The sequence below is a fragment of the Pinus tabuliformis genome, chromosome 3_1 (genome assembly GCF_031772625.1).
Source record: "Pinus tabuliformis cultivar Carrire ecotype Pingquan chromosome 3_1, CPIR1, whole genome shotgun sequence".
Lineage (NCBI taxonomy): Eukaryota > Viridiplantae > Streptophyta > Pinopsida > Pinales > Pinaceae > Pinus > Pinus tabuliformis.
This window is the reverse complement of record NC_142301.1, coordinates 655,444,949-655,517,037: the sequence shown is the minus strand read 5'-3', so window position 1 is coordinate 655,517,037 and position 72,089 is coordinate 655,444,949. Positions and strand designations below refer to the sequence as shown.

At 37.7% G+C, this 72,089-nt stretch overlaps 1 pseudogene; it reads right to left on the bottom strand.

The window, feature by feature from the left end:
* Positions 1–16,928: 16,928 nt before the first annotated feature.
* Positions 16,929–64,028, bottom strand: LOC149188778 (beta-ureidopropionase-like; annotated as a pseudogene).
* Between the last annotated feature and the right edge of the window lie 8,061 nt (positions 64,029–72,089).

The window sequence follows — 72,089 nt, the reverse complement described above, 5'->3', positions numbered from 1 at the left end:
CTATTGATCCTGTGGACCTTATAAACATCATATTCTTTCCATGAGGCTATGTACCTGACATTTACTTCTGCAATCCCTGTTAGAAGTATGTATTAATTATAATGGACTATAGTAGGGTATATCTTCCCTACGCATCTATCTTCTTCTCCTTTTTCCTCCAAATATTCTTACAGTTTCTGATCATGTGTCCAAAGCTATGATACTCATACCATTTCATGAAACCAAAAGCTTGTTTGATTTCATTCCATCCACTAGAGCTGCAATTAGTGGCCTTATGCCCAAATGAGTTACAAGAGAAAAAATATCCATTAAACCATATTTTATACCTAGGGACTGATCTTGCCTCTAATCTTGGTGGTTTCCTTTCTAATGAGTGACTTAATTTAGTTTTCTTTTGAAGAGTCTTCTATCTTGCTCACTTGATCATTTGATGTACGAGTATAACCATGCAAATAAATGATTTGGAGTCAAACATGGTAGACGCCATCTAATTACCAACCAATGATGTAATTCGTTAACAGACGCGAGAGAAACCATCGATGATGTTAATGGCTCTCAAGGTACCATAATACAATCTGTACAGTGTGAATAAAGGAGCTGAAGTCAAACACTACCAAAAATATTATAGTTGAAGGCTAATGATGAAGACATGTCACCGAGAGCGATGAAACTTGTCATTTATGTATGCAAGCTCCAAGGCACCGAAGGGAGTTTCTAATTCAAATTCATGGATAATGATTTTATGTCGACAGGAAGTGCCTTGTCACAGGAAGGTCTTGATGTATCCCCCATCAATGACACGAAACGAGTATAAAGATTTGAGACAAAATAATGTTGATGTAGAGCTAGTTCAAGAATGACAGACATGAATGAAGGCTTAAGAGTATCGTAGTAGATATCAATTGAAGGAATTCTCTTGAACATATCAGCAACACTTTATGGAGTTGGCAACATTGATAAAAAATTGAATGTGGAGGATTTTAATATGGTGTGATGAACCAAAGAGGTAAGGTGATTTTTCAACCCAACAATCACGACGCTGAAGTGAAAGAGTGTCATGTTCAAGAGTGGCTCACTACCATTGATAGGTTAAGTACCCTATTTTCTAAAATTCTCCAACCATTTTTGGTCAATACCTCTTTATTTTGACAAGCTTTAGGAGGATGACATATGTTTGATTGATATGTTCATCCTTCGGATGAAGCCTTCTGAGTATTTTTAATGAACCTTGAGAAAGAGTGGTTTGGTCCCATCATGCTTGACAAGTCCATTGTTGTTTGATGCCTTTATGAGTCCAACGAAGGTGTAACTTGACTCCTTTTTCATGTTTAGAGAGTTTGAAAAAGAGGTGAAAAAGAAAACTCCAAAGGTTCCTTTTCGTAAAATTGTCTCTTGAGTTTGAAAAAATAGAAAATGATACTCAGGAGAACCTCTTAGCCATGTTATACTAAGGTATTCCTTTTTCGTAAATAGTCTATCTCAGTCCGAAAAAGTGGTAAACTTATGTTGAGTAGAAGCATTTTCATTTGCTTTAACGAGTTCGAAAATACAAGTGCTCGACAATATTTTCATATTTAGGAAGTCTAAAAAGAGCTGAAAGAGGACTCTAAGGGGTTCCCTTTTCATGAAGTTATAAAGCCAAAAAAAGTAATAAAAGTATTCCGTTTTATCAAAATGACACGTTTCAACTCAAAATTGTCATTAAATCCTTCAGACAACTTTTATATTGCTCCGAACACCACAAAAAGATTAAAAATACATTATATATGGTAAAATTAGGTCAAAATAATATAATAATAATAAAATAATATAATCCAGATTATCCACAATACTATGTTCATTATGTCGACATTTCAAGCCCCAAAGGGATCCATCATCAGGATAGAAAATGAATGATAAAACAAAATACATTTTTTTATTCTAGTGACAATAGATTTTAACATTAGCATTATTAAAATTTATAAATCAATTAATGATCAGGAGCTCAGGACCAAGTGTCGTAAAATGGTCAAAAATGAAAGTGCTCAGAACTGATTGGAACCTGAACGACTGGAAAGTGCTCGTCCTTCCGATTCTGGCGCCACAAACGGTTCGAAAAACGGTCGCCGTATGAGGAAGTTATGGCAAAAAGAAGAATTTGTCAATAACATTAGAAATTTGAATTTAAAAAAAAAATTAAAAAAAAAATATTCCATGGAATATTCCTTGGAATATTCTTTTTTAGCAGCCAATAAAAAATTTCCACGTGGCAGGCCCGAGGGCGCCACGTGGTATGGGTGACGTCAGCAGAGGCATGGTTGGAGCGCATGTTAAAAAATTGTTTTGCAAGTTCGTGGTTCGAACATAAGACCTCCTCTCTACAAACACTCCGATTTACCGTTGCACAACATGGTAGGTTGTTGATCAAGAAGCGGAGGTAATTATTTTAAACCTTTAAAATTGTGTTGGGCGGGAAACAAAGGGAGCCAGCCCCTAAGGGCCAGCCCCCGCACACCATGTGACCACGGCCCCAAAACTGTGGGCCAAACATTTAACCGCCATCACACTAACCGTCGGGCATGAAATCCGAGGTAAATACGCCAGCTGGTCACATGCAAATTTATTGTAACTACAGTTAGAATGGCGGAGTTTTTGGCAGAGCGCCAAATTTGGTGGACCCGCCATAATTGGCGGAGCTAACTGGCCGTAACTAAAGTTAACTGGAGTTTTTTAAGGCCAAGCTGGCAGTTGGGAGTAAATGGCCATAACTTTGGCTAGGAAAGTCCGTTTTGGACGAATTTTTTTTTGATTTTGGGTCTCTTCGACCTTCTCAAGCCATTGGAACAGGTTTCACAACCATCTGAGGTCATTTGTAGGTGTTTTAGCTTCGTGGAAGTTCCAGGAGCCACTAGGGCCAAATCAGTTTGGGAGCTACATTGGGAATTGTGCAGCCAGTGAATGTGGAACGAAGGTCATTCCTGAAGGTTTTCAGCATTCTGAATCCATTTCTACAGCTCGTTTTTCCTTCTGAGGCATTCTTCTCACTGTTTAGCTTCAGGGAAGCTTTCAGGGCCACTAGGGCCATTTCAGGGATAGAGTTGTTTGGGGCTCTGTTCATCCGTTTTTGGTGATTCAAAAGCCTATGTCTGCTATTTTCGACCTTCTGAGTCTAATGGAAGAGGTTTCAGAACCAATTGAGGTCATCTTCACCTCGAAATTCTCCATTCAAGTGTAAAGGGCCACCAGGGCCAATTGGGGAAAGTACTGTATAAGGTACAAATTTCACTGTTTAGTGTTTGGGAAAGAGCATGTTTGGCTAATTCCTATATTCTGATTTTGTATTTACAGTTAGATCTGTCCTTTGAGACACCTAGTTGGAGAGGCTTGGTCCAGCAGATGTAGCCCAGGAGGGGGTGAACTGCTTTATCATTTTGATGTCTTTATTTGCTGAAGATGATATGATAAACAAAACTGATATAAAGTATTAAACAACAAATAAATATAACTTGCATACACACATAATCACCTTTTCAGCTACAGAAAGTTACTTGTCTCATTCCGCAAGACCTTAAACTTCAAGTATGTGTATGTCAAAGACTTCTAAGTGTTTACTTGGTTATTTCTTTAGGCAGAGCCTGTAGAGGGCTAGGTAGCCTCTGGAACTCATCCTCTTTTTAGAGGTGACATGTCCGGTGAATGCCCCTACAATCTATCTCTGTATAAGAAATAATAAGTTTATACATTTTTAGAGGTCATTTGGAGTGTCTAGCTCACAGTTGAAATTATTGGAAATGGATACCTTGCACCCTTAAACAAGTACATTCCATTTTCAGATCAATTAATCTATAAATAATTTATTTCTTCGTTAGTTAGGTACTTAAGGTTTAATTATCTATCAATAAAATTATTTATTATTAAATATTAATATTAAATAATTATTAAGATTATTTTAAGCTAATATAGATGATTATTAACTAATAAATAAATTAACTAACTAATAAAACAAAATATAAAATTTTTATTCTAATGACAGTAGATTTTAGCAATGTTCCACCAAGGTTCCGGGACGAGGGGGCGAGGAAGCGAGGGGGCGCGGGAGCGGCCTATGCAAAAGCTCCCCACCATTTTTTAGGAAACGTGGGGGAGCGTCAGGGTCTTAAAAACTTATAAATATAAAATATAATTTATTAATTGAGTCCACTATGACAATTTGGTTTGAATTGAAAAGCTGCAAAGCATGATCATTGATATGAATATCATTATCTAAATTTCTAATATCATATAAAATAATAAATTTAAAATTATAATTTATAGTCATACATCAATGATCATACATTATAACAAAATAAAAGACAACAATACCACCATCTTCAGCATTCTGATAATACACAACAAACCTCAACAATGTCGTTGTAGAAGATCACTGTAGATCTATTCTTCCTGCATCTCTGTTATCAATAAAAGATCTTAATCTCAGAATCTTAAAACTTCTGTCCTTTGCAACTTAAACAATATGTTATCGAGGCAACTCTATTCAGTTCTAGGCCAAACTGCTATAATCATTGGTGAGTTTTGCCCATTTGTATAGTATCAATTACAAGGATGTGTTGTGTTATGCTCGTGTGAATTCTATTGTCAATTGTATCCTTGTTGAAGAGTGACTGTTGTTCCTGATGGCATAAAAAGATGCTAATGCCTCTGTCCACTAATGCACATTTGTGTCTAGAACATTACTCATACTTCTATCATAACTCCAAAAATCTGCAATCTAAACCTGTAGCTTACATATCTGACAATTTGGCTATATGTATTATAGCTTCTGCTCCTTTACTTTGAAACTCTTGTTTAAATTCAAATTACAATGACCTCAAGGATTACTGTAACTTGATTATACAGATACTTGTAAGACACCAGTTAGGGTTACTTAGAGAAATCAAAAATACTTCAACGTGATCGGTGTGTCTTTTAGAAAGCAAGCACTGCCACACAAAAGTTAAGTTAATTTGATGCTGAACTTCTTTGCCTTCTACTATTTCTTATCGTCACAAACTGAATTCTTCACAAGAGGGAGCCTCTGATGTTGATCATCCATAGTGAATCTTGAAGAGTCGAGCTTTGAGAGAAGCAAAGAAGCATTGATGAGTAACCACTTCAGGGATGATCTCCTCATAGAATGTGTAGGGTAATATTGAGCAACAACCACCGATAAATGAATTTGTTTGGATCAAATTCAGAATTTGTCTAATCGGAGGGCTGACGGTTCATAGTGATAGAAATCCTCAAGATCTGTCTTCAATCCTGTCTAATATGTGCACTCCAGAATTCCTGCAAATAACCAAATCACATTACCAATGTGATAGCCATATCAAGGGTCCATTTTGCAATCTGCAATGTTCCAACAGATGCCATCGCGGTTCCATTAATGGGAGTGATTAGATCTAGTAATAACAACACACACAGCGCACGAAGGCTGTGTGTGTTGTTATGTGTTCACCCTGTCGTTTTTATAACATGAAACAACTAAATTCCAAAACCATACGCTTAGTTTAACTGTTAATTAAAGATTATTTTTAGGGTTAAGTTAATTAAAATCGTTTTTTTTTGCATAAACATGTGCCACGTCCACCCACGCCCCTCCTCGCCCCCTCTCGTCCCCCCTCGCTCCCCCACATCCCCTCACGTCTCCCTTTTCGGAAACGCCCCCTCAAGAAAGGGAAACGACTCCCTGGCACGTCCCCCTGAGTTTCCTCATTTTTGGGGGCGTGGGGTAACGTCCCCTACTCGTCCCCAAGTCCCCGGAGCGTGGGGGAGCGAGGAAACTAGACCCCTAGGGGAGGGGGCGAGTCCCCGTGGAACACTGGATTTTAGCATTAACATTATTAAAATTTATAAATTAATTAATCCATAAAAAAATAATTTCTTTGTTAGTTAGGTACTTAGGGTTTAATTATCTATCAATAAAATTACTCTATAAATCATTATAAATAAAATTAAAATAAAATAATTTAAATATTAATCAAATGAAATCATTTATTACTTTCCTAGTTAGGTATTTAGTGGATTAATTAATTAATCAATTTGTTTTAGTAATATATATATATATATATATATATATATATATATATATATATATATATAATAATAATTTAGTAATCCATATTAGGGTAAAATAAAAATTTGAATTTAAATTAAAATAAACTAATTATATTTAATTAGGTTACTAAATAAAAATAAAAATAAAAATAAAAATTAGATACTAATAAAAATTAAAAACTAATTATACAAAAAAACTAAAAACTAATTATACAAAATAAACTTATTACATTATAAAAATAAACTTACTACATTTAATCTATTTAAATCTATTTATTCATTTGTTACTTCATTAGAATTAATTAGTTTTAGTTTTATTATTTACTAATTCATATTAGGTTAGTTAAAATAAGAATTTAATTAAAATAAATAAATTAAAATGATTAAAACTAAAATAATAAATATTGAATAGTATATGTAGTTTAATTTTTAAATTAGTCAACTTCTTCTTGAATTTATCATACATCAGGTATTTATTTATCTGTTCTCGTAGGTAGATTCTTCTCTCAATCTATCATTCGTTTTCTATCCTGATGATGGATCCCCTTTGGGGTTCGAAACATCGACATAATGAACATAGTACTGTGGATAATCCGGATCATACTTTTCCAAAAAATAACCACAAAAGCTTAAAGTCTAAAATAAAATAATAATAAAATTGACAATAAATAGGCAAAAAGTAAATTCATTTTTACCATTTTCATTTTTAGCTCTTGAGAGTGAGCTCTGAGTGCTTTTCTCCCCCAAACTTCAGCAGCTGATTGTGGCCAATCAGTTGGACCATTTCGAGTGTCGTCAGTCCCAGGTAAGAGATATTACCTTTCTCTTTCTTTTCATGGTTTCCATTTTTTATTTCGTGCAATTTTTTTTTAGTTTTAAGTGTATTTGGGCTTTAGATTTGTGCCCTAAATCTAGCACACCCTCTCAATTTCAAAAGGTATGTTGGTTCATATGGATTAACACTAGGAAGAGCACTTTAGCGCACCTCCCAAAGAAGAGAGGGTGTGTTGCAGCACTCTCTCCTCTTAAGGCAGGGTGCATTGGGTGCATTTCAAAAAAGGGTTTTATGATTCAATTCAAATTTTCCTCAATTTTTTTCATGGGATTGGTTTTAAAGATTCTTCTTGTTGTATTGCAGGTATCTACCAGAGAAGAAATGGATTTGATTTGGAGAGAAAGAGAACATGAAACCAATGAATTGAATGTTGCCAATGATCCAACAATTATTTAGGCTTTGAGAAATTGTGGACTTCTTAAGTTATTTTGGCTTCTTGGTAGGAGAGACCAACTATAATTATTGGACTATCTAGTGAGGGCATGGGATATTCAAGCATAATGTTTTAGGCTTGGTGCACATACCCTCAATATATAGGTAGAGGATATTTATTTTTTGACAGGTTTATTGAGGAGGGGAGATCCTATCTCGTTATCTAGTGTGAGAATGGGTCGTGAGATTGTCAAAGATTACATTATTGCACATTGTAGGCCTCGTTACCAACCAACAAAGTATGGGAAGATAAAGATTAAGGATGTGGTATGATTGCCTCTCAAGACAATCCTTTTCATCATACTTAGATTGGCTGGCAGTGCTACTATATATTTGGCTAGCAGGTCTCAAATACAATATGCATTAGAATGCATAGAACCAATCCCTATTCAATTGGAGTGAGGGGGTGTTAGCGAATATGAAGAAACAACTAAATAAATCTAAGGATGAGTAGCTGAAAAACTTTGGATATGGTTCAATCTTGATATCATTTTCCTTAGATAGGATCCCACTACTTCGTCCTCAGAATATTTCTCTTGAGCTTCTGGATCCCAGGGCTCCATGGATGAGGATTGGTGCACATACTCTCATGTCTCAACATGTGAGTCCTTCTTCCATCAGTTTCACTCTCATTTTCTTCTGATTGTTGTGTATGTAGTTTATCATGATCAATTACTACTCATATGCCAGAGACGACTTTCATGGAGACCCAAAGCTCGTGCTACTTGAAGGCGGGAAATGGGGTGACATAGGTAAAACAAAATCATTTTGAATGTTTTTTTATTTTATTTTGGGTTTTACAATTTTTTTGTTATTTTTTTTCCATGTATCCAAGAGTAACTGTTGATTTCACATGTAGATGTTGGACTTGTTCGACTAGTAGGCTCATCCTATGAGTCAGCAGTGAGGAGAGCCACTGATTGAATAGATCGAAACACAGGTGGTTGCAGGAGAAAATGAAGAGTTGCATGATATCCATGTAGTTGAGACTCTTGCAAAGTTCGAGTGTCATGTTGAGAGATTGACCCATAGTATACTAGAGACCAAGGTTAATCAGATCCCTATGAGACTTCAATGTTACAACATTGGGGTACTATACAACATTAGTCAGTTTTTGTGCAATATTTCCCACGCAGTTGTCTATTACCATGATCACCATCGAGACTAGTATACTAGGAGGCCTTAGAGACATATTTTGGCTATATATATATATAAACTTTAAATAAAGTTATCTATCTATCAGTGTTTCTTATTTGCTTTATTATCTTATTCAATCAATGTATAATGTGGATTGAATTTTATTTACATGTGTCACAAATGTCTATCTAAAACATAATTCATTAATGCATCAGTCAATGTGTTTATACTTCTAGGAATGTGTTGATATTGGAAGTAAATAAAATGTCTTTCCAGAAGGTGAACCCTTAAAAACATACGAAGAATAGTTGGACTTTGTACTGAATAGATGTTGTTCAAATGTAGTACAATGAGTTGTGAGTCAAATTTGACTACCATAGGGCACATGCCATGAGAAATAGCATTAGATAACAACTCAATCACTACGCTATAATCAATGGTGTTATTGGTAGAGTGATCGATACACATCCCTTATAAAATCACTAACTCACCACTCGGAGCATAAATATCCCATGATGTAGAGGAAAGGTTATGAGTATTACGGCTAGTGCCATCAGCATAACCAACATATGGCTTAAGGGATGTCGACATCTACGAATCAAATGCAAAACAAGATTAACATAGATGACATGAAACTTTGAAGGGAACACACTGAACACACCTATACATAGTATGTACATAATGACTACACAAAAATGATTTAAGCATAGGATTTTTTAAGGTACAACCCATTTTTTGGCTACTTTAAGGAAATTCCATCAAAATCAATAATCTTGTAAGCCCCTTTCGCAAGAATACATTTAAATATATATGGGCCTAGCCACATCAGCTTGAACTTCCCAACCCCTAACTTATCGACTTCCTGATCATATAACAAGACTAGTTCACCTTCTAAGAAGGCATGAGGTTTAACATTCTTGCCATATTGTGCTTTAATGTGTTTCTTATGGGCCTCATTGGCCATCGTGACATCGTTTCGAGTTTCACCTAAGAGTGCTAGATGCAAGGGACACTCTTCTTCTGTGGAAGTGGTGGGGAGAATATCGATGACAAGTTTCAATGATGGAATCTCACATTCAACGGGAAGGATTTTTTCTAGACCATAAACCAATTGAAAGGGTGTGAATCCAGTTGTAGTCTGAATAGAGGTTCAATATGCCCAAAAATTTGAATATAGGATGAGATGCCAATCCATTTTGTGAATCCTTATCATGCGTTGTAGCATTGTTTTCTAAACTTTGTTAATAGGTTCTACTTGCCCATTTTCTTGTGGGTAATAGCGAGTTGAGATTTCATGTTGAAGATCCAACTTGGTAGTAAGCTCAGACATCATGTGATTTCAAAAATGTTTCCCATGGTCTGTATCAATAGCCTATGGTACACCAAACCTAACAATGACACGATTAAAAAGGAACAACACAATTGTTTTGCTGGTGTTATTATATGTAGGCATTTATTCGACCCACTTGGTAAAATAATCTACTGTGACAATGATGTATCCATGTCCCTCATTTGAGTGATGGTTACATGCCATAAAGTTAATACCCTATTTCGTGAAGGTTCCAACGATGATAACATGATGTAAGGGAGTAGGTGGAGCATGGGTTTTATGATCATATATCTGGTAGACATGACACTTTTGAACTGTAAGGATGCAATCACAAAACATAGTAGGCCAAAATTAACCAGCATGCAAAATATTCTGTGCAGTGGCATAGTTAGACATATGTCCACCACATGCTCCAACATGGCGTTCGTTTAGATCTTTCTCATCCTCCTCATGAGTGAGGCATCGTCTAAATATGGTATCAATACCATAGGGATAAAGTGTGTCACCAATTATAATATAATTTTTAGCTCGGTATCGAATATGTTTTTGGTCAGAGCGAGAGGTATTGGTCCAGAAAGTATGGGAATGGAGATACATGATGATATCTCCATATAAAATATTAGATGAATCGGCAAAAAAAATGACTAGTTAGGAATGGAATCGCCAGATGTAGATTCCATTTCAGATGAGGGAAGGTCACAATCAATTCAACAAAGACTAAATATTTCTTGGATTTGGACATGATGAATTCCAAATTGAACTTATAGAGAATAAAATCCATTTGGAGTATTTCCCCACCAATAATTGTTGTGACAAGATGTATGTCATGGGGTTTCAATAAAAAACAACCATAGCCTTGTGAAGCGTAATGTAGTGGTGAAACCTTTGGACAACTTGGAAGCCACCAAAGCTAACTTTTCAATGTGAGTATATTTGATTTATGTGTTTTTTAAGTTCAGAATCAAATAATAAATGGGATGTTGATCCCCTAAGTCTTCCTATTGTATCAATACCATGGCAATGGTAGTAACTGCAACAAAAAGATACATGAAATAATCGTGTTGATAATCTGGGGGATATAACAATGATGCTCGAACCACAACATCTTTCAAAGCATCAAAATCCTTTTGGGAAATGTCATCCCAATGGAAGGGAACCCCTTTCTTCAACAATCCAGTAAGTCTTTTGGTCAATTCAACATAGTTGGGAACAAATCTTTGTAGAAAGTTAGCCTTCCCTTAGAGGCATCGTAATTGAACAAGCGAGGAAGGAGAAAGTAGATCGAAGATCACTTGGACTTTAAGTCGATCAATAATAATTCCTTGCTTCAACACAATAAATCCAAGAAGTCAACAAGATTGAACACAAAACACACATTTATATGGATCTAGCTTGATATTATAATGTCGACAACGTAAGAATATAACCTTGAGCATCACTTGATTCGCATGATTTTTCAAGTGGGCAGATAGGTCATTAAAATATGGTTGTACAATGAGCTTAATGTCATGGAAGGCTTAATTCATAGCCCTCTGAAAAATTTCCCCATCAATTTTCAAACTGAAAGGGAGATTTCGATAGGAAAAAATGCCCCATGGGCAGATAAATGTGGTTTTATGTTGATACGATGGGAGGATATTGATTTGGTTGTAGTCGTAAAAACCATCCATACATGAAAAAACTTTGCTTCCAACACAATCATCAACAATTTGGTCGATAAACGAGGTGGTATAGTTGTCCTTAGGACACGCATGGTTGATATCCCGATAATAAACACATACATGAATCATGCCTTATTTTTTCATTATAGGAACAATGTTCAAGACCTAATAGTAAAAGGAATTAGGTAAATGAAACCAACACACAAAAAATTTCAACCTCTGCTTTCATAGCATCAAATTTCTTATGATGGACCAAATGTAAGCGTTGTCGAATCAACTTAGCATCTAGATACGTTTTGATCTCATGTACAACAATATTTAGATAAATACCTGGCATCCCTTCATATGACCAGGCGAAAATGTATCGAAATTCCTGGAAAAGGGATTTATAGATCTTGAGCTCACCGAGAGAGCAAGATGCACCAACATACACATTCTCAAAAATTTCGGGTTTAATCGAAATATCAAGTTGAACAATCTCTTCAATATTCAATAAATTATTCTCAGATTCAATGTCATGAATAGATAAGTAATTTGTAGATATGTAAATGATATTAGGAAAATAAATATCACCAATATTATCCTCAAAGGTATTAGGCAAGGAGGAACGATGATGATTATCATCCCACGACGCATCATCTAACATCATGATTTCCATGATGCTTTCATTAGTAGAGATGCATTGGAGAAATGATCAGAAGATGAACCATAATATTAGAAATGATTGCCCAACCTATTGAGGAGGAGAAATTAGAATGTGTCCAATAAGCTGAATAGATAGCTTCATATTCTAGCTCAACAGGATTTAGCTTCATGTAGTTACCAAATGTATCAATATTAGAAGTATCTAGTACTATCCAAGGATCAAATGGAATAGTACAAGAAGAGATCATGTTGATAAAGGAAAATGGGTTCGGGTTGTCAGGAGGAGGAAGGGAAAAAGTTCCCATCAAAGTGGAATCTTTAAGCAATCCAACTCCGACATGTTGATAAGAATGTGGGGATTTTCCCACAAGACGGATGCTTCCAGTAACTTGAGAATTATTGGAAAAAAAAATGAGTTTATTAATGGCCACAATTCCCCCATGGCGAGGGAAAGAAATCATTCTAAAATAAGTTGAAATGACAACATAAATGGTGTAAATCCATATGCAACCCAGTAAAAGGTTATAATCCAATGTTGCATCTATAACTTCAACTTTTACTAACACCGTTTTTCCATCTAATTCCACTTGTAATGAATTCAAAATTCCGTAAGGCTTGGAGCCTCTTCCATCAAAGGCTTTGAGAGTAGTGGGTGAATGGTTGAGTTGAAGAGAACCAATAGCCTTCCAACAAGAAAGTGACATGATATAGGTCAAAGCTCCTTCATCCACAATTGTTTCATGGATGGTCTTACTTTGAACAACAATCTGAAGCATAAAAGCCACTTGTGGTGGAAGTTTGGGTGTATGATTCTCACGATTAAATACTACTAGACTAGAATTAGAATGATCGATATCCCAAATTGCAGCAAGTAAAGACTTCTTTTGAGCGGGATAATTCTGCAAAACATTGAGAGTTGACATAGCTAAAGGAGCTTGAGCCAAATCCTCAACTATGTTATATTTCTGTGCGGCTCTTGCCTGAGGATTGAATGTTGATTTGTGAATAATTCCCTTGGGAGGTTTAATATTTAATTCGCTTGGAACCAAATTTGGATAAGGATCTGAAGTGTATGAGGTCAAACTGATAGGCTGATTAGTAGCCTTACCAGGTGAGGGATTCATATTACCATAGCCCTTATTTATCCTAGCCACCATAACTTCATTTTGCTGTTTGGTGGAAGAAAGCATCATAAGCAAGGAAGAGGAAGTTGGATCCAGAGAAACCATGTTTGTATCCTGATTAGGAAATAGATATATTAAAAAAAAAGGCATGACAGATGGCTTAAGGAATTGATTTACTTCTACCCAATGTGGAAATTCCCGAGTAAAATGTTCCTCATTATAGATTAAGAAAGGATAACAAGGTCTCCGCTTTGCACCAGGAGATTGGTTATTTTGTTTGTCCTTTGGAGGATCATCTTTCTTCTTTTTTACTTTTTCTTTCTTCTTACTTCTTGGTTGCTAATATTTTCCTTTCATAGATTGGATGAAATCAATCTAGGAAGTAGTAGTCACAAGAGTAGTGGAGGATGGTTTTGAGTAGCCACGACAGGATATGAACCAGATAGTTTACTCACTGATTGTTGGCTAGCAGAACCAATCACACCATCAAAGACATGTGATTCTTTATTTGGAGGTGGGGGAAAAATGTTTTGAGGTCTCAGAGAATTGGGTCTTTTATAGTAGAGTGTGTTGGATTGAGTGTAAATGAGATCAAGGTATTGGGTGCGAGCAATGACTTTCTCTTCGGTAACAACTCCACCTTTAGCAACGTCTTTAGTTATGGGTGCTAACAAAGACTTAGTGAAACATTAAGCTAATAATTGATCGCGAATAAAGGGTTTTAACCAAATGATGACGACGTCGCCACTCATGAATATGATCATAAATGTGATTAGAGCCAGAATTTTTGAAATTGATCAAAATTTTGGTTCCAGTTTCATAATGAATGGGAAACTAAAAATGGGTTAAGAATGTGGTTGTTAAGGCACTGAAATTGTTGAACGAAGCTCATGGAAATTCAATATACCACTTTACTGTCATACCAGTAATTTTATGCTATAAAAGTTGTAAGTGGATAGAATCATCATTTAAAGAGTTCAATGAACAACATAAATGATATTTCATAACATGCATAGATAGGTATTCCCTAGGATTTCCATTTAATTTCGAGATATCGCTCGGTAATTTTATAGGAATGATCAGCCACCAAGGAGAGTGGAAAATGGGATCATTTGTAAGCTAGGTTAGATCTAGAAATTCAAGGGTTTATACAAACGGAAATTATTTATTAAAGTCTATTGAAAGGAATCCTATGTAAGATGGAATGGCTTGAGAAACATGTATTTGTGCTCCTAGATGAGGAGGATTTTGGTAGCTTAGATAAACGTAACCCTGCTGCCAAGTTCTAGGATAACCTTGAAAGGGTTGAAATGACTGGATTTGAATTTGCTGAACTTGGTAATGCATTTAAGGAATACCTTGATATGGCTGCCCCAAGGGATTTTACATCATCCTTACATAAGGTTGGTCGGGTTGTTCCTGTGCCATGCCATGTACAAGTTGATTCACTTGCATTTGAGGAAAACCTTGACCAAGTGGTGGAGGTTGTAAGGAACCTTAAAGAGGCTGGGTAAGTGGGACTTGAGAGGTCCTAGATACCAGTGGAATAGGTTGAGTTATAGGTGCAACTTGCATAGGTTGACTTACTTGAGATAAATCTTGAGAAGGTTGAGGAATAGGTTGGCAAGTAGGAACCTGAGATGTAGGTGGAATAGGTTGAGAAGTTTGGATTTGATTTACAAATGAGCTAGGTTGTACAAGCAACGTAGGATGCCAAGGGTTGGAAATCATTCCTGGAAACGGGCTCGAATAGGGTAGAGCACCAACTGGAGGTATTTGATAAGGATAATGGAACACTCTAACAATAGGTTTCCCTCCTGCTGAAAGATAAGGGGATGGAGTCAACTGCCCTTGTTGGCTTAAGGGGGGAAGACATAGGTTTAGAGTTGTTCACGCCAACCAAAAAAACCCTAATTGTTGGCCCTTTCTGCAACAACCTGCATAGCGCAGGCTGCAGTCTCACCCGAAGCAGTATTGGGGGATGCTAGTACTAGGTTTCTGCATCCGGAGATAATGTGATAAGCGGTCTTAAGCGCTTATAGCTCAGATCTGCCTTTGTGTAGATCTGTATCTTTCTATGGCCTGATACTCTAACTCGAGTAAAGCAGCTTCTAGACCTACGCGAAGGTTTGTGATCAGTATTTATAGACTCTAAGGAAGAAGTCTATCTAATTTCGCACACTAATTAATAACCGTAGATCTACCTTCACATAGATCTATCAGATCCATCAAAAATCACCCCAGAATTAACCCTTAACTTCGTGAACACAGATAATTACTTAAGACATGCATAAATATGATAGATTCATTAGATTCATGCAACATTTATACATTTTTCCACAAAAAACATATTATAGAGCAACAAATCATAACATAAACATAATTGAAAATAATACTCAGATGCACAATATTTCTTCAAAATCAGTCTTTATTAAGCTTCAACATTCAGATTACAGACTTCCTTACCCTGCGCACTTAGTTGCAGACTTACCAAGGCCTCCCGTGCACTCAGCTATAGGAGCCTTCCCCTTTTTCCTAAGTATGGGAAGCAGAGCCTTCTTGCCTTAGAACTTGCCCAAAACAACCTCTATATGGACTTACTTATTCTTCGCTACCATTGGTTACCTCTTAGACTCGCTATGAATCAACTATATATAGCTTTCTTCAATACAATACCGTGGTCCGCAGACCATAGGTGAGTCTCAAAATTAACCTATTTACCTATCCAAACAAGGGGCTAAAACCCCTTAGAGTCTTATCTAGTTGTGTGCTCTGCATACACATTTCACGGAGACTTTACATATTTTACAAACTTTTACAAAAATTGGGTTAAATAACCCCAAAATTGACCCTAGGGACCCTATCCCAACAAGCCCCTAACAAAAATATCGTGACTCACCCTCTAGTCACTCAGTTGGCGCCTCGATCTTGCTATGGAGACTACCTAGCTCAACCTATAATGCTACAACTTTAGCATCGCTCTACACCGCAACCTGCTGCACTTATTCTACCAACTTCTCTATTTTCCAGCCTTCCACTACTAAGAACATTTTCCTCTGTGTCTGCTGCAACATCTTTAGCTTTTCCTGAAGTGATAGAGTAAGCTGGTAGGCTTCCTCTAGCCATGGCTGTAATCTAGCCTTTAAAAGGGCCTCTTTCCTCTGTAATTCTTTCGTATGTGCTTGTAGCTTCTTTCCTTCCTGTAACTTCGTGAGGCGTTGCGCTGGCGCCAAAGTGTGCACAGTCTCTCGAAGTTCATCATACTTGCATTGTGTTTCCTTGACATCTATGTTTAGTCTCTGCAAGTTTGGTTCCTCCTGTAAGTTCTTCCATAACTCCATTGATTGATCAAACATTGTTGTACAGTCGGTAACTTATGTATCCAATGTGTTCATATTCTCTTTGATTGCTGCTCCGCATTGCTCCCAAACCTCTGGTAGAGTATTTGGCTGCAAATTCAGTTGTTATTCTGATATCTTCATTTGAAAATCAAAAGTAACCCTGCCGATCTCATCCTTTGACACGTGAACCACAACAACCAATTTTCTCACTTTTGTTGAAGCTGCGGAATCCTCCCGGATGTTCAATTCTAGAACTATCTTGCAGGCCTACTCTATGGATGTTTCCAGGCTCTGACTTCATGTCTATAGCTCTTCCTTTTATTTCATCACTTTATCTTTCTCCATGAACCTCTACTCATTATTCACCTTGAACTCACTGATGATTGTGAGGGCGCGTTGCTCCCTAATCCTTATCTCGTCTGAAACCCCCTGATGCAAAGCATGGAGGGTCTGAAGTGGAAGTGCAACCAAGTTGACTCCCATGTCATTCACTGTACCTAACATAGTGTGGTCCTCCTCTGACTCCGCGCGAACAAACCCTTCTGGTAAAGGTATCACTCTGAGGTCTAGAGTCCATTCCAATTCTGCTACTGTTCCGCTTCCTTGCACCAGGTTCGCTTGCACCCTACTTGCTTGCTTAACCCTCACTTGAATCCACAACTCTATATCTACAACTCTTGCAGATCCTTCTGGATACTCCCAAGTGTCTGCATATACTGTTGCTTGGACTGTTGCAACAAATCTGTTGCGGTATCGTGGACCTTATCGCTAATCTCATTGAGATCCCCTTCTGTAAGGACCATCGGGTCGATGCACGTCTACTTATCTGACTTATTCTTTTTGCATTTCCCAATAGTCTACTCCTTTTCATGCCTCTCCAAGGTGAAGGGATTGATCTACTCCTCTCCACCGCCTCCGTCACGTCCAAAAATTTCATGTGCATCTATGTGTTGCGAAGCCGATTCTTCGAATTGTTCTATGTATAGGCGTTCTTTCTCAGCTTGTTCTTTTACAACACACTCTTTCTCCACAATTTCCTTCACAACAACTTCCTTCTTCTTCTACTCAGTAGTCACATTATAACATTCCAGCACATGGCGCAACTGTGTACTCCAATCTAGCTGAGTCCATTCTACTGGTTCCTTTGGTGTTTTGAATATAATGGATTTTATCTCCTATAGCACCTTATCAATACTCTCAAACCCATTCTCAAATCTGAAAGTTAATAGAAAAATTTCCCTTAAAATGTTCCATTCAGCCATGCCATGGTGAAGCTTTGTTTCTAGATACCAGTTCATTGGGATGGTATCTAATGTATGACAAAAAAAATGCACCCATTCTGTTTGTGGTTTTTTTCCCCATACCTTAGTCCATCGTGCCAAATGATTGCATGGATAATCCTTCCCACTGTATTTTTCTGTCATTCTAGTATTAGCATTCCCAAATCTTAACTTCATCATTCTCTTGTATTCTTTCCATCCGACAAAGTTCTCCTTGTGCATACCCCACCAATGGGCAGGCGTAGCGTGCAACGCCAATTTCAGTGCCTAGAATCGATTCTCTTCTGGTACTTCCCTTTCAAATTCATCCAAAAATAGTTCCAAATCAGTTAAACCATCATAATGAAGAAGGTTTCTTACCTCAGTTGAGACACACCTTAGTGATTTGGTCATCATATTGTAGCGGAGCGTAGATACTTCATGTAACCAATTCTGCCAGTGTTCAAGCTCTTCATCTGAATCTGAGGTGCAGGAGTTATCCCTTTTCCACGTAATTCATACATCGACCATAGGATTGATACAATCCTCATCTCGCACTGCTATCTTGTATATCTGATCCAGATCATCATCACTTTCTACGTAGTTGCAGACAGGTTCAGTATAATGCGCTCCTTCTGCAAGGTCTAGTGGCACTACAACCCTGAGCGACTTCCTCTCAAATGTCATCTTCCACTTCTTCAAGTTGATTACCCCATTCATATCAATAGCCCAGTCAATCCATAGTAGCACAGGGTATGGGTTACTATCATCCACTATTTTAATGACCTCAAAGTCAGCCAGCGCGCTCGCTCCCTCAATGTCCACCATTACACCATATAAGCTCCCCATTGGAATAATCCTCTATTGATTTGCCATGCGCAACTGAATAGGAGACCACTACGACATAGGTCTCCCCATCCTTTCCCACATCTACTTAGGCAAGAAATTCACATCAGACCCTAGATCCAAGATTACCTGGTCCATTTCATATTCACCTATTTGTGTAGTTAGCCTCATCTCGCGCCTCATTCATGTTTTATGCTTACCAATCTTTCTTATTGTGCATTGTTCAGCGGGAGTCTTTTCTTTATTTGCACACTTGTCTATTAACTCATGCAATCCTTCTACTACTTTCAGATCGCACAGTAAATTCATACAAGTCTCTAGGAAAGTAGTGAGTATTGAAGGATCTACTTCTTGTGTCGTACTAGTTTCTGGAATTTTCTCCTGACTCCCTGAGGTGGAGGCCTCAACAAAGTTCTTCTTTGCTTCCATGAAGTTCTCTTTAGCATGACTAAGATCAAAGTCTACTTCCTTCTTAGCAGCCTTTCACACCCATCCGTCTTCCTCAGGCTGCTTACCTTTATCTACACCAGTTGTCATACAACTCCTCAACACAATATTTATGCTCTGATATTCTTCACGGGGCTCAACCCTCATCATCTGAATGTTCTATGTAGGTTGTTGGGTCTGCACCTTCTTTTCTTGCATCTTTTCCATAAGTACTGGACATTCCTATATGACATGATCAAACTATTGGAAATACTGACATGATGGATGTTTGGGATTTGTACAATCTTGCGCGAAGTGCCCTGGTTCACCAGAGTTATAGCAGATTACCTGCCCATGCCCTCGACCTGGTCCAATGCCTCTTCCTCATCCTTGACCTTTGGAATCCTCCATGTGCTGCTCCTATCCTGAGGCTGGTTCTCTTCCTACATCATGTAGGTAGGGGTTTTATCCATCATCAACTCATAACTCCTACAGTGGCATTCATCATGTCCTACAGATTTACAGAAATAGTAAAACAACTTATGAGGGGTCTATATAAACTTTTGCAATAAATGGAATTTATCAGTAGCATGTTGTCCTGTAACCTGACAGATAGCGCAGCTCCCATGCTCTTCCCAAAATTATTCTCTGCTTTCAGGGGAACAGGCCCTCCCCTGTAATATAGTTATTATAGAGTGGACAATGATCCTTATCATGTCTGTGGCTCTTACACTTTAGACACCATACCTCAACACGCACCTATGACTGAGCTTCCTTTCCCTTATTTAGGCTTTGCAACCCCAAGTGTAGGCTTTCCAGCTGTGAAAGAATTTGTTGCACTCCAAGGTTCATATCATGGATAGGTGAGGCATCTAGCCTCATTGTGATCTCCAAGGCTTCCCCTTGTGTTTCTATCTTCTGCTGTGATAAAGGTATTCTTAAATGTGGCAAGAGCAATGCTATAAACTAGTCGCGAAGCTGGGAATCTGAGATTATCATATGGATTTCCTGATTAAGCACTTCAACCTCTGATCAAAATCCTAAGGTGTATCATCTATCTTCTGTCAGATTTCATTATATTCAATTACTAACTGCACCTCTGACTTAGGCTTATTGAACTCCTTATTCAAAGCTAGTTGGTATCTGCCAACATCGCATTGGGGTTATCAGTGCAATACTTGATATACCATGTTAATGCATGATCCTGTAAGGCTATAACCAACTGTTCTTTCTTAATATTGTCATCCGTAATATGCTATGCTATCCAAACAGCTCCTACGACAAACAAAAACTGTTCTAGATCTTCTCTCCCTGTTCCTTTAAAAATCAACATCTTCATCATGTTCACCATGTTGAATGGTGGAAATGGAAGTGGAGGGGGTGAAGGCGTAGGTGTATGAGGCAGAGGTGGAGGTGGATTGGATGGATGAGATATTCTTGGAATACCCTACATGATTCACTGAACTACACTTTGTGGCGTAGTCAGCACCGTCCCTTCATTGTTGCTTGAAGAGGGTTCAATGAGTAGACAATATTCTGGGTTGGATCCTCCATTTCTTCTAAAGAATCAAGGTAACTGCATAACCCTCTTTTCACATAACAGATTTTAATCATGGTCTTTAATGATTTCAGATACTTACCTCACGGTCCTTTAAAGGGCCTTCGTTCTGCTTCGCTATAACTAATATTCCTGTGAATCGAAAAATAAGTCAGAAAGCTTCCCAATGTGCGATCAATCTAGTTATCCATAGCCAACGTGATATTTCTTTCTGATGCTTCCAGACGTCACACCAACTCAGGGGTCCACACTATAGGACCATTAAGCCTCCATGTCCCTTGACTATCAACCAATTTAGACAACCACTTGTGTAGTTCCTCAGTGAAGGAACAAAAGAACGTGCCGGTCTCGTTTGTGTATAAAAATATATACAACCACTGCTCCTTGGAAAATTTATGGCTCGTATTCTCTTGAGCCGCGAACACGTGCATGTTTCGATCAATCCAATTGTCAATTTCTTTCTTTGTAGGGAACCACTTATCACATATCTCTTAGATAGATACTGGTCCCAACAATAAAACTATTTTTTGGCTTAAGGGGGCCTGACCCAGGTTCAGAGTTGTTTGCGTGAACCAACAAAACCATAACTGCTGGCCCTTGCAGTAGCAACTTGCATAGCGCAGGCTATAGTCTCACTCGAAGCAGTATTAGGGGATGCTAGAACTAGGTTTTTGCATCTAGAGGCAGTGTTATAAGCCGTCTTAAGCTCTTATAGCTTAGATCTGACTTCGCGCAAATCTATATCTTTATATGGATTGATACTGTAGCTTGAGTAAAGCGGCTTCTAGAACTTCGTGAAGGTCTGCAATCAGTCTTTATAGACTCTGAGGAAGAAATCTATCTACTTTCGTGCACTAATTAATAACCCTATATCTGCCTTCACGTAGATCTACTCGATTCATTAGAAATCACCCAAAAATTAACCCTTAACTTCACAAACACTGATAATTACTTAAGACATGCATAAATATGACAAATTCATTATATTCACGCAACATTTATACATTTTTCCACATAAAACATACTATAGAGCTACAAATCATAACAAAAACAGAATTGACAATAATACTCAGATGCACAATATTTCTTCAAAATCAGTCTTTATTAAGCTTCAACATTCAGATTACATACTTCCTTACCTTGCACACTCAGCTACAGGGGTTCGATCACTCAGCTGCGGACTTACCAAGGGCTCCTACACACAGTTGTAGGAGCCTTCCCCTTTCACCTAAGTACAAGAAGAAGAGCCTTCCTACCTTAACACTTGCCCAAAACAATCTCTATCTTTACTTACTTATTCCTCACTACCATTGGTTACCTCTTAGACTCACTATGACTCAACTATATATAGATTTCTTCAATACAATACCATGGTCCGCGGACCATGGGTGAGTCTCAAAACTGACCTGTTTACTCCAAACAAGGGGCTAAAATACCTTTGACTTCTATCTAGCTACATGCTCCGCATCCACATTTCGCAGAGAATTTACATATTTTACAAAACTTTTACAAAAATTGGGTTAACTAACCCCAAAACTGACCCTAGGGACCCTATCCCAACAACCATCCTAGAGGATTTTACCCAGTGTATGGTGGAGTAGGTTGTTGTAGATATCCATATCCACTGACATACAGACCATATTTATGCTCCACTAAAGTTTGGGATGGAGGAGGAGTAGATTGTGTGGCGCTCATCAAAGAATTACCAGATGGAATTCCAAAAGAGGATGACATAGGAGAAGTCCATGGACTAGATGCTACACCAGAAAAGGTACCCGATAATTATTGGTAACCAAGTGGAATAGACGGATCACCATACAAATGTGTTTTTGGTGATGTTGCAAACATGGAAGTAGATGCAACATTGGTTATCTCACTCACAGTGGTAGATGCAGGCTAAGAAACCATAGTGGACTCATTCATGGTTAAATTTCCTAAAGAGGATTGTCAAGGGAAACTCAAAGGCGAGTTGAAAAGAGGAGAATCAGACAAAGGAGCTTGTATCAAAGTATGATGAGGAGGGAATTGATAGAGATTAATCCCTCTTAAATGAACATGAGAAGAAGGTCAAGACTCTTCTTGCTGAATTTCCTTAATACTCAGAAGACCAGGTGGAATTTTTTCACCATCGGGTCCAAGATATATAGATTATGGTTGGGTCAAAGATAGATGAAGAGAAGAGGAAGAGCCTAAATTAACAAGTGTATTTAATTAAGGTTCCTCAGGTTGTATAACCGCAGGTTGCAACATGTCTAAGTCAAGAAACTCAAGTTCAATAACCTTAGGTAATCAAGTTTATGTTTCTTCTATTTTGACCATGTTGGACTCACCAGCTAGTATAAAACTGACCTTGATTTCAGTACTCAAAGGAAGAGATGATTTTGGTTGGTAAATTTAGGATGTAGGTCTAGAAGGGGTAACTTCTATAGTATTAGATTCGGTAGTTTGCGTATTTTTGTTCTTTCAACAAATAAGAGTTTCCTCTGGAGGGAGAGGAGACAATATTTGCATCCTACATGAACAACGAGATTTTTGGGGTTCTTCTTCCATGATGGTTAATAAATTTTAGAAATTAAAAACAAAAATAAATAAAAAAGGGTAACTAGGAAAAAGGGTTTACCAAGTCACCGTGAACTTCAATATACCACCTTGGTGAAACAAGACTTTACATATGGGTAGGAAATATCCCTGAATGTTGTGTTTAGTGTATCACAATGTGCAAGGTGGCCAACTCAGTTACCTATGGTGGGATAGCAACATAGTGGGGACTTCCAAAATATACCACATTCATAAGGTTTACCACATTCATCCAAATAAATTCTTATCAAATGCTAACAAAACCAAAACAAAACATAATGAAGGATTTTCAGAAGGGACACACTCAGAGACACCAAGAAAATTTGTTGGACCAAAGAAAATCAGATATAAAGGCAGAGGAATACAAATTTTCGCATTTTATAGGAATAAGCATAGGTGTAGAACAGACACTAGTGCACTGTAGAGCAGGTGCAAAGAAGGAAGAAGTGTGTTGAAGTGCTCTATCCACAGATCATGGAATGCACTGGGGTTATTTTGGCCAAAGCACGGCATAAAAAAGCAATTCAATCTCAAAAATGTGTTTTCCTAAGGTCAATAAATGTTTGAGTGAGTCAATAAAGATTGCTTTAAGAGGCGAAAGAAATGTTAAGGTCAAGGAAACCACTAAGGGAAGAATCGTTCCCCAGTATGGTCACCAATTTGTTATGCGAAATTTTCATGATTGCGAACAAAGGTGAATTCCTTAGATCTAGTGGTCTAATCTAGAACAACAAAAGAAAAAAGTATGAAGTTTTCTTTGGAGAAATTAGAGTATGGGAAAGGATCCTACTTGGAATCTGTAGCAAGCCTTTCTTTCCTCCTCGCTTGTAAGCTCCAATTCTAGCTCCAAGTGCTATAATTAGAACCTGAACAGATGACTAAAATAAGAAAAGGATCCACAACATCTATGTAGCATAATCTAAAATACCTATTCACTGAATCAACATGGCACTGAAATACATGAGTGAAAACATAACACAACAAATATAGGGAAACAATATACTCTTTGTATTAAAAAATACAGGAGAGAGTTTACAACCATAACTAGTAGATGACTTTGTAGATGTCTCCCCAAGTTGATTTGTCCTTCCTTTTCACAAATAACACCTCAACATCAACCCTAATGCATGAATATGATGACTCTTTTAGGTTCAAAGAAACAACATAAGGGCACTAAGAATCTCCAAAATCCAACCCAGACCTTATGGGAGGCACTAAATTTATAGGATGAATGTGGTAGTTTAGGATTTACTATTATGGGGATTGAGATCCACATATGATGGGAGGATGAGCTCAAGGGATAAGAGATAAGGTAAGATAGGATTAGATAGGAATTCAAGCTCCCTATCTGCAGTAAATAGTTAAAAGTACCTTGGAAGTTTCTGGAAAAAGAAGCTTCAGAGATATTTTTTTATTTTCCTGAATTTCTAGAATCAGTGCACCTACAAAAGGGAGCAATATTTGCTGACCAGCATTGGTGAGCAAGCATACAACATGCGTTGAACGCAGGTGACCAAGTAGGTAATGTGCACTGAGGCTTAAAACAATGTTTTTGAGCAATTTGTTCCAAAACCTCATGCTTTTTGGAGAAGTGATGCTTATGGCTTTGTGAAAAGATGATGACAAAATGTTCAAGGATGTTGAATGATCCAGTTTGCAATCATATTGACCAGATGCGAAAAAATGGCTTGTAACACTTAGTATTATAATCCTTGATTTATCATTATAAAAAAATGAGATATAAAAAATAAATGTACATAAAAGAGCTATTTACGACCTCAGTAGAATGATATGGAATAGAGAGAGAGAGAGAGAGAGAGAGAGTTCACTGGGGAAACAACATTTTAATACAAAAGTGGTTCATGCCTGTTATAAAAATATTAGTCTCGAAGAAACTACATGCCATGTAAGGAATTGAAGAAAATATATAATACACAATTCCAGGAATAAATAATTTAGAGTTTGGTCTTCAAATAGAGAAATCTCATCCATGCATAAGAAGGGACCAAGAGTTGGGGATCTTTGACCTGGAAAATGAGATGGGTAAGTTGAACTAGAATTTTTTCAAACTTAAAAATATCTATATGAATATGCTATGGTTGAATTTGTACCTGTATCTGTAAAAAAAATCACAAATAGAATGCGTGCACAATATTAAGAATTACATAGGAAACACAAAGAGGAGTTTAAGGATTGAGAGAATAAAAGAAAATAGAGTAAGAATAAAACTACCTAAGAGTAAGTTATAAAGGTTCAAGTGTATCTTCTACTTGCACCATGGAAGTAATGATCAACCACTGTATTTAGAACGTGGACATATTTTTAGCAGTGTTAAATAATTAAAAATTATAATGTAAAAATTACGAAAAGAACAATTGTATAAGCTTATATAGTTACAAATGAATGGGAACTAATATGAAAAATGAAAATGATAATATTGATGCCAAATCCCTTATGCTAATAAGATTCTGTAAATATTTTAGTCACATACAAGAGGTGAATCTTGTAATCAGTAAGAAGGGTCGAAGAGCGACCTCAAACTAGAAACTAAAATCCAAAGTATTTGAAATAATATTACCCATATTTAACAAAGAAGTTATAACTGAAAAGGGGCCACTCAGAAAGTTTTATTATTTTAAAAACAAAACGAATAACTTGAGACAATAAATATAGAGGGATGATGGTTATTAAAACTTTCTAAAATATAAATATGAATTCATAGAAAATTTCTGAAAGAGAAGTTGTATAGTAAAATACAAGAAAATGCAAGCAAGGGTTACAAAACCCTTGAGGGTTTCCTCTTTCAATACCTCTAACTATGCTCCTACTAACATAAACAAAAAGAAGCCATGCCAGTTATTTTCTACTATTAATCAAATGTTGGCAATGGAACTAGAAAATGAATGTAAAATAAAAATAGGATTTTACTTGAGGAATAGCATGTGTGAGACAAGGGAAACCTGTTTAGCCGATGACCATCATCAACTAGTAAATAAACCTAGGAGGAAACCCTGTAATGAGAAAAAACCATTTTGGGTTAAGTACTGGAATGTTACAGAAATAACCCTGAAAGTAAACAAATTATGTTTACCTTAAATTACATTTCAAGACGAGCACAAAAACTTCTACAAATATTTATTAAAGAATAGATTTGGAAGGAATAAGATGTCAAAAATAATTGCAGAGTTACCTCCAAAAGAAATTAATAAGGTTCAAGCTTCAAGCTTAATATAAAGATGAAGATGGAGGTTATTTTCCGACAATGGTTTTTGCCCTTGTGGATTCCACCTTACATTTGGTGTCCTTGTTTGATGTGATTATTGATGTGGTGTTGTTATGTGTTTTGATGGTTTATGGTTTATGCATTTTTGATATCATGGTTATATGCTCATTAGTATTGTTTCTCACATTATTGTGGTTATACATATGTTATTTTTTGCTAATACATTGTGATGTGTTGTTGGTTAATTTATGCATGAATCAATGATTGTGAAAAGAAAAGTAAAAATTGGTATAAAATTGTTATAAATCACACTATTAATCCCCCCTCCCCTCTTAGTAGTGTTTAAGGTTTCTAACAAGTGGTATCAGAAAAGGGGCAGAGTGGTATTTTTTTTTTTTAAGGAGGAATCCTTAAGCAGTGTCTCTGCTCACAACAACAAAGTTCAAGGTATGGCAAGAAAAGTTGAAATATTTATTATTATCTCATGAATCTGATATTTGGAAGTTTTTTTTATGAAGGATGTGGAGAGAAATACAGTGCAACAAAGGTGATGAAAAAGGATGCTTCAAAAAGATGCATAATTTATGAAAATATTCACAATATAGATATGAAGAGGTTAACAGATCTGAAATATGCTAAAGAGATTTGGGACATATTGGAGATCATATTTAGTGGTTATAGTAGCACCAACAGGGGCGAATTAGAGAAGACCAACAAAAAATAAAGGGAAGAAGAAGGGACCAAGGAAGGAAGAGACTCAACTAAAAGAAATAAACCCCCGTAGTACGAATGCTGTAGCATATCATAAAGATAAATCAAAAGATGAAGCCTCAACCAAACTAGTTGTGCTAGAAGAGATAATATTTGAAGGAAAAATATGGATGAATTATTTTTGAGTTATGACTTTGACAGATCTGATTATTTGCATAGTGAAGAAGAGAATAATTACATTCTCCTTAAGGTATAATATGAATGTAATTAAAAAATTATCTATGGAAGTGAGTACGCTAACAACTACATGTAGGGACCATGAAAATATTTTTCACATCTTTGGCTAAAAGGAGAATGCTCTTAGAGAGGAGATCCTTAACCTAAAGATTTAGTAATAGGATACCAAAGAGTAGAGGATGTATTGACCAATCAACAAAAGGAGAAAGAAGTTTGAATTGTAGATTTGGAAGGTGAAGTGGTCCCAATGAGGAAATAGTTGGAGAAGGAGAATGATCAACTGAAGCAATATATGTTGGAATTATGGCCTCATGTGTTTTCCTTGATGTCAACCTGGATCATGTTGATTGGTATTTTGTCTTGACCAAATTCATTATGCTTCGATGTAAAGGTTGTTGGGACTTGTATCGGTCCAAGGAGAGTGTTGGGAACTCACTCCATAGATGAATGCGTTTTCACAAAACATTGCATACACTTGTTGAATAACCATTTAAGTATGGTCAAAGAACTTTTGTTAATAAATGCTAATTGTTAGAATGTTTTAAATGAATTAGTTATTGACCTTATACTATGTGGAGGAATTAAAGGAATTAGTTATCGTCCATATGGGATTATGGTCCTTAAAGAAGGTGTTAAATATTATTTTATTTGTCAAAATATTTGGATTAACATGGAAATCCTGTGCCCAAGGTTTATTTGATGAGATTGAAATAGTCAAATGGTAAGAACTTCATTCACTCAATCACTAGTATGATCAATCAATTTCACAGCACCATTAGCACATCCATTGGTGTCAACTTGTTCTTGGCCCACTAACCTTGACCCATTGAGTTCATGTTTGTGAAACATAAAATTATTGAACTTCACAACAACAACAAGAGAATTATGGCCCAAAAAATCAAAAAGTGGCGAACCAATTTCCCCTTTCTAATACTAGTGTAGAATGGCTTGGATTTTGAAATCCATGTGTTGTCATAATAAAATTCCCACAAGGTGACCATCCAAGGCGCCTAAAAAATGTTTAATCTACCTACAATTTTAACAAACAATAGAATCAATGCAACAATAATTTTCATTTTCATATGCAGTGTTACTAAAAAATGTAACTGATTCAAGGCCTGATAGATTTCCCACAATGACCTTCAGTTTTGTGTTCTAGACTCCGATCACTTGTGCACCAAATAATGAAACTTTTTTCATCTGATTGGCTTGCAAGAAAAGAACCAATTGGATCCCATGAAATTGCAAAATTAGTTTTTAGTGAAAGGTGGACAAATGAAGACCCAACTATCTTACAAATTCACCAATGGGCATTTTCCCAGCCTCTTTTGAGGCATCACATGAAAACTTGTCACCTCACACACTACAATATCAATACTTTTGCATCTTGGAAATGCCACCAAACAATGAGTTTCCTAGACAAATGAACCAAAAATATGTCCACTTCAGAGTTGCAACTTGCCATCAATTCAAGCGGGCAATCTTCATTCAACTTAAATTTCCAATTTTAATTTTCTTCTTGATAGCATGATTACCATGGTAAATAAAGGTATCTATATACCAAAAACCATGAAAATCCCTGATGAACAATATGCAACAAAAGGATGAGAAATATGAAGAACCATGTGTTAAATCCTCAATAAAAGTTGCATTGATACTCGTGTTTTGAATCACTGAAATTTAGTGTGTCATCAACTAGTTTATGTTAATACATGTTACTATTGTACAGAAGTAAAATAGGCACTTTTAAACATTTAATTCAACATGTTTTATTCAGGAAAACAATAGAGGAAAAATAATCTCCCCAGTAACAACACATCTCAATCCACCAATAATTGCTAGAAGCAACAATTGTATTTGAAACATTGGTATTCTCCTCCTACCTTAACAACAAAGAGTAGATAAATGTATTCATGATAGAAATCAATAAGCTTATATAGTAAATAATAAATTATCATAAATGTACAAGTATATTCACTATATCATTTGCAAAAAAAGATCACATACCTCCAACAATAGCACAAACATTTGTTAGGAAATGCAAAAATGATGTCCTCCGTTCTGTGAATTGCACTTGTAAATTTAAGGTTAGACTAAGAAATTATCATGATCAAATCAAATACAATTAAATGACATATATATGATACCGGAAACCAAAACAATTCTGATATTCACCCTTAAGAAACCAAAATAGTTTTATTATTTCCTTTCTCAATACCAATTTAGTGAAAATTTTTCAGGAATAAGTGCACAAGATGACAAGCTTTGTAATACAAGCCATGTAGATTAACACTCATTTTTCACTAGCCTTTATTGGAGAAAGGTCATAAAAGAAAAAAACTCCAGGGGGGAGTGATTCAATCCAATTTCTGTAGCCTTGAAGTGTTAAGTCACTGAGAACTACATACAACCAGAACAAATTTACAATTATAATCATCTTCTACAACAAAGTACATATATGAAGCATTTGATTCTTTTATTTTCATACTAACCTGATTTGATAGGATCTTATGTCCTCTTATGTCAGTGTAGATAGTGGGGACAACCTAAAACAAGTAAATAATATATGAACTAAACAATATTTTTTCTCTTTCATGGGAAATCCTATATAAGGTTTGCAACATTATAGATACAAAAATTATTCACAAATGATTTAGGAAACAGAAGAAATGTGTCACTGAGCACAAAATTCCCACCTTTAGAAAATACTAGTACATACCAGTTGAAGTTTGTTTTTTGTTTTCAACGCTGCAACAGAACCATCAAATGAAATGATAATCATTCAATTGAATCTAGTTTCTTTATTTAGAATCTTCTCCAAAAACATGCCATATTGATTATTAAATAATTTTGTTTCATTGTAATACTAGTCACCAACTTACCCATCAAGAGGATTAACAAATCTAGGAAAATGTGCTCCAAAACTCAATTTATGTATCTTATGACTGACCTGAAAATCACAATTCCTTTTCTTTCTACATAAGCATTCTTTAGTAGTAAATTACATGCATAAAAAATGATGCTCATTTCAACATGTTGCAAATATAGGACTAATCCCCGACTAGGAAGTAAAGATCACAAAATAAAGCTATAAACTCTTAATTAGAAACAAAAGCTAATATAACTTTGTGAAAAGAGAAAGCCCCAAGGGATAGCTCAAATGGTCGAGTTCCCGTTGCTAAAGCACTTTCCCAGTTTGGGAGGTCACGGGGTCAAATCTCCTCGACGCCCTTAGGGTTAGGCCTGTTAAGATTGGCTGATGGGTAGATCCCTTCGGGTGGATCTGCCCCGATATTTTCTCGTGGATGTAGCGGCCACTCAGTGACCGTGAACCACAGCTTAAAAAAAAACTTTGTGAAAAGAGAAGAATAAAAGAAAGGAGAACTCAACATAAGCTACTTACATTCAAAGTTTCCTTTTGAAATTCCAAGAGATCATGAACATGTATATTTCAATGTTGGAAACTTTTGCCTGGTACAAAATAAAAGTTCCCAGCTACTTTGCTCACCTCAAGAGATCCATATATGTTGCATCCTTCACCTTCCTCCCCTTTAATATTTTGAAGGAAGCCTTCCCTTTTACACTACATGAAAGAAAAAACCAATGGAAAATCTGAAGTCAAATTATTAATATAAAGTAGCCCCAAATAAAAGCTAATATGTATGAAACATGCATGTTTGTACTACTTGCAAATAAATACTAGATTATTTTGAAGTGAAAAATGCCATCTATTGTACATTAATGATTAAGAATTAGAGAATTAACCATCTAAAAATTACATACATACAAATTTTTAAATCATATGAAAGGAGGTACACCATTAACTTATGGAATGTTAAACCATATAATAGATCAAGTAGAACACATATGTAGTATGGCCTCACAAAGTCCTCGCAACTTTCAAATTCTCAACATATGGAGGTTCTCCACTACCAAAATTTGTAGTGGGAGAACCAAGTTTCTTCTCATGGATAAGAATCACTTATCATCATAGCTTGAAGCTACATAGCGACCATATTCAACCCACCAAAATATGGCTCTAAATCTGGAGATGCTAGGAAATGGTCTATGAGAATGTAAGGCCATAAACAAATAAAATATCAGTTCTAGGGAACATAGAAAAGTGAAATTTTCAGCATAAAGAGTTGAACACATCAGATTCTTGTGGACCAGGTGATGAATGACTCCAACATATGCCAAATTCAATGTGATTTATTCAATGTGCAGTCCAAGCTTCCAAGTTAGAGAATGAGGGTTCTTCAACAGGCTGTCATAGGTTAGATCATACACAAATCTATACAACTTGCATAAAAGGACTTTGACGTTATCCGAAACCATGGCATCAACGGGGAAACTGACCAGGTTCAACTAACTAACAAATTTATAAAGCATGAAAAATATGACCTATATATATATATATATCTATATATATATATATATATATTTGCTCTCATTGGCAAGCCATGAATAATTAGTTTTTAAGAATCATCGGGGTTGCATGAGAAATCTAGGGAAAAAGTTTCTATCCCATGGTTTGAAACTGATGTGTTAAGAGGATACATGAAACACTCTATTATATTGGATTGTAATGTGTCACCTTAACAACTATAATTATAGACAAATAAAATTTTATTTTCCAACCACAAAAAGTTACAACACCACACCAATGCCATATACAAATAGTGATAAAATTGAAATTACAAGCATGTACTTACTTCGAGGGCAATAAAAAACAAAAATGAGACATGATGTTAACAATACAAGTAAGTGGAGCACTTAGGTTTCTACTGATATTATGGATCTTCCTCCACTTATTTTAATTAATAGAATGACTCCATTGGCAATGCAAGGTGTAAAATCAAGAGAACATAAATAATTTCAGGGAAAGAGCCTTAATATAGAAATTCACATTAATTTTTCTACAAATGCATATTTTCATTATATATATGTGTGTGTGTGTGTGTGTGTCATACTATTCATTTATATAAAGAAATAAATTTAGAACCATGCAGTAAAACGACTATCAAACAATTAAGTGTGTACATATTAATGATAAGAGTAAATTGTATGTAGAGAGAAATAGTAACAATCACTTCAACATATTCAAATATAAATGATTGGAATTAACATCACTATATCTCTAGCAACAATTAACACCATATAATTTAGACAAGAGACTTGTTCACATATATAATCACTTAATTCAATTACATATTTACTCACCGGTGTGTGGTCAAAACAAGCATACTATGCCTCAAATAGATAAATGTTGCAACCCTTAATTAAAACAAAATAATAAGAGTGGTATCATCATTTTTATTAGTAGCATTTGAAAAAATACAAACTTAACAAAACCTTTGTTCTCGACCTTCAACCACATCAAGGAAAACAAACATTTCACGAAAAAAAGGAGCATCTTAATTCTAACTCCTAGAAGTTTGTTTTTCCTTGGACTTTTGAATCTTCAAAAACTTCTTGACAATCTATTGCTCTTCTATCAAGAATGCTCAAATAATTCTTCATGAAAGATAACAATAAAAAAAGACAACAATATGATAGGGGAATCACAGAGATAAAAAAGAGATTGTTTTGTAGAAAGAAAGACCAAGTTGAGTGGAGAAAGATCATCTCCATAACTTGTAGAACCTTGTTGTCCATAAAATCTTCAAAAAGCCAAAACTCTGCCCGAATTTAATCTAAAATAAGACATTATACTGGAATCATGATGCTCATACTGAATAGCATTGATAGGAAGAGGACTCCTAAGGGATTGAGAAACAAAGAAGGGAGCATTTTCTTGTGTTGCATGAGGTAGAAAAATCAAAGTTGTGACTAGGATAACAAGAAGGATTAGAAATAGAATTATGCAAAGATTTTTTGATTGATGTTGGAACCATTTGGGTTGGAGTGAGTGGTATTTTTAAAAATATTCCCCTTCACCCTAGTGGTCTCATCAATGACTAGCGAGTGGCATCAACAAAAAGCTTCATACAGTTGGGTAGAAAATCACTCACACTCAATCAATTTCTTGGATCATAGTGTTGATGAGATAAGTACTATGTCTCTGCTCTGGAAGTTTATCATTATTCTGAATAAAAAAATGTTTTACTTATGAATAAATTCATTTGAGTTTACCATATGACTCTTGATTTTCAATTTGCAACTGTTTGTGAAAAGGTATTGAAATTCCCTGCATTACTTTCTTGATGAATCTATTCCAAAGCATGTCAATTCAATTTGCACAGGCTTGAGAAATTCCTAGAATTATTATTTTTGATAAATTTATGACATATATAACCTTACTCCCAAATCTTGTTGATGTATTGTACAAAATCCTTGTTTGTTCTCTTTACTGGGAATGAAAATTTATTTGACGGGAAAATTCAAGCCATGATTTGGTTCGTTTTTGGGCACAATTTTAGTACAGTTGTGGCCACATGGAATGACTTAACCACTAGAATGATTCCAATTTCTCCCAAGTGCTCTGAATTTTCATTGAGGTATTTGAAGATATCAATCCCTTAGTTGTAGAGCTTGCTATTTGGAGAAGTTTTTCATCCCTGTTGTCAAAATATCTTGTTGTGGCCTATATTCTCACTGATTTTCAGGTTGGAGTAGAAGTCATATTTGTACATATTTTGAGAGAACTAGTCAAGATTGAAACCATTAGTAGTCATAAAAAAACCTCCAACTTGGTTGTGAAATTACTCATTTATTGCATTAATTCCTGTGAGAGAATAAAATACCAACATGAGTAGATGTTTGGGATGATGATAGTAACTACGAACTAAGAAAAATTTGTTTAGCATGCAATGATTGATGAGCCTCGATATTGCAACAAGAATGCTGCAACTCCCAAGGCTGCCGACTTTAATTATCAACCCAGGGTTCGTACAAACTTAAGAGGTGTTAGCACTATATGTGTGGCATACAATGTGTCCTTCCTTTTCTGTCATGATGTAATGGAGTGCATGTACTAAAGTCAAATCCTAAACTAATTGTAGAAAATGAAATGTTCGAAATGGAACCTTAACCTATTGCAAGAAAGAAAGTACAAGGAAAGAGAAGGAAATTCAATGCTAAATCACACCATTTCCTAATTAACTACCAAGAAAATATGCTTTGCAATAATGCTAAATTATCATGAAACAAATGATAATATCTAAGCATGTAAGTAAGAAGCATCAAACATCACTAATGTGCAAGTAAAGGGACTGAAACAAATCTGTTTTTTTCTTTTTGTCTTTTCATGCAAAATCAAGTATGCAAACTAATTTATTTTGGTGATGTGGCAAGTGAATTAAGGATGTTGGAGGTTGGATGGAAGGGTTAGGAGATGGTTGGATGGTGTGGGAGACCATTTGGAGGCTTTTGGTGACTTCTTATAGGTTTTCCATCAATTCGGCCTCAAAACAGGCCATTTCAGGAAAACCTACAGGATGTACTAGAAACCTATAGGATGATCCTATAGGAATTATAGTGAACCTACAGGATACAACTAAGAGAAAAATGTGAGGTGTTGGAGGTGATGGAAGGCTTAGGTAAGGTGGTATATGGGTGGAATGGAGTGAGAAAATTCCTAGGATCACTTAGAACTCAAAACCAAAGCTGGGAGGTGGATGGATTTGCTAAAACATCTTGGAGAAGTTTCCTTGTGAAATGATGAAATTGGTGAGGGTTTAATGACCAAGAAAATCAAGTCCAAATTGGATGGGAATTTTTTTAATTAAATAGGATGTCTTAGGTCCGTATTCCAAGTGGAATCACTCAAAAAGACCTTTGTTAACCCATGCAAAAAAAAAAAAACAATACTAGTCAGAAATCTAGAAATTCGAGAACTAGTGAGCTAGTGAATCTAAAAAATTCCTAACCAAATCAATTGCAAATGCAATGGGGTAATTTTTTTTTATGAACTAGAATGTTTTTGTGATATAATTCAAGTGGATTCAATTCAATTGAAGCTCGTTAGCATGCTCTAAAAAATAGCATAAATTTACTGTTCTTTGCTAAAAAGGAGGTCCAACAATCTAGATTTGGGAATAAGAAGACTAATCCAAGAAACTCAATGATTCCTATTAACTTCCAAAGATTTTCCAAGGATGAAATAATGTTTGTGATCCTGCAAAATAACTTACATCAACCATTTACCTCAATCCTACAACAAGAAATCATTAATACTAAATGCAGAAATATAAAGAACTAAAAACTAGAGATGCATGTGAATAAGCAATGAAAAGAAGGAAAGAAAATGATATAGAAGGGCTCTGAGGTTCCTGGGATGGAAAATCCCAAGGAAAATCAGAGACCTATGGAGGAGAACAAGATTATGAGGCTGAACGTGACACCAATATTCATTATTTTCATCAATAGAATTACATCCTTGCAACAAAATACAATGGAGCCGCAAAAACGCAAGCTCTCTCCACAATAACACTAATTAAAATCTCTCCCTAGAGGAAAATTCGACTTGGTACTTATAAAAAATGATTAGGAATCATTCCCCATGAATGGATGAAGCTTTCCCCACCAAAATCCCTTGATTAGCGGATCTAGTTCCCAATACTAGGAATTCACATTAAATGACAGGGAACACATTCCTAGATTTTCTCAATCATTCCCTAGAGGAAAATTAGACTTGGTATTTATAAAAAATGATTAAGAATCATTCCCCGTGGATGGAGGAATCTTTCCCCACCAAAATCCCTTGATTAGTGGATCTGCTCCCTTGATTGGTGGATCTGCTCCCTTGATTAGTGGAACACATTCCTAGATTTTCTCAATAATTGGAGTTCCACAATTTGTGCCATAATTCCATAATATCTTGTTGACTTATTATTTATTATTGATCCTCCAGTAGTAGGGAACAAGTCCCTAAATTTTCTCCTTCTCTAACTCTTCATAATCTGCCTAATATTCTCATAATATTTCACAAAAATAAACAATATTCAGCACAAATATCCAATTATTCATAAACCTTCCTAATGAATATATTAAAGTTAAAAATAATTTATCCAATGCAAAAAGAGAGGTTTAATGTGCCGAAGGATGGTCATAGGCCTTAAATTATTATTTAATTTAGAGGCATGGGCCTTAATTTATGTCTAATTTAGAGGCCCATCAATGATATCACAATTTTGATTGTAGAAGTTATTTCCTTATTGCATATGGTGTGGAATTCAAACCATCTCTCAAAATATTACCAACAATCACTGGCTCCTGATGGCATGCAAGAATACAAAATTCTTTCCTATTCAACTGGTATTGATAGATTATCTTAGAGCATGAAGACCTCACTTTCTAGTCTTTATTTCTGAACCTGTATGCATTTCAAGATACATAGTTAACAAAGCCAAAGAACATGGGACGAAGCCATTTTAAATTATTATAGGTGCCAAATCAATTTTAACACTATAAAGAAACTTATGAAAGATAGAAATAAACCAGAGGAAGTATATACTTATTACTAGTGTTACACAACATTTTTTCACTATCCCTGTACTCCCAGTTCCTTCATCCTGGAGGACCTCTATAGTGAACTCTACATGCTTTCCCTTCATGAAGAAAACCCCCTTGTGTCCCTCTTCATGAGCATATCAATTCCCTTTTTCACCATTTCCCCTGAAACTTATGTTTTTCCCAGTTTACAAGACTGACGCTAATGGCCTTTGTCTTCCCCGCACCAATGTCTAGAGATAAGCACTATCCCTAGCGCTGACCGGAGTGACTGATATGTGTTCCAGCCACGTCGATCCTGTTATGGAAAGTTTTTAAAATTAAGAGCTGAATCTTCCAGCTCTAGAAGCTTCGTAACAGAAGTCTGGTAAATAGTTTGACCATATGGGGTCGAGGATGTTATTTTGGGCTCTTTTCCCATATAATGATGGAAATACCTCAAGGGATAAGACCTTCTCCCATGAGAAGAGGATACATCTCCCATCCATTCATCTTATATAAACCTCCCTTCTTCCCAAGCACAAGCTAGTGTTAGTGTTGAGTGTTAATGTTGGTGTGCTAGTGCTATTTTAGTTTGGAGTAAACAACAAGCTATTCTAAGTTGTAGCTATCTAATTGTGTGGGGGAGAAGTGTGATTTGGTTTGGAGTGAAGCCTAAAGGGTAGAGCCTTAAAACTATTGTTGATTGAGGCCATCATGGAATGCTAGCAGAAGTGTGTGGGAACCTGGTCTTTTCAGAGGAGAACCGCAACATCAAGACAATGGTTGTAATCTCTCTTTGATATTAATATATGCAACTATCGTTTGATTTCCTACATGTTTTGTCATCTTACACATTCATGGCTTAATGTTTCTTGAATTTTTAAGTAGGTTGAATTACAATTTGTCTATTATCACAGTTGTTGTTTGTTGTTGTTTACTTGTTTCAGGTGTTTGAAGAAGGAAGCAAGAGATAGCTGGAGCAAGCAAACAAGGAAATCATCAAATATGATAAGAGTACTAAGAGGTAGACCCTCTTAATTGGTTTTAACCTAAGGAAATCTTCCATAGAATGTATCAGTTGTGGCTAGACCCATTATTGGGCTAGAGGAATTTGTTTGTGTTTGCACTTATAATTTTACTTCACCACAACTAGGTGCACGGGTAGTCTTAAACCTTAGGTCAGGGAAGGATGCACAAGAGATTAGAAGGAAGGTGTGATACATGACACATGAAGTTATTCAATTTTACAACAAATATGTAGAATATTTTAAAATCTAGCTCATGAATTACATATTCAAATTGATATTGGCCTATTTTGATAATATGGATTAGTGATTCTTCCTTGACACAAAATTTGACCATGATCATCATGGTTGTAATTCATGTAAGAGAAGTGATAGAATCAAACAAAATGTTTGGAATTGATACAACAAATGTATACCCTTCCAATTCTTATTTTTCGTAAATCGTTTGCAACAGTCAACTCCCATTAATGTTGAAGATCATGCAAACTTACTGAAAATATGGAAGATAAGATGTAGCAAAATAGTTTAAAGTTAGGTTGTATAATGCTACCTGATAAGAATTTCCAACTCTCATATGAACCAATGTGTGATTTTCAATGCTATATTAATGATGTATAGGATCATTCATGGTCCCCGTCACAGTTTAACTATGGAAAGACATCAAAGTCGTCTAAGGATGTTCTCCCATAATGATATTGGTTTCAATAAACATTCTATTGACCTAAAAGAGGTAGGCATACTAAAGGCATTGTGAAGATCAACCTTTGAATGATGGAATTGTTATTGTTATTCATGAAGCTCACTATTTGGATTAAATATGAATATATGGTTGACCCAAAATTGCAGGGGATTTTTGTTTACCTAACAAGGTTATCTGGATCCAATAATAATTATGGGAAATCAACATAAAACACTATTCCAAGTTTCAAGAATCCAAATGGTTTTGATTGGAGTCACTAAATCTTTGTATTTTCATCGAGAGTAGAGCTTTGGTTAAAATTTAATTATGAAATTTTTTTGCTTAATCTTTTTCTTAAAAATTAAACCATTAGCCCCCACTTTTGATGACTTAATAAAGGAGGCGCGTTACAATGCAACCAGGATAATCATCTACATTTTCATGTAGATGCAAATTGTTATAAAGTTTTCTAGATTGTGCTCCCAATGACTCATCAACTTCAAAGTATTCACTCTACTTTGTTGTAAGATGAACCGAGACTCGTAGAATAAATTATGTATCTAGGTCATTCATATTTTCCATCAGGTGCTTAATAAATATGCACCGATATTTTGTAGAGGTGACATGAGAGGAGTGAATAAGAACTCCAAGGGGTGATTGACCAATAATTCTTATAAAATATTTGTGTTGCTACCCACACATCTTATATGAAATTGAATGCAAGAAGTGGGCAAGAAAAATACATTGGTGCAAACGTTGTTTCAATAAATCCAAAAGGAGTGAAAAAACACCATCCACTACAATAGTAGTTATAGAACACCATTTCGTCACACAAAATTAAATTCATGCATAATGTTTAGAGGATTGTTGTGATTGAAATCGTAGCTTGTAAACATAATCTAATCAAGAAATTTGAAACAATATCATTTATACTAAAAAATCGTCAACCCTAATTTGATGTGTGTGTGTGTGTGTGAAAACCTAATTTGGGTAAATCCAATAAGGACCGAAATTGGACCAAAATTACACCACAATATATAATATATATGATAATTTTCTATAGTATATAGTACTTGGTACATGGTTTCATCACAATGAAGTGAATTTCAATTAAAATTTTGGTGGATTGTCAAGGCAGAAGCCATAATGTGTAAATAATAAAGAAAAAAAATAGTAGATTATCCTCAAGAGTCATTGCATTAGAGTAACAATAAACCAATGGTTATGCACTTGGAACTTGTAAAGGTTGGATTCAAGTTAAAAAGTCTACAACTAATAATTTTGATTGTGAATGCAAGTGCATGCTTGTGATATGACCTAATGCTTATGAGCAGCTACTATGTTAACCATTTGCATGCATGTAATATAATCATCAAGCCCTAATACCATAATGCATTAATTATGTGATAGTGTACACAATCAATGAGTCTTTGGCACCAACATCTAGAATTGTTTGGGAGCCTTGGGCTTATAACATAGACCCTGACAATGTGTTGCACTCAACAAGTTCATCCAATGGATGTGTGCCAAATCAATGCATCCCACAATCGTGTTCCATTAATGTTTGTTCCTAAAGGAACTTTACCATCTATCACAACTCCCAAGTGTGGAACACCCAACTCCTTGGTTCCACATGTATTCGAAGCACCCAAATCTATAAAATCCATATTGTTCATCAATAGTTCATGTCTATGGATAAGGTTGCCCATGACAAACCCTCTTTCCCTTTCATCACCAGGTTCCCTTCAAATCTTCACTTGGTCTAACCAAATAATGTGAGTTGCCAAGGTTTACAATGCACCTACTCTATAAGCAAGGGAATCTAACATGTATATGGTGCACCTTGCCAATGGTCCTAGGTACTCCAAAACTAGCTATTCTAGCCATCAACCTTATGTCAAGTCTAAGTTGTCAAAAATATTTCTAATAAGGAACGGTGTATATATTTGTATAACATGAGAAATAAGATGAAAAAAACATGTTTTTTTTCCTCAGATGAATGAAAGCTAAGGAAGAATACAAATGATCAAACAAAACTAAGATAAAGACAACTCCTCTAATTAACATGGCAGATTGTTATGATAACGTTGCTTAATATTATCTCAACCCCTCACACTCCTTAACAGAAACAAAGTTTTCCATCATTTATGATTCATCCATATCACAATAGTTCATGTCAAGACTCAACAATATTCAACAATTGTGGCAATGCATGGATATTTAATGGGCGTAGAAATAATTTTGAATATTAGTGGAAAACTAGTACTAATTTATGAAAATATCTCAAATTCAGTTGAAATCTTTTCTACAAAACAAGATTGTAAATGGAGCTCACTTCTATAGACCACATTAGCTCACTGAGACCCCCAATAGTATTTGATGGGTTAAACATAATCTCTTCTCCATTAAGCCCAAATTTTCTAACCAGTTTAGATGGTGATGTCTTCCATAACAAATATTGATCCCAATCTTCCCATAGAAAGAGTCTCAAGATGTCTAGTGTTTCCGTCCATAATGTAAGTGCTATCATTGAAATAATCAACCCTTGGAATGTGATTCTATAAAATCACATGTTAATAGAGTTGTTGTTATAGAAAATACATATGAACTATACAAGAAATGGTATCATTTGGTAGCTTCATGCACCATCAACAAAATCAAGGACCTAGATAAAGGACTTTTAAAGTTGTGATATATCCAAGACAATAAAAAGATGTTGGTACTTATGAGTCTAGATTGTATTATTACCTTATGATGTTATCAATAATGTTTCCATGATTCCATATGGCTATTATAGTGCTCCAAATAACTTCACCATGATTCATATATCTCTCTAAAGTAGGACTATTAATGACCATGTCATACTTATTTGCTAGTTCCTTCAAACATTGAGTTGATTCTCCATCCACACTTTCTGCAAATTCACGCCACCTCTTTTCTCGCCTACAAAAATAAAATGGCATGGTCCAAGCCTCCTTAGATATGCATCGCATAGTTTCATGGTTATTTTTTCACATAGCTAGATTGGAAAACATTTTTCATCTCTTACCTATAGACAAAAATGTTTACACCAGCAACTCTAGTAGATTCAATCATACATTTAACCTTCTGCATGATGGCTTTCCTCTACCCTAAAAATGGAGTTGTGGGAAGAAAAATGGAATTTGAATAATACCAACATGAACAATGTGTGGAGCTCACATCATCTTTGGATCAACATTGAAATGATATTCCTTTCATGTAAGCAAAGGAGAAAAAAATGGTTGAATTTTATTAAATTGTGCCAAGAAGGCAAAAAAGGAAATGTTGAAGATAAAACTTCATGCAGAATCAAATATCATGAAAACACTTCCCTTTTGTAATTACCTGCAAGTCAAAAGATGATTCTTTGGATATAGCAAGTATTGTCTCTAGGAGAAACAAGGGTGACACCACTTTTCCACAATTGACACCTAAAAGCAATTGGTTGATTTCCTACATATAGATAGGTCATTTCACATTTAGGAAATTAACTATAGACTAAAGTTATAGCAGTGTTTAACAATAAAAAAGTTTGTATGTCCTTTACAGTCCAAATATTGATGACTACAAGGAATTCTTTAAAATAATTTTACAGATGCTTAAAACCAATGGCATGTTTATAAGCCTAAGGGCACTTAATTTTGGTGTTCTCACTTGTGCTTGGAAACTTTTTTTAAGCACACTTGTGTGTTTATATTTTCAGCACTTATGCCTATCTTTTTCACTCTCTCTTAAGAAACACTAGAGCAATCTCTCTCTAGGGTAATTATAAGGAGGTTATTTCAAAATTAGGGTGAGAATTGTTTCCATCCTAAGTTGTAGGAAATGCCTAGTTCATCCATGTCCCAGTACTCGAAATACCCAAACAATAACAAAATTCCTTGGAAACATTGCCAACTATACCATAGGACATTTCCAAATCTGGAAAGATTTCACAATATGGTCGGCACTATTTCTAAGGAATTTCATGTTGGTTGTGGAGCCTGATTATCTTTCTGACTGCTTAGAGGTTTTTTGTTTCAATCACATTGGGTACTTGATCCTAATGGGGCAGAAACGCCACCCATTTAATCTCCATTAGGAGGATCTAAGGGGGGATATGGTGACTTTTATGAGCCCCATCCTTGGCATGGGTTCGGGGGCAGTACACCCAAAGCTAAAAATAGATGAAAAATTGCCTTGTAAAATATTGTAATTTCATAGTAATCTGGGTCCTTCATTAGGTGGATGATCTAATGGTAGAAGTTATGTTAATTTAGGGTTTTTTTTCCCTAGAGGGAAACACTTGGTTTATATGAGGGAATTTTATTATAGTTGTGTACTATTATTCTAAGCGAGAGAGAGAGAGGAGGTTGTGTGAGAGAAAAGAGGAAATTACAACATATCCGTTGTAGGTTGTATCTCTTCATTTTACTGGATAATATAAAAGGAAGGACTGGTTGTTTTTTCGTGGTTGTAGCCCAAATTGAGTGAACCACGTATATTTGTGTCTATATTGTTTTATGCATTTTTGTATTTGTGTTTTTGTAATATTTATGTATTTCATTGCTCCATTAATTAATTTCTAACAATTGGTATTAGAGCCGAAGGTTTATTTGTATCATACCAGGCAGTAACTCCTCAAATCAATTCGTTCTATTCATTCAGGTTGGTCTTTATTATATACATGAGGGAGAGACTGTTCATTTCATCTCTTGGTGACTCTTCATATTTTCCATTATTTATTTACATCAGTTACACTTATTCACCCAATCTTGATGATTAGGTGTCAACATTCCCCCCTAATCTGAAGGGATGTTGGTGAGTCCAAGCATCGTTCTGAATCTTTCAAGCTTTTCTCTTCCAAGCACTTTGGTGAAGATGTCTGCAATTTTCTCATTAGTGGAACAATGGTGGAGATGGATTGTTTTGGCCTCAACATGATGTCGAATCAGATGATATCTAGTATTGATGTGCTTCGTTCGATCATGGAACTTTGGGTTCTTGGCCAACTTTATTACTGAGGTATTGTCAATCATGAGTGGAGTCAATTGTACTTGTTTTACCTACAAATCTTCAAGAATTTTCCTGAGCCACACAATTTCTTTTGTTACCTCAGTTGCTGCCACATATTCTGCTTCTGTTTTGGAATCTGCTGGAACTGATTGTTTGCATGATCTCCAGGAGACAGCTCCTGATCCAAGACTCATAGCATAACCTGCAGTAGATACCCCAATTCATTTGTCTCCATCGAAGTTTGAATCAGAGTATCCAATCAAGATGAAGTCATCCACCTGTGTATACTTGATTCCAAAGTCTTGAGTTCCCTTCAAGTACCTTAGAACTCTTTTTGCAGCAGACCAATGTCCCTCACAAGGATTTTGCATAAACATAGAGAGGATTCCAAAAACAAATGAAATGTCTAGTCTGGTAGTAGTTAGGTAGTTGAGACTTCCTACAAGCTGTCTATACTTTGTTGCATCCTCAAATTCTTTTACTTCAATGGATGTGAGATTTAATTTTTGTTCCATTGGAGTGGTAAGAGGATTGCATTCTGTCATGCCAAACCTGTTCAATAGATCTCCAATTTACTTCTTTTGAGAAAGAAATATGGACTTTGGATGTTGAGTTACTTCAATACCAAGATAGTAATGAACATAGCCCAAATCAATCATTTCAAAACCTTTCCTCAATTCCTTCTTTATGGATGCAATGTAGCTTTCATTATTCCTTGTCATCAAAAGATCATCTACATATACCACAAGATATAAAATTGTTTTTCCAACTTTCTTGACAAATAAAGTTGCATCATCAAGATCATAATGTTTGAAATTGAGTTTTAGAAGATGCTCAGTTAGTTTTTCATACCAGGCTCGCGATACTTGTTTGACGCCACACAAGGATTTCACAAGTTTGCATACTTTATGTTCATGTCCTTTCATAGCAAATCCTTTAGGCTGGGACATAAAAAAATTCTCTTTTAGATCTCCATTCAAGAAAGCGGTTTTTACATCCATTTGATGAAATTTCCAACTGTTCTGAGCTACTAGGACAAAGAGTGTTTGGATGGTAGCCCATTTTGCTGTGGGGGAAAAGTCTCCTCATAATCGACCCCTTCCTTCTGTGCAAAACCTTTTGCCACAAGCCTGGCTTTGTGCTTTTCAATTGAGCCATCTACTTTATACTTGTTCTTGTAGACCCACTTGCAGCCAATTGGTTTGGTTCCTAATGGAGGATCAACTAGCTTCCAAGTGCCATTCTTTATCAGGGCATCATACTCCTTTTGCATTGCTTCTTTCCATTCATCATGAGAAGCAATTTCTTTGAAGGAAGTTGGTTCGAAATCTGTAGAAAAATTCAAATCTCAATCATAAGAAACATCCATATCAACAAGTGAATCAGAGTCATATACATCACCTCCATTTTTCCGGTTTGAATTTCTAGTTCCTATCTTTCCAACCTCATCAGGATGAACACATTCAAGTGTCTTTGTTAGCCACTTTGGGGGACATTTCTCAGATGGTCCAGGCTGCTCCGTTGATTGAGTTGGGACTGAATCAAGATTGAGTCTCCCAATTCTATCAATCACATCACTTAAAGTATCATCCATTGTTGGAGTTTCATGCGGGGGAGAGAGTGCTTCAGAAGAATATTCCACAGGTTGATCTAGTTTAGGAATCCCCCTTCAAGATGTGGAATCTGATTATCAAATTCTTGAAATGATTTTTCATTTGCGAATCTATCCAAGCGATCAAGTTTCTGCTCAACAACATTGTCAGTTTTGGATGATTCAAGAAAGATTACATCTGTAGATACAACAAACTTTTTATTGACTTCATCATAGAGACAGTATGCTTTGGAGGTGTTTGAATACCCCAGGAAGATACACTTACGACTTCTTGCACCAAGTTTGTTTCTATGTACCTTTGGTACCAAGGCATAACAGGTTGAACCAAAGACCCTGAGATGCTTTACCGAAGGAATGTGCCCATACCACGTTTCATAGGGAGTCTTGTTTCTCATAGCATTAGATGGACATCTATTCTTTATATATATAGCACATAGAACTGCATCAGCGCAAAACATCATTTTGAAATTTTTGAAAAGCATCATGGAGAGAACCATATTTAATATTGTCCTATTCATTCTTTCAGCTACACTGTTCTGTTGGGGATTATAAGGCACAGTTGTTTGATGTTTGATCCCATGTTGGCGAAGATAGTTTTCAATTAATTTGAAGTGTATTCTTTTCCATTATCAATGCGAATAGAGCCAATATGAGATTGTGCATCACTTTCAATCCATTTATGAAAGTTCTTGAATGTTTGAAAAGCATCAGATTTGTTCTTCAATAAATAAACCTAAAACATTCTGGTGTAGTCATCAATAAACGTCATCATATATTTATTTCCATTTGCAAAAGGAATAGGCATTGGACCACATAAATCTAAATGAATGAGTTCGAATGTGAATCATGAAAAGACTGTTTTCTATGCTTTCCTAGAATACAAGCATCACATTGCTTAAGTTTCCTAGGAATTGTAGGAAAACCAACAACACCATTTTTATTCAACAAGCGGAGGTTATCATAGTTCAAATGTCCAAATCTATCATGCCATAATAAACTTGATGGAAGTGTACCTTCTTCATAATGAGAATTGTATGAGAAATGTTGTGCACGAGCAGAGGTACCCTACAACTTGAGAAGCCTTTCTTCTTCTATCCCCCTCATGACAAGTGAGTGGTTAGATGATTTTCTCACCTCAAGCTTACCATCAAACATATGAATGGAGTGACCTTGCTAGCGGATGTGGACCAAGGACAACAAGTTTCTCTTCAACTGTGGTAGATATAGAACATGATGTGGAAGAAAATCTGGAAGACCAGGCAATTTGAGCCTGATTGTGCCAAGCCCTGATGGCTTGAGTTTTGATTGGTCTGCAAAGTATACTGCTCCATCAACATTGTCAGTAAATTCTTCAAAAAAATATTTTCTATGAGTCATGTGGCAATTTGCTCCTGAATCAAGCAACCAATCATTCTTCCAAGAAGCAAGCGAAGCATTAAATAAATCTTCATTTACTCCAGTATTACATTGTGCCACAACATAATGAGCGGATTCAGGTGCTTTACCTTTGTCTGTGTCATTAGTTTTACCTTTTTGTTGGTTTCTTTGCTGCTAAATTTTGTCCCAAGGTAACCTGCATGTAGAGGCATCACGTGATCCATTTATTTTACAGCGTATGCAGTGCAAATATGACTTTTCTCCTTGAGAGTGTCTGCCCCCCCTGCCTCTGAAATATCTTCCTCTTCCTCTTCGACCATCTTTTCCTCTAGAATAATCTTGGGCAAGATTCTTTTCTTTATGAGAATGGCACACAACCTCTTTAGAAGAAGATATGATTGAATGCATTATAGAATCTGAGTGCTGTAAAAATACTTTAAAAATTGTGCTTTTGTGGAGAAAAAAATTTATGTTGCTAAAAAACGATTCTGATAGAGGTATTAGAGTGGATATCAAAGTGTGTTTAGGCCCCACGACGATATTTACAAACAATATGTATTAAACACAATCAAACAAAGGAGCGTTAACTATGTTATGAAAACAACATTGCGGTGGATTCAAAAGGGCATTGGTATGATAGTACTATATTGAAATATAGTATTATAATGAAACGCAATGGGTATTCAAATGCAGAGGACTGGTGGTATGTGTAATATTACACCATAGTTATATTAAAAAACACTCGTAGCATGGTAATATTCTGGACTAGCGTATATATGAAAACAAAATTCAATTTACCAAATTAATCCCTTCAAAAATTCTGTTTCTTCACGTTAGTGCACATCGTTTAGAGGTGAGACTCCCACTATGGTCGCCATGAGTATATCAGCTCCAAGAAACGTAGAGGGAAGGTATGCAAGCTCAAACCAATGGTGTGAGCCGCACCATTTTGCACCTCTCATTCCAGATTCAACACTGTAGGTCGTATGTGTTCACCTCCACGTAACAATCAGAGCAAGTTTACAACAGCAAAAGCCACAAAACATGAAATCTTGGGGAAGGCATGAGTATCCGCAGCAGGCACAACATTCAAAATGCTGAAGTAGATCGAGAAGAGAGGAATGGCAAGCTTCCAATATGCCTAACCTTTACGGTTAGGGCAATCTAGGACGAAGTCACCGCATTGATAATAGCTTTGATACCATGTGAGCCATGACAACGGAGCCGTGGGTGGAGGCACAATAAAGGGGAGGTATGTGGATACAGTGTGTGAGCCAAACACAACGTATTGGGAGAGCCAACTGCTGGGATGGTGTATTCAACCATGGGAGAGTAGATGGTGTATTCAACTGTGCATAGATTGGAGACAACATTATATGAAAACAATGTTATAAGAAAGCAGTTTTATATATATATAAACCACAACGTTATATATGAAAAAAATCGTTATACTAGCGTTATATATATATATATATATATATATATATATATGGAACAATGTGGTATACGATGGTGTGATATCAATGTAATGGACCAGCAATAATGAGCAATGGTATAGGTTTGTAGTGGAGTAATGGTATGTGTTTACAGTCGACTGTGGAGAGGGTGGTCTGGAGCATTGTATGGATAGATAATATATTATGCAGGCGGTGGAGGTGAGGCGTATACTAATCATTATTTAGTGGTATATGTTGAGCTCTGGGATGTCACAGGACACAACCATAGTCAATTTTTTTTTTGCATATAACAACGCCATCACCAGAATGACCTTCAAATGAATATTCCACGGCACCATCACCAGAACAACCTTCAAATGACCATCACCAGACTGAACTTCTTGGAGGCTCCTCCAGGCGATGGTAAGAGCTGCGTTATTAGAATATGTCAGTGAGCATTTTGTAGGAGCAACATAGTCAGATAATAATAGTGAATAGCAGGTGGAGCAGCGACAAGAGCACTGTAGTAGGGAATAATAGAGAATAATGCGTTCAGGCCAGTGGAAGTGTCAGAGCTACCAGGCTAGCCAGTCTACAGAGGATTCAGTGTCAGAATAGGGAGTTACAAAGCATAGGGAAGCCAATAAAGGTGCTGGCTTTGATACCATGTCAGACCAGGCAATAACTCCTCAAATCAATTCGTTCTATTCATTCAGGTTGGTCTTTATTATATACATGAGGGAGAGACTGTTCATTTCATCTCCTGGTGAATCTTCATATTTTCCATTATTTATTTACATCAGTTACACTTATTCACCCAATCCTGATGATTAGGTGTCAACAATTTGGTTGATAAACTCTTAGGAGAGAAGGGTTCTTGGTTTGAGTGGGAGAGATGGTGGAAGATGGTAGGTTTAGGGTCGAGAAATTTAACGGCCAAAACTACCAGTTGTGGAATATGTGGATGGAATATTATTTGTATCATAAATATATGTACCTACCATTGAGAAAAAAATCAAAGAAGTCGATGAGTATGACATACACAAAATGGGAGAATATCGATAGAAAGGCACTAGAAACAATACCATTGTTTCTGGCAGCATCGGTGGCATTCAACATTTCAAAGGAAACGACAAAAAAAGGTTTAATAATGGCATTCACCAAACAATATGAAAACCCTTGGCCTCAAATAAGGTGTTTCTTATGAAACGTCTATTTAATATGAAGATGTCAGAAGGTGGATCTATTGTTGATCATTTAAATGAATTTAACACGGTTACTAGTTAATTAAGTTCTGTAGGGGTAAATTTTGATGATGAAGTTAGGGATCTGTTATTTCTATGCTCATTTCCAGAAAGTTGGAATGACCTAGTTATGACTATTAGTAACTCTATCTTTGGATCAAGTACTTTAAAGTTTGATGATGTTTTGGGTGCCATCCTCAGCGAGTAAATGTGATGGAAAATCTCCAACGATACATCAAGTAATGCTTTGATGTCGAGACTAGGGGAAGAAAAATGGAAACAGGAAGGAGCCCGAGAAATTGTAGTAAGTCAAGAAAAGGCAGATCCAAATACAAAATAGGGATAGTGTGATGGAAATGTGGGAAGAAATGACACTCGAAGAAAGATTTCAAACCTTGAAAAGGAAAAGAAGGAGATGGACAACAAGAGAACACTCATGAAGTGAATGTCACAAGTGATGTGTTTTTTATTCTTTCATTAGATAATATTATTGATGCTTGGGTGGTAGATTTAGGGGCCTAATTCCATGCCACACCTGATAGGAACATTTTCATGACTATGTTCAAGGACATTTTGGACAGGTTCATCTAGGTGATGATAAACCCAGTAAAATCATTAGAATGGGTAAGGTTTTTTTAAAGCAACGAAATGGAAATCAATGGCTATTGATGGAGTTAAGGCATGTTCTATATTTGAAGAAAAAGTATAATTTCAACAGGGTAGTTGGGAGGTCAAGATTGTGTAACTACTTTTACAAACAAAACCTGGAAGGTCACTAAAGGAGACCTAATAATAGCAAAAGGAGAAAAGATTTGTACATTGTATTTATGCAGTAGCATTTCTAATTTTGTTAATGCTTTAACCTCCAAAGGAGAAGATATGACACTCTGGCATCATAGGCTTGGGTACGTGAGTGAGAAGGGGATCAAATTATTCACTCAATAAATTTGTTTCCAGGTTTGGAGCATGTTAATTTGGATTTCCATGAAAATTGTGTTTATGGAAAACAAAATAGAGTCAGATTTAACAGAGTTAAGAAGGAAAATACGAGTGGAAATATAGAGCTTGTGCATAAAGATGTATGGAGGCCTGATTAGGTATCATCTCTCAGTGGTTCTCACTATTATGTTACTTTTATTGATGATGCAACTAGGAAAACCTAGATTTATTGTATTAAAAAAAAATATGATGTATTTGATACTTTCAAGAAATGGAAAGCTTTGGTTGAAAATGAGACAGGAAATAAGTTGAAGTGTCTTAGATCAGACAATGGAGGTTAATACTGCAACAAAGAGTTTGATAACTATTGTTTAGAGCATGGGTTTATAGAGAGAAGTCATTTCTAGGAACACCACAGGAAAATGGTATGTCAAAAAGGATGCATAGGATAATCATGGAGTGTGCAAGAAGCATGAGATTGCATGCAGGATTTCCCTTACAATTTTGGGCAGATGTTGTAGGGCCTTGAAGTTCCTTGGAGGATGGTATTCCAACAGAGGCATGGATAGGTAAATAGATAAACTACTCATTTTTAAATACTTTTGGTTGTGAAGCTTTTGTCCACATCAATAAGGAAAATAGAACAAAGCTTGAGGAAAAATAAAAGAAATGTACTTTTATTGGATATGGTGTAAATGATTTTGGTTATCACTTATATGATTATGAAAATCACAAAATCATTAGGAGTAGAGATGTCATATTCAATGAAAGGTCTTGTACAAGAATCAGATGCAGAGAAAGAAATAGGAAAAATAAAACAAATAATACGCAGTGCTTGATGAGATTACAAAAAAATTTAAGGTGCCTGAAAATCATAATGATCGACAGCCACAACAAAAACAAGTACTACAATAACAAAAAGCCTGAAACACTTGAAAGTGGTGTTAGAGGATATAACAGGATAAGTAGACCCCTTGAACAATACTCTCCTTCATTATATTATGTATTGTTGACTGATTTTGGTGAACTGGAAAGATATGAAGAAGCAATGCAGGTAGAAACTGGGAAGAAGAGACAGACTCCTTGATGCATAAATAGACTTGAGACTTAGTCAACTTTCATGTAGGTAAAATAACATTACAGAATAAATGGGTTTATAGGTTGGAGGAAGAAGATGGAGGTAAACAAAGGTATAAGGCTAGACTGCTGGTGAAGGGGTTTGCACAAAAGAAAGGTATAGATTTTGATGATTTTTTTTCTCTTGTTGTTAAAATGACTTCAATCAGAACTATTTTAAGTCTAGTGGCAACATCAGATTTTCATATTGATTAATTAGATGTAAAGACAACCTTTCTCCATGGATATTTAGAAGAAGAAATATATATGCAATAGCCACAAGGGTATGAGGTCAAAGGGAAGGAGAAGTTAGTGTGCAAGTTAAAGAAGAGCTTGTATGGCTTAAAACAGGCTCTAAGGCAGTGGTATCTAAAATTTGATAGATTTATTGATCCAGGTGGATATTGTGGCCACTTGCCTATTCCACCTAGACCTTGAGTCAGTTTCATTTGTTTCCTTGTTTATAGTAGCATTTTTATGCAACCAACTCACAAAATAGAAAAAGATAGATAAGCGACTTCAAAATCAACCTCTTCAAGGGGGAAACCTCCTTTACATTACAAAAGTGAACAATTCTTGGATGATATAAATGACAAGACCTCATTTCTATATATAGGTGTCTAAGGAGTCACAATATAATCAGAGCCGACATAACAATAATAATGTTAGGGCACAACAATAACAATAGTGGGCTTCTATAGGGCACAATAATAACAATATGGGGATAACATGGGCACATCAATAACAATAAGGGGCTACAATGACAATAATGATAAGGGAATACACTAGTATTACCTGGACCTAACATGACCCTCTCCTTCGAAAATGTGTTTTCCTCAATGCTTGTGTAGTTATGGATGCTTCTATATAAAATTCTCACCCTCGCATGTGGAATCTTCAACGGGTAAGTTCTTCCACTTGATGAGATACTATGAAATTGATCGATTTTGTAGTTGTCGAGTTCTTGTTTCAGTGATTGCTTTAGCTTCCAATATGATTTTTCCTTCCTCTTCAAGTTCTGGCAATATTGTTTGAACTAGGATCTTTTCACCTATAACCTTCTTTAAGCATGAAACATGGAAAACTAGGTGCACTCGGGAAGATGCAGGAAGTTCCAATTTGTATGCCATAGTACCAATCTTTTGCAACACCTTGTATCGACCATAATGCTTTGGTGCTAATTTATTATCCTTCTTAGCTTGCTTGAGGGACATTTGTGTGTATGGTAAATACCCAGTCAACTACATCAAAACTTCTCTCGCTAAGATGTTGATATGCCTGTTGTTTCATTCTATTTTGTGCCAAACTTAGGTTATCCTTTAAGATTTGGAGACTTTTTGTTGATGCTCGATGTGATCTTCCATTGCTTGAACCTTAGAATTTTCTCTTAAATATGATGTGATGGACGGTGGATGATATCCATAAAGTGCCATAAATGGGGTCATTTTTGTTGTAGTATGACAGGAAGTGTTACACCACCATTCAACCAGAGGCAACCATTTGACCCCTTATATATGTTTATTAGATACAAAGCAACTTTCCAAACATTTGTTTTCTATCTCAGTTTTACCATCAGGTTGAGGATGATAAGATGAGCTATGAGCTAACTGAGTTCTGAGACAAGAAAATAATTATGTCCAAAAATTTCTAGTGAAAATAGGATCTCTGTCGCTTACAATAATCTTTGGGTTACTGGGTGCAAGCCCCGGAAGTGATGATTGACGTTATGTGACTTATTTCACCAGTTTCAATCCCACTTCTTCACTCTTGTGAGCATCGCCCAATGCAATGAGTGCTAATTGAACTATTCAAATCATGAGATATTAGTCACTTACGACTACCTCTCATGGAAATGGTCTTACGTTAATGACTTACTTAACGTAGTTGAATACCAAAAATGATATCTAATATAATGCACTGCTTAAACCCCCTATACTTAAATTCAAAAAGAGTGAAGGGATCTCTACTTGAATGGTTCATGAGGCACAATACTTGCTAGGGTTTTGCAAATGGGGTAGCAAGCTAAGTGGGCTTGATTGTGGGGAAAACTCCACAGTTAAGCGCGTTTGATCCAGAGGAGATCTGGGATGGGTGACCTCCCGGGAATTCTTGGTTACTGAGGGCAAGCCCTGGAAGTGATGATTGATGCTATGCGAATTATTTCACTAGTTTCAATCCCACTTCTTCACCCCTGTGAGAATCACCAGATGTAATGAGTGCTAAGTGAACTATTCAAATCATGAGAAATTAGTCACTTACGAATACCTCTCATGGAAATGGTCATACATGAATGACTTACTTAATGCAGTTGAATCCCAAAAATGATATCTAGTTTTTGAATTGTTTCCATAAATGAAGTAGCAATTGTACTAGCTTTAAATGCATGAGATAATGCACAAAAGTGTGCATACTTGGTAAGTCTATCAACTACCACCATGATGACACTCTTTCCTTCAGACTTGGGTAAACCTATGATAAAATCCATTGAAACCTCCTCCCAACGTTGACTTGGAATGGATAAAGGTTGTAATAGACCTGGGGTATTAATTGTCTCAACTTTATTTTATTGGCAAACCAAACATTCCGCCAAAAACATTTGAATATCAGATTTAAGGCCATCCCAAAAAAATTCCTTCTTAACCCCGGGGTAAGTTTTTAAAAATCATGAATTCCCTCCTAAGGGACAGGTGTGCAATTCAAGAAGAATATTTTGTTTGAGTTGGGAATTCATACAGAGGCATAAGAAATCTTTGTACCATAACGAATCATTTTTCCAGCTAAAGCTATCAGATATATTGGGATCTTTCTGCAACTTTTGAATGAGTTCCCACACTTATTCTTCATTCTTTCATTCATCCCTTGCTTCATTTATCCAATATGGTTGGATAATATAAATGGCACAAAGCAATGCTTCCACATCCTCATCCTTTCTTGAGAGTGCATTTGCAACAACATTTTGCTTCCGTTTCTTGTAAATGATTTCAAATTCATAACCCGACATCTTTGTGACCCATTTTTGTTGCTCTTCTGAAGATAATCTTTGTTCTAAAAATTATTTAAGACTATCATGATCTATTTTTACCTTGAAGTGTCTTCCCATTAGGTAAGGTCACCATTTCTTAAGTGCATGTAGTATTGACAACGTTTACTTCTCACAAATAGCTTTGCGTAAATACTTTCCTTTGATTGGATGACTTTAAAAAGAAATAGGTCTTTCTTCTTGCATTAAAACAACACTAATTCCATTTCCTGAGGCATCACATTCTACAATAAAGGTTTTTGTGAAGTCTGGCGTAGCTAAGACAGTGCTTGGTACATTTCCTCTTTCATATGTTCAAAGGCTTTTGTTTCTTCTGGAGTCCAAGAAAATGCATCTTTCTTCAGTAATGTTGTTAGAGGTGTTGCTATTCTCCCATAATTCTTAACAAACTTGAGATAATATCCTGTCAACCTGAGAAATCCTCACAGATGCTTTATGGATGTGGGGATTTTCCATGTAGGTTTTAACCCTGTAGAGAAATTACCTACATACGAATTCTAAAACATAGAAAATAAATAATGCGAGAGCAGAACACATAAAACACATATACACAGATATTTTCCCCTGGATCCCAAAACTAGGAGGTACCAGCTTGATTTTTCATTATGTTCCTTTCAATGTTATAATACATATTTATACATGTTGAAGCATCCAATACCATGGATCGAAAACCATAGCATCCAATACCATGGACCAAAAACCATCGTGTCCAAAAAACATGTGCAAAAATCATGCACAAAACCATAGGTGGGTCCGCCCAACCTAACATAGGGTCTAAAACCAAAATTTTCTGGGGCGCTGCCCCAGACCCCATAAAGTGGGGTTATGGGTGCCCCTCAAACCCCCTGTTAACTACATGGAAAGAATATAACACAACCCAACATTCTCCCACCTGTTGTTTTCTTTCCATAGGGGGCCACAAGAGAGCTTAGTCATTTTTCCAGCCTTGAAATGCCCATTGTCTCTCTACACCAAGAGAACTTCTCAGAGCTCGCAGATTTTGTCAATGCATCTGCAGTATTCTTCAAAGTTTCCACCTTTACCAGCAACACCTTTTTGTCTTCTATCATATCCCTCACAAAGTGATATTGAACATCAATGTGCTTTGTCCTTGAATGATATGCGGGGTTCTTTACCAAGAAAATTGCACTTTGGCTGTCACAGTCTATCCTTATAGCTTCCTATACTAACCCCATACTTAAACACAATCTCTGCAACCAAAATGCTTCCTTGCTTGCATGAGTGGCTGCCATGTATTATGCTTCTGTAGTTGACAGTGCCACTACAGATTGTTTCTTACTCATCCAACTGACTGCACCTCCAAATAGGTTAAACACATACCCACTTGTAGATCTTCTCTGATCCAGATCTCTAGCCCAGTCTGCATCAACAAAGCCATGGATATCCAACACTCTATCCAATCCTGGTCTTCCTTGGTATCACAAACCATAATCACTAGTGCCACGCAAATACCTGAAAACCCTCTTCACTGTTGTCCAGTGCTCCTTCCTTGGTTTTGACATAAACCTGCTCAATATTCCCACTCCATGTGCAATGTCTGGTCGACTACAGACCATTGCATACATCAGGCTACCGATTGCACTTGCATATGGAACACGGGACATGTCCTCTTCCTCTTCTTGTGTCTTGGGACACTGTTCAACAAATAACCTCACACCTACAGATATAGGAACCTTCACCAGTTTATTATCCTGCATATTAAACCTCTGCAATATTGTCTCAACATACTTCCTCTGGTTTAACCAGAGCTTCCTCTTTGCTTGATCTCTTTTAATTTCCATTCCCAAAATATAGTTTGCAGCACCAATATCTTTCATGTCGAATTTAGAGGACAATTGGGTCTTCAAATCCTGGATAACTTCTTTGTCATTTCCAACCAACAACATATCATCCACATACAAAACCAGATAAATAACACGGTCACCAATTAATTTAAAATACACATAATGATTTTCTTTTCTTCTGGTGAGGCCAAGTCCCCGTATAAATGTATCAAATTTCTGATACCACATCCTTGGTGACTGTTTTAACCCATATAGAGACTTTTTTAACTTACATACCAGTTCTTTCTTACCATTCACCGCAAAGCCTTCAGGTTGCTTCATGTAGATCTCCTCTTCCAGGTCCTCGTGAAGAAATGTTGTCTTCACATCCATCTGTTCTACCTCAAAATCAAAAGCAGCAGCAACAGATAAAAGTAATCGAATAGAAGTTACCTTGGAAACAGGAGAAAAAATATCACTAAAATCAATTCCCGACACCTGGGAATAACCTTTTGCTACCAACCGAGCTTTGTATTTCTCCACTTTTCCTTCTGCATTTGTCTTCTTTTTGAACACCCATTTGCTGCCAATGGGTTTCCTTCCAGCCGGCAACTCCACCAAATCCCAAGCCTCATTTTTGTGCAAAGATGCCATTTCATCAACCATGGCCTCTTTCCAGAGTTTTCCATCCTCTGAATGCACTGCTTCCTTCACAGTTTCGGGATCATCATCAGTAATAGACAAAGAAAAATTTGAACAAAAAGCAGATGGACTAAACCTTTCTGGCTTCCTTCTTTCTTGAACTGATCTTCTCACAGTCAGAGTTTGTGGCTCTTCATCTTTTGATTCCTCCTTTGCTGTAGAGTATGATTCTTCCTCCTTTAGCTCAAACTCTATCTTCTCAGGTTCCTTTGGTTGGATTTCATGTTTAATAACATCTCTCACCTCTCTAAACACCACATCTGGGTTGTACATAACCTTCCTTGTTATTGGGTTCCAAAGCTTATAACCCTTTAAACCATCCTTATACCCAATAAAGATGCACTTTTCAGATTTACTATCCAACTTTGTTCTTTTCTTCTTTGGAACATGTACATATGCATCATATCCAAATACCCTGAGATGTGAAAGAGAGGGTTTCTTACCAATCCATACCTCTTGTGGAGTCTTATCCTCCAATGTTGATGAAGGTGACCTGTTGACCAGGTAACATGCAGTATCCACCACCTGTATCCAGAATTCCTATCCTAACCCGGCACCACTAGGCATGCTTCTTGCCCTTTCCATCAACATCTTGTTCATTCTTTCTGCAACTCCATTTTGCTGAGGTGTATATGGAGTAGTCTTTTGAAATGATATACCACACTTCTTGCAGAATTCTTCAAATTCCTTACTGCAAAACTCTCCACCATTATCTGTCCTCAGTACCTTTATCTTCTTCTCTGTCTGGTTTTCCACTAGAGCCTTAAATTCTTTAAACCTATCAAAGACTTCAGATTTCTTCCTAAGGAAATATATCCATGTATTCCTTGAGAAGTCATCTATAAATGATACGTATTCCTTGAGAAGTCATCTATAAATGATACGTAGTACATAGACTTACCCAGTGATGGAACCTTCATAGGTCCAAACACATCACTTTGCACAAGCTCTAATATATGTTTCGCCCTCTTACCACCAGAGGGGAAACTCACCCGATTCTGCTTCCCGTATACACAATTTTCACAGAAATCAAAATTCAGAGAGCTGTTACTCATACCTTCTACCATACCTTTACCATGAAGTATTCGAAGGCCCTTCTCTCCAATATTTCCAAGCCTTTGATGCCATAGCATGGTCTTTTCTCTAGAGACCACTAGATTTTATGCTCCACTTTCAAGAACCACGGAACTGTTGCACCCATCAACAACAGTGCTACCTTGCAGCTTGTACAGAGTTCCAATCTGAACTTCCCACATCAATACTAGTGCTCCCCGAACCATCTTGCAGGTATCCTTCTCGAACACTATTTTTACACCTACATCATCTAACTTACTAACAGAAATCATATTTCTTGCTAATGCAGGAATATGTAGAACACCCGGAAGTGTTCTAACCCTTCCACCTTGTAGCTTCAACTTTACTTTTCCACGACCAATGATTCTAGCCTTCCTGTCATCCCCCAAGAAGACATCACCACCATCATATTTCTCATACTCATAGAACCACTCTCTATGGGGAGTGAAGTGAAAGGATGCACCTGAGTTAATCAACCATGCCTCATGATCTACATGTGTACTTGAAGAAGCCAAGTACACATCCCCACCTTCATTTGAGGTGGTTTTCGCCTCTGCAGAAGGAGCCTCATCAGATCCCTTTCCTTTTTCAGGATCTTTAGATTTACAGTCCCTTTTGAAGTGGCCTTCCTTTCCACATTTCCAGCACACCACCTTTACAGGTTTTCCTAGAGATTTAGATCTCCCACTCGATGACTTATTTTTGTTTCTATTCTGGGACCGTCCTCATACAGACAAGGCATCACCATTTTGTCTCTCCATATTTTTTTGTCTCATCTCCTCTGTCAGCAAGGCTGAGACTATTTCATCAAACTACAAGGAAGTTTCATTGCTACCTATTGCAATAACCAGACTATCCCACGAATCTGGTAGAGAACACAACAAATTGATGCACTTATCTTCATCTGAAATTTTAATATCAACAGATGCTAACTAACTTACCACAGTATTAAATGCATTCAGATGCTCTATCACCGATTCTCCATCTTTCATCCTTAGGTTATACAACTTTTTCTGCAGGAACAGTTTATTCACCAGAGACTTAGATTGGTACAAAGTCCCTAACTTGTCCCACAAAGCCTTTGTTGTAGCTTACCCTGATACATTTAGCAATACTGAATCTAAGACACACAATCTTATTGTGCTCTTCGCCTTCCAATCCAAATTCTTCCATTCTTCATCGGACACTCCCGTTGGTTTAGTACCTGGATCTACCGCGATCCACTGATCTTTATCCACCAATAGATCCTCCATCTTGAGTTTCCACAACTCAAAACTCTGACCATTAAATTTCTCGATCTCTATCTTTCCACTTCTCGCCATATTCTTTCACCACCAAAATCGATCTCGCAGATCTCCCACTGAACAGGGTCTACCATAGGCCCGAGCGAAACCCCTCACCAACAAAGGTGTCCCCTTGAAGCCAAATCTACTCTGATACCAAATGTAGGTTTTAACCCCGTACAGAAATTACCTGCATACGAATTCTAAAACACAGAAAATAAATAATGCGAGAGCAAAACACATTAAACACATATACACAGATATTTTCCCCTGGATCCCAAAACCGGGACTACCAGCGTGATTTTTCATTATGTTCCTTTCAATGTTATAATACATATTTATACATGCCGAAGCATCCAATACCATGGACCGAAAACCATCGCGTCCAATACCATGGACCGAAAACCATCACATCCAAAAAACATGTGTGAAAATCATGCACAAAACCATAGGTGGGTCCGCCCAACCTAACATAGGGTCCAAAGTGGGGTTACGGGTGCCCCTCAAACCCCCTCTTAACTACGTGGAAAGAATATAACACAACCCAACATTACATTCCTTAACAGCTTTAATTTTGCTAGGGTCTACCTTAACACCTTCATGAGATACAATATGACCCAAATATTCCACCTCTTGTACTCCAAAGAAACATTTGGAGCTTTTTGCATATAATTGTTTCTCCTCCAATATTTTGAGTGCTATATCCACATGTTGAACATGATCCTTCCAACACTTGTTGTAGATTAGTATATCATAAAAAAATACTAACACAAATTTTCTAAGGAAGGATTTGAAAATGGAATTCATCAAACCTTGAAATGTAGAACGTGCATTGGTAAGGCCAAAAGGCATGACCAAAAATTCATAATGACCCTCATGAGTTCTAAATGTTGTTTTCAGAATGTCTTTAGTCTTCTTTCTGATTTTATGATATCTTGAATGAAGGTCCAATTTGGTGAAGTAAATTGCTCCATGCAATTCATCCAATAATTCGCCAATGACATGAATGAGAAATTTATCTTTAATAGTGAGCTTGTTGAGCTCCTTATAATTTTGACACATGCGCCATTATCCATCCTTCTTGTGCACCAATACTACTAGAGCGGAGAAAGAACTTTGACTAGGTTGAATTATACCAGCCTCTAGCATTTCTACAACCATACATTCAATTTCAATGTTTTAGGCATATGGATATCTATAAGGCCTGATGTTTGGAGGAACACTTCCTGGAACCAAATGAATAGCATGATCATGATCATGAATAGGTGGGAGGCCTTTGGGAGTCTCAAATACCTTGGAATGATTGTCCAAGAATTTTTGGAGATCTAGATAAATAGATGATTTCGATGTGGGAACCTCTAGTGAAGCTAATTGTGCAATTACGCCACATTGTTATTTCTTTAGAAGCTTTGTCATGCCATTAGAGTTGATTATCTTTCCCGGTTTCCCTGTGATACCCCTTAATTCAACTTCCTTTCCTTCTGAAAAAAATTCAAGAAAAGTTCTTGAAAATTAAAAGCTATCATACCCAAATATTGTAGCCATTGGACTCCTAATACAACATCAACACCACCCATTGGAATGGAAAGCATTAGACTATTAAACACATATTATCCCATGGATAGATTGATATTATGGCGCTTTCTATAGAAATTTATGGTTCCTCCATTTGCAACCATCACCTGACACTCTAGTGCTGGATATAGGAAGCAATTCAATTCCTTCACTATCTTATAATGAATAAAATTATGGGTATTGCCCGAATCAATCAACATTATTACCTTTTTCTTCTTGATATGTCCTATCTTGATAGTTTGTGGAGTGGTAATTCAGTCAATGCATTACAAGATATGGTCGGATTCATTTCTTCTTTCTCTAGGGTTTTTTCCTAGTCTGTATCCTATTCTTTTGATGTTTCTTGTTCCTTTTATTCTTCCTCTTCGCAATATATGTAAAATAATTTCTTCTCAGCACACTTATGACATTTAGTGTATTTTATATCACAACTATAACAAAGCCCTTTTTCTCTTTTTTCTTCCATTTGTTATGGTGTCAACTTTGTAGGTTGTGGAAGACTAGGGCTAACAACACTTCCATCTTTATAGCTGTGATTGGTAGGCTTCCTTGTTGCCATAATTTTGCTTTCAATTTTTCTTGCCAACCTGAATGCCTTCTCCAATGAATCAGGTTCCCAAAGGTGCACCTCATGTTGGATGCTATCCTTTAAAGTCCCTATGAACACATCAATGATATTCTCCTCTGGAATATATTTTACCCTTATATTCAATTTTTGGAAGTCCTTAGTGTGCTCCACCATTGAACCATTTTGTTTGAGATTGATCAATTGGCTAAAAAAGGTGTTTCTTTTTATATTCTCATAATGTGCTATCATTTCTTTCGTAAAATATCCCAAGTGACAATGTGTTTACGAGAGCAAAGCCATTTATACCATACAAATTGATTGGGTTCCAAATATAAAGTCGCAATGCCTACCTTTTGTGTGTTTTGCACATTATGGAGATCGAAATATTGCTCCATTTGTAGTATCCATGTTATGGGATCTTTGCAATCAAACTTCCTCGTATCGATCTTTGGAACATGGTGGGTCTTCAATCCAACATTAGTCTATGAAATCATGACTAACATTTCTTTTGTTCTCATTGTGAGTTTCCTATACTACCTTTTCGCCATTAGGAAGCATTTATTGTAGCAAATTTTCCAAACCTTCTTTAAAACCTTCCATGTCTTTCTTCAAATCTTCAACGTTTACTTCTAAACCATCAATCTTAGCTTCTATGCAATCCATATTAGCTTCCACACTGTTGGATTGATGGGGCCTGACATAGGTTCGGAAGTGTTTTTAGACAAACAGATCCCGTACTACTGGCCCTTTCGGAAACAATCCGCGGAGCACGGACTGAAGTCTCACCCGAGGTAGTATGGGAGGGTACTGGAACCAGGTTTCTGCACCCTAGGGATGTCTTAATGAGGACTGGAAGGGTCACGAACTGATCTGTGCACTCGCTCTATTGTGCTAAGCTGTCAAGTCTTCACGTAGCTCGGCGATGAGGCACTTCTTCGATTCTTAGTATTATCGTGGTTATTATAGCTCAGATCTAATTCTTAAGGTCATTAAGCAAGCATTTAATAGTTATAACCAGTGTGTGCACCCATAAATCTTACAGATTTGCATAAACTCAGAGCATAAGCATAAACATATAGATTTGCGATAAAACACACAATGATTCAGAAACACTTATCTTTATTTATCTCCTGTTCGTTACAACCAGATCTGCCCTGTGCACTCAGCTGTAGGGGCCCACGCACACAGTTGCAGACTCTACCAGGCCTCTGCACACATAGCTACAGCGCCTACTGTACTACTATCACCCACGACTCAGACTTACAAACTCAGAGCGAATATTGCATTCATAAACCCATAACATTCAAGACTCGAACTAAATCTGCCTTCTACCCTTAGAGCCTCGCTCTATTTATACATTCCCATGGTCCGCAGACCATGGGCAAGCCGACTCACTTTCTATTTTCTTACATTATTTTTGGGCAGACCACCCTTTGACTTGACTCATTACAATTCGCACTTCACGCACTTTGCGGAGATTTTACCACACTTTTACCCAAAATTGTGGGCTTTAAACCCCAAATCCATTACGTGAGGCCTCTGCTACCCAACGGGGCCCCAACATAATCATCGTGACTCGTCTCGAGTCACCCAGTTGGTGCGTTGATCTTTGCTCGTAGTTCCTCCAGCAACCTTTGCGTTGTACTGACATATGTCGTACATTCTTCCATTGTCTGCTATATCAATTGTGCCCGACGTTCTAATGCATTGTCGGAGGCACCTTCCTACCTTAGCGCATATGTGTCTTGCAACTGGGTCAGCTTCCCCTCGATCGTAGTGGTAACCGTGAACGCTTCCTCAAGCCAAGGCTAGATGCGTGCTTTGAGCCCAGCTTCTCATTGTCGTATGGCATCCACCTGAGCCTTCAGAGCTTGGGCCTCCCTCATCTTGGCCAAACGTTGAGTGATGGCGACTGTTTGTGCAGTCCCTTGGAAAATCCTTCTGCAACTCCCATGCTTTTGTCTCTACTTGCTGCAGTGTTGGGTCTTCTTGTAGTGATGTGAGCATAAGAAGGGACTGATCCAACAATCCTGTGCAGTCTTGTACAACGCGCTCTATCACTTGAAATCCTGCTTGAATTTCGCAATGGCGCTGCTCTCTAGCTTCTGGGGGTGTAGTAGGTTGCACCTTCATCCTTAGCTCTGTGATCTACAAGTTCAACTCCCACTGAGCTTTCGCAGCCTCTGCTTGAGCCTTTCGGAATCCTGCTGCCATGTGATGAATCTTGTTGGTTGCGAGGAGTTCCACTGGTACAGCCAGTTCTGGTACACTGCTACAGACCTCCTCCATGGCTTGTTCCAATCCTTGGTTATGTGCAATCAAGTCGTCGCGCTATAGACTGATCTGTTCCAGATTTCCTTTTTGCTCCATTAATACTTGGAGGGTGCGACCTTCCCTGGCGCGGAGCTCAGCGGTTACCCCATCCTACAGTTGGTATAGGGTTTCTCTAGGAAGGGCAGCCAAGTTCAACCCCCAACCCCTCATGTCACCTTCAACCTCTGCTAGGACAACGCCTATTGGTAATACTAAGGTGTTCATTGTGGTGGTGCGCACCATCTTCTCCAGTGCGAGTGTACCTTCCGTGAGGGTCGGAATCATCCCTCTAGGGGGTCACACCTATAATGCCTGCAACTGTGCCCTGAGTTCCCCCAACACAGTTGTCTGCTCTATCATCAGCTCCTCCAAAGCACTCTTAGTACCATCACGCATTGGTTCGCTACTGGCAAGAAGATCGTTCTCCAAGGCTTTTACCGTCTTAGTCTTTTTGCGTGCATGTCGTTGCTCCTAGACGCGTGACCTTTTAAGTTGAGTTGATGCTGTGGTCGGGTCCGTACATTCCTGTGTCTCCACTTCCATCTAAATGTCCTACTCCATGGACAGTTCCCAAGCCTCCACAATCTCTTCAATAGGCGTAGTGATGGTCTTTGTTGCTGTTTCAGTCGCCTTCGGCTGCGTGGGCATTTTTTGTTCCTGGCGCATTCTTTCCACCAAATTTGTGATGCACAGCTTGATTTCCTTCTTTCGTTGTTGAGCTATGATCTTTTCGAGTTTGGCTACATCTAGCGCACACAACCTTGGAGGCCATGCTGCCATTGCCTCGAAAATTGCATCATCCGTTGCGATGAATGGAAGCTTTACCCATGTTCAAGTGGGATCCTTTTGCGCCCTAATATATAGATTATGTATATCCGCCTTGAACTCAACCGCACTTTGCAAACGATTGTATATTGTCAGGGATAACCGTGGTTTGCAGTTGTTCCGTGTCCAGATACTCACCTCCATGAATATCCAAAACACCTTGATCTCACGAATCCTTGTGGCATCTTTCGTAGCCCGGAGCGAGTTATACTGCACGGCTTCAGGTAGGTTCTTGTCAATGTCAGGAAACTGGCTACCCTTCGGCAGCTCTCCTGCAACTAGTAGGATTGTTAGGAGCAACCATGCGTAATGGAAAGTCTTACCGTGCTCCTGGGCTTCCCAAAAATTCGTCAAAAATTCGTCACAGAGAAACTACGCCCAGTTGAACTGAACCCCTTCTACGCATTGCTCCGCGAGTGCAATGACAAAGGCGGGTACCTTGTCTGCACGAAATTTCTTCATGATTTTACCGGCCAGTAATTGGGTGGTGACATGCACCCCGCGGCCTTTGATGCTTGCTATTACATACCCTCGCTTTTGCTTTTTGAACTTATATTTAACCTTCATGGCTTTTGCGAGGTCACTACTCGTTCTAGCTATATCTGCAGGATCGTTTCCTTTAGTAGGTAGCTGGAAAATTCGGTGTATTAAATTGGCCATGATGGCTGTCTGTATCCACCTTAGATTAAGTAATCCCGCCTTCTCCACACCCCATAACCACTTCTGCTGTAGTAATTTTTCCACGGCCAACTGGGGAAACTTCTCATTGTCCGCGAGATCCCAATATTCAAACTTGATATTTGGTTTCCAATCCAATGACAGACCGTCAAACCTTATTTCATCCAGAAGAAGCGAGGTCTGGAGATATTTCTTCGTGGCCTCCACGTCCTTCGATATTTTGGCCGTCCCTTTCCATGGAGAGATATATGGTGGTAGCATTATCACCAAAGGGACATGGGAAACATTTTCCTCTTCCTCATCCTGTGCTTCAATCTAGGCGATCAGGGCTTGTAAATCTTCCTCTTCCTCCTCGAGTTAAGCAGTGATTACCTTGGCCTTTTTTTCCATTGAAAATTTACTGAATTGTGGTGATTCCCGAACTAGCCCCATAGTCTGTTTGTCTTTCTAGGGTCGCGGCATGCGTGGGGACTTTGGAACCTCTGGGGCAGCGACTGCCTCTCTCGGCTCCTTCTGGGTTAGATAGGGCTTTTCCACGAACCTTACCCTGGTTCTAGACATGGTTTCTATCTTGGATTCACTTGGGTACGTACTCATGGGTGGCCAGGTAGCAAGGTGCTTGCTGCTCTGCACTGGCTCGAGTCTCAAATATCCAAGGGTTGTTGTGGGGCTACCCCAACAATTTCTATAGGAACGTGTGAATTTGAATTCAACCCTTCCCTCCACTTTTGATTCATTAATATGTTCTTGGCAGTAGATATTTTTGTATCTAGCTCAGAACTCCTCTCTTAATGGCCCGCCACCCTCTCCTCTCTGTTGTAACTCAGACTTCTTGTCATGAACAGTGACATCAACGGTCACCTCCCAGCCTTCCCATGCAGCAATGTAGCCCCTTCGGTGCGACTGCGATCTTGCTGACCGACTGGCCCTGCATGGAACCTTCTTTCCACGCAGTTCTCCTGCAGACTTGTTTATAGTCCCACGCCTCCTTTCAACAGCTTGGAGCGCTGAGACTGTGCTTTCCACATATAGTCAGGTCATCGGTCAGTAAGGTGCAGTCGTAGCCATGATAGCAAGTTCACAGCAGTGGCCAGGCCTGGTTCCCTTAGTTCCGCGCGGTCCATTTGTGCACCACCAGTGTTTAGTTTGCTGATTTCTTCATCCAATATCACGCTTTTTCTCCTCATTCGTGCCCATTCTTCATCTAGTTTGTGAAGTTTCAAGCTCTCGTGCTGAATGGCTTCCTGTAATTGCCAAATTGCTTTACCCCGGTCCTCGCATCCTATCCAAACTGTGGGATATTTCACTATACTCTTGATTTCATCTTGTCTTATTGAAGATGGGATCACCTTCACCCTCCTCCTTTTGCTTATGGTCCTATACGCCCATCAAACCCTGGGTACCCGCAAATTCTTATTGGTTTGTTTTGTCTAGCGAACTCTATGCATGTTTCTACCTGTTTTTTTGATTGCTCTATCGCGATCAGCTGGTAGAAGGCGTCACTTTTCCTACTGTCTCCTTCTACATTCGTACCAGGTCCCCCTAGCCTTTTGACGTGTATTCCACATTGGCACAGTTGTCATGTGTAGCACCCCTGATTGCGCATCGTGCAGCTTCCATTCCAGTATCATCTTTTCATAGTGGTCTATAGATTTCTCAACGTTTGTTGCGCCCTCATCGGTTGGCAGTTCCCTTGCTTCGGTCGTCACGCGTCGCAGTGATCCCACCATCATATTACAATTCAACGTTGTTACTTCATGCAATCAGTTTTTCCATCGCTCTATCTCTTCATCTGAATCCGACATGCAGGAGCTGTCGCGTTCCCATGAGATTCTCCCGCCTGCTGTCAGATTCACTTGATCCTGATCTTGCGCTGATATTTGGTAGATGCAGACCAGTTCATCTTCACTATCCTCATCGCGCACAGGTTCAGTGTAGCACACTCCTTCGACCGGATCTAGTGGGACTATTACCCGGAGGGACTTTTTCTCGAATATCATTTTTCGTTTCTTTAGGTTGATGACTCCATTCATGTCCATGGCCCAATCTATTCCTAACAAGGTGGGTAAGGGTTACTGTCATCCACAATTTCTCTTCCCTCAAAATCCATTTGTGTGCTCGCACCTCCGATGTCCACTGTGACTCCTTGCAATCTCCCCATGGGAAAGATCTTCTATTGGTTCTCCATCCGTAATTGAATAGGAGACCATCGTAGTGTGGGCCTGCCCATGCATTCCCAAGTCTGTTTAGGTAGCACATTCACATCTAATCCCAAGTTCTGAACAACCTGATCCATCTCATAGTCACCAATTTGTGCAGTCAATTGCATTTCTCGCCTGGTACGCAATGCATGCTTGCCTAGTTTCTGGATCATCCACGGTTCACCCGGCCCTGCGCATTGAGTTATCAGCTCTTGCAATCCATTAACTACTTTATTTTCCCGTAGTAGCTTTATTCATGTCTCTAAAAAGGTATTCAACATATAGGGATCCATTTCTAGCTCAGTTTGATCCTTACTACCTAAAGTAAAGGCCTTCGTGAAGCTCTTCTTAGCTTCCATAGAGGTCTCCTTTGCACGTTCCAAATCAAACTCAGGTTGTTTTGTAGGGGCCTTGCGAACCCATGTATCCTCATCAGGTTGCTTCCCATTATCCTCTCTTGTGGTTGCACCACTTCTGAGCACCATGTTCACATTAGGGTCCTCTTCATGCGGTTCATCTTTCATCATTTGAAAGTTTTGTGTGGGAGTAGATTGAAGCACCCGTTTTTCACACATTTGTGTGATTAGTGTGGGGAAATCTACTGCTTCATGATCAAACTGGTAATAGTACGGGCAACATGTTCTGGTCATATTCATACAGTCATGCACGTAGTGCCCAAGTCCTCCACAATTGTAGCAGATTAACTGTCCACGCCCTCGTCCAGGTCCCATTCCTCCTCGTCCCTGTCCGCATCCCGAGAATCCACCACGCACTATTGCCGTGGCTAGATCCTAACCTCGCACCTCAGTCTGCATCCAGTAAGCATTTTTCCAATCCATCAGCAACTCATAACTTTGACAATTTCGTTCGTCATGGCCCATCAATCTACAAAAATTGCAAAATAGCTGCTAGGGGGGTTGTGTAAACTTCTGCAATAGATGACAATTGTCTGTTGTGCGCTTTCATCCCACTTGATAGATCGTGCACCAGAGTGCGGGTGCCGCGCTTGGTCCCACATGTGCCTCTAGTCTCAGCAACATTGGTCCCCCCTTGCCAAATAGTTCACAAATATCAGACAATGATCCTTATTGTGGCCCTGGCCTTTACATTTTATGCACCACACCTCTTCTTGCACTTCTAGCTGGAGTGCCTTATCTTGTTTCAAACTTTGCATCTCTAAGCATAGGTTTTGTAGTTGCGTGTGGATTTGTTGAACTCCTAGCCCAGGATCTTGTATCGGAGATTCATGCAACCTCATCGCTATCTCTAAAGCTTCAGCCTGGGTCGAGATATTTTGTTGTGATATCGTCATCCTCAGATGTGGTGTCAAAGATGCCACAAACCACATGCGATGTTGCGCATCTGTTAGTGTCATGTTAGCCTCACGGATCGTACTCTTTAGTCTTTGATCCAGATCCTAAGGGGTTTCACTTGGTAGCATCATGATCTCCTTGAACCCGATGATCGACTGCGTCTTTGATTTTAGCCGGCTAAATTCTTTGTTCAATGTATCCTGGATCTCTGCTATTCCTGCATTTGGATGATCGCTAGAGTGATTTATGTACCACGTCAACGAGTGATCCTACAATGCACTTACCAAAGTAGCCTTTTTGATGTTATCATCCGTAACACCTTGGGCTTCCCATACTGCCTTTACTATGAACCATAACTGATCTGGTTCCTCACTTCCTACGCCTCTAAATACAGGCAACTTGATCTCAGTCGCCATTCCAACCCTCAGTGGTGGGGTAGGTGAAGATGGGGTTGATGTAGGCAAAGAAGGTGATGGCGTGGATGGTGGTAGTAACAGTGGAATGTGTTGCTTTATCAACCAGACCACACTTCTCGAAGAGAACCCTAGGAGTTCCTCCTCGCTTTCTTGTGAAAGTGAAATCAAGGGACTGTTCTCTAACTGTTCGATCCCTTGGTAGCCTCTTCTGCTCCACGTTACCCCAGACATCAATGGATTCTTATAACCTGCTTTTCACATAACAACATTTTAATCTAGGTATTCAATGATTTGATATACTTACCCCGTGGTCTCTTGAGAAAAAGTCTTTCCGCTTCACTGTAGCTCACAGTTGTATCTATCGTGAGCTCAGCGATAAACCCTCATATTCCCCGGTCCAGCCAATGATCTATTGCCCGCGTGATCTTATCTTTAGATGCTTCTAGCCTGCGTAACAACTCTGGAGTCCACACTATTTGCTGATCAAGCCCGCACCTCCCCTGACTATCAACTAGTCTTGCAATCCACTCATACAATTCTGTCGAGAAGGATGTGAAGAAGATATCGTGGATTTCTGTGTATAAGTAGCGATCTAGCCACCTCTTTTCAGATATCTACGGAGTTTTCTTTTCCTGTACTATGAACTCGTGGAGCTTCTAATCCAACCAATCTTCAATCTCTTTCTTCATAGGGTTCCAGTGTTCCAACATTAGACATCCCTTAGGTAGATCTTGGTCCCTTCAATGGAACCATTTGTGGCTTGATGGGGCTTGACCCAAGTCCGGAAGTGTTTTTAGCCAAACAAATCCCGTACTACCGGCCCTTTCGGCAACAATCGGTGGAGCGCAGATTGAAGTCTCACCCGAGGTAGTATGGGAGGGTGCTAGAACCAGGTTTCTGCACCATAGGTGTTGTGGGGAAAAGTATCCGACTCGGAATGACCCTATCCCTACTCTAAGGGTGATAGTTCCTTAGCAACAACTGAAAGTAAAGCTTTGATATTTTCCTTTATGAAAGTACAGAGAAGGAAGAAAAGATTGACCAACCGATATCCTTCGCTTTTGTCGATCTTGTCTTCTCTCTTCGTCCCTTACTCCCAGCTCCTTGTTCTCTTTTGCCGGCCCAGCTACACAAAGATCCTGCAAAAACAAGAGAGGGAAACTACAAGAAACATGTACTCATAACTGATGCATGGATTAGAGTGAATCAGATATACAAGTAAAAACAATACATCAATGTAATACAAGTATATAGGAGAACATTCAAAGCTTTATTGATAGAAGTAAAAGGTTCTGAGAAGGTTACAACCATCAATGGCTCCAATCCAGCAGCACCTCCCCAGCAGCAAGAAAATCCCCTCTTCTCCTCTATAAAAGCAATCACCCAATAGCTCTAACTGTAAACCAACAGCACTTCCTTGCTTTGCACAAAATTCCAGCCTCCTTAGACCTCATAGAAGAGCTCTATATATAGGATATTTGGAGAAAGGATGAGTCAGCTTGAGACTGACCTAAAGCTGCCTTGTGTCCTCTCCCTCTTCAGTTAAACTTCAGTTCTTGAGTCCACTTGGAGAATCTTGCTTCCACTTGGAGATCAAGACCTTCTTACTCATCACAGGGCGAATCCCTTGAACCAAGTGTCAGTTTGGAAGCTTCCTGGGCAGTTGACACCTTGCAGAATGACTGTGCCACTTGGCCAATCTCGCCCAGCGCAGGTAGCCTTCATTGGAGTTGACTTTCAGCGCAGGTACAAGGAGGAGCAGTTGACATTCAGCGCAGTTACTCAGTGGAGCAGCTGACATGATCCAAAAATAGCCTGTTTTTGAGTGTTTTCAGGTGGAGAACTGATGGGAAGTGCTGTGGTTTGCTGACCTTGTTCTTCTAGGGGTAAGAACAACATGTTTAGGGACTGAGGATCCCTGTAATTATTGACATTTCATGCTCCATGCTGCGAGGCACAAAAATGTCTATAACAGTTGCCCCCTAAAGTATGAGGCCGTTTATCGGGTGAAATGCTTTATCTAGAGGGTCCGAAGTTCATTCCAGTGCTGAAGAGGCGCCCTGTAATACACTACAATACAATACATTATTTTTCATTTTGTTTTCATGATCTAGCTGAGGCGGGTATTCCCATGCTCAGCTTTATAAATACATTTTGGTACATAGAACAGACGATCGTCTGATGGTAGACTGATAATTCTCTGCTGAAATTATCATCCTTTGAATAGGATGATCATCTGCTGCAATGATGTACATGAAACTAGATCCGGGGTCTTCAAACTCGTTCGATCTTCACTCTAAGTACAAGTCGATCCATGTGAGAATTGCGCTGAAGTCGAACATGGAAAGACATCGCTTGATTACCGGTCAATGATGAAAAACCGTTAACAAGCGCGAGAGGAATCACCGATAATGATAATGACCCTCAAGGTACTGCAGTACAATTCACGTGGCGTGAATAAAGGACTTGGCGTCGAACGCCACGCAAAATCTTCTGGTCGAAGGTCATTGATGTATACATGTCGCCGGAAGTGAGAAACTTGCCATTGAGGCATGCAAGCTTCAAAGTACTGATGGGGTTGTTCCTAGATCAACTTCTTGGATAATGAGCTGAAGTCGACAAGAAGCGATCCGTCAAAGGAGGGCCTTAATGAATCCCACATCAATGACACGGAACGGAGCTAATGATTTTAGTGGAGGTGAAAACAAACTGTGACATATGATTCAGGGTGGCGATCATGAATGGATGAAGGATAATGTATGGCAGTGGATGGGACACGGTTGACACTTTCAGAATGACCTCTCTTGAACATATAACGACACTGATGCGATGGATCGGTAGCATTACCCCAAATGTGGATGGTTTGGCGAAGACCATGGTGATGAGACCGGTGAATGAAACAACCCAACCCGATGTGGTACGGAGGAAAAGTGTCATGTTCAAGAGCGACTTGCTACCATTAAACTTTGATGTTCTCCCAATTTTTCCCCAGTCATTTCTGACCAGTACCTCTTTATTTTTGTC